The sequence below is a fragment of the Gossypium hirsutum genome, chromosome D05, assembly GCF_007990345.1.
Source record: "Gossypium hirsutum isolate 1008001.06 chromosome D05, Gossypium_hirsutum_v2.1, whole genome shotgun sequence".
Taxonomy (NCBI): Eukaryota; Viridiplantae; Streptophyta; class Magnoliopsida; order Malvales; family Malvaceae; genus Gossypium; species Gossypium hirsutum.
Genome location: NC_053441.1, coordinates 10,997,300 through 11,051,183, shown reverse-complemented (window position 1 = coordinate 11,051,183; position 53,884 = coordinate 10,997,300). Strand labels below are relative to the sequence as shown.

The following is a 53,884-nucleotide window of genomic DNA, read 5'->3' as shown; positions in this document are numbered from 1 at the left end:
GAACCAGAATTAAGCACAATATCTTTCACTACCACCATTTCTTTTCTTTCTATCATTTCAGATAAAAGCCACCAACGAGAATATTCCGTGGCAGCGTTGGCAGGATTTGATTGGGCTTAAATGGGGCTCCAGTTCTGGGAATATCTGACTGAAGATTTTTTTTAATATTGCAATTCTACACCAGTTTCTAGGGCCATTATTTCAACAGCTCAAATGCTACAATTTCAATCCTCTTGCAGAAAAAAATATTATTTTTTCCCTCTTTCTTTATCAACTTTTAGATCAGCAGTTGAAGTGGTATGCTTGCTTTTGCATAGAACATGCCCCTTAGCTAGACTCAAAAGAGAGAGAAACAAAAACAAGAACCCTAAACTCCCATTTACAATGGAGTCATAGTTTTGTTCCGACTATATTCATTAATTATGTTATTTGGAACGCATGTACATTTAATTTTTTATCCTATACTCGTATATGAATGTATCCAATACTGGTAGATTCTACAGTACACAAGACTAAATCAAGCAATCAAATGGGGAATCTGCCCTTGGTTTCAAATACCTAAAACTCAGCTGGCAATAGATTTTAAAGTATAACAGCCTAATGTTTGATAATTACACATTAAATAATAACCCCACTCCTAATAAAGCTCTGGTTTAGCATCAACAATGCACTTTTTTTTTTCTTTTCTGAGGAGTCAATTTAACAAAGGCCCGTCAATCCCAGCGGGCACCTGTGCATGAAACCAAGGCATCATGATGCTGTTAATTAGAAGACCTATTGCCTCATTGATTATGTATCGATTGCATTTAGGTGGCTGAAAAGTGATGAAAACATACGTGGCTGAACAAGCATCTTTGGTGGGAATTGAGAATCGCTTTCAAATTTACTTGTTTTAATCATAAACATATCTCTAAAGTGTAAGGAATCGAAAATATGACAGATAAGTACACACAAACGTATCCCCATACGCTAACTGCACCTGCTCCATGCCCATTTATGGCAATTTCCGAAATTATCATTTTTATTTACTAGTCCTCTTAACTTAAAATCAAGTGATTATGTATAGCTGATCTAATTTGAACGTAATAAAACTTGTTCTAAACTTTCAGACCATATCTAACCTCTAAAACCGCACTTAAACATCTCGATTGCATGCAGCGTACGTTGTGCCTGAAAAAAAAAAACTTTCACTAACAATGAGATAGAGTCCGTGGGCGTATATAAGTCAGTCCTTGCAAGGCGAAGCAATAATGCTAGATGAATCCAGGTTCTGAAGGAAGCAAAAAAGTGCGAAAATCAGTATGCAGGGGCAGGATATGTTTGTCAAGTCAAATAAGGCTAAGGATTTTGTTAGTGGTGGCATTTTAACTTTAAGGCTATCATTTGGCATTAATGTAGTGCTTGACTAGCGTCCCAATCAGTACTCCCAACTCTAGTTTCTCAGGAAGAAGCTGGAAAGATCATAGGGGACACTTGAGAGGGGGGTTATTGAGTGGGCAAGTTTATTCTTTGGTATATTCGCTTCCATTCAAACTAGTAAAACCCACTTTTACGACGTAGTTTCCGAGCCATTATCATTACCCTAATTGACTTATTTACTTCCATGTGCTTTTTTTCTTCTTCTTTTTGTCACCAACTGATCCAATTCCAAGTCAACTAAGGCGATCTGTATATGCGACACAATCTTTCATGTTTTCTATATAGACATTGACATCCTGTGGTGGTGGTGGCACTAAAATATTGATTTTGATTTAAACCTAAACGTTATAAATTTTTAACAAAAATCATAAGAAATTAAGAAAAACAATGTTAGGGGTTGGTGGCAGAGTGTAAAAAAAAATTTAGGACTAATGTTGAATTAATTGAGAGTTAACCTAATTTGAACAAATGATCCGGTTGAGAAAGAGGTGCAGGATAAAACATTATGACCGATGATACCACTTACCTAATCGCGCAATTAAGAAGCAGAAAAGCGGTTCTGTCTACCATTTTTTTTTCCCAGTGTTTGATTCATCCAAATTAGTCATTATTATGTTTCAGATTATATATATGCTTGCTCTCATCACGAACCGCTTATTTTATTTTATTCCTTCCATTTTTTGCCTTTTCATTGAGAAAAAAAAGGAAAAAAAGTAACATTAGACAAAAATTGAATAGCTAAAATATTACGCAAAAAAATTTGTTTTTTTGAATAGTTAATTTTATTTTAATCAGACAATGAATGTGGTGAAATAAGAAATTAGCCCAAATTATAAAAAAATATCAAATAACTCCAAAGAGTAGGGAGAAAGAGAAGGAAAGAAATTAAGAATACTACTTTATGAAAATATAGCGAGAAAGTCAAAGCCACGTGATTTTTTTTCGTTTACATTGAGAATTTAGTCACAAATTCTAATTTTATCATTTTTAATATATTAAAATATACTTAATTTTTGTATTTTTTCTATATTTGATATTTACTTTAGTGTCTTACTTTTTTTTAAATGTAATTGTTTTACTTTTTAAATTAAAAAATGTAAGTTTAATTGTTAATTTTGTTAAAGTGTTGTTGTTAAATTTGAAATCATAATTGTGTTTTTTTTTTGCATGGTTGTCAAGTGAGTTTTTTTTTTTTAATTTCAAGATAATACTAGCAAGTTAAACAAGAAAATTTAACTATATTAATAATTAGACTTAAATTTTGAAATTTAAAAAGTAAATGAATTGAATTTCAAGTGGTCGAATATAGGGACTTAGAGCATATTTTAACCCTCTTTTTTTTTAGAATATTTTAACCTTTTTAGTTCTTATACTTTTTCAAATTTTAAAATTCCAATCATGGTCAAACAATGGTCATTAAATTATATTATTTCTAAAATCTTATTAGGCAAACATATGGTCACATATGTAAAACCATGTTGTTATTTTCACTTAATACTCATATATGTAATACCAAGCATCCTAGACAACTATAACATTAAAATTGAAAGCAGAAGAGAAGAAAACAAAAAAGAGTTTTGATCATCCCTTCGTAAATCCAAATGATAGAGTTGCAAAGGAGACTGTGAGGAAGCACTATTCTTGAATGGAGACCATTTGAATTTTCGGTGTCAGAGATCGAAGAAAAAATAATTGAAAGCTCAAGGCTCACTTTTAGGGTATTCTCAAAGCTTTTTGGAAAATCCGAGCACACATCTGTGTTTAGTACTTTAAAAATGAAGAGTGGATCAATGTCATTCTTTGGGTCAGAGGTGGCGCCAACGGCGAAGCAATGGTTGTGGTTGCATGAGAGGAAGGAAATTTTATTTTAAGGTTTATTGTTGAAGATTAAAAAATAAAATAAAATATATATTATTTATGCTATTTATTAAGTATTTTACTGAGTTTGTGTCACCCTCAATTAGGTCACCAACTCGGTTAGGGAAATTATAAAAATGTCCTTTCATAGTTAAAATAAGTTATACTATTCAAGGGTATTTTAGTGAGAAGTGGTGAGATGTGAACCCAACCTAATTAAATTAATGAAATTTTAAATTAACCACTCAACCAAAGCTTCATTTTGATATATTTTATACATTTTTTATTTTAATATGCACAATTTATTATCTCTGTCAATTGTATATATTAATAATATTGTTAAATTGAGTTGGTGTCGCAAGTTTACTTGATACTAACTCACAATTGATGTCAACGTCATGATAAATAATTGTAATGCATGTAGTACTGTTAATCTGATGTATTTATATTGTAATATATAGCTATATGTATTATTATGATTAATTAATTTCAAACTATATATTTCATTATTTATTTTATATTAATTTTAAACGCATATATGTGTTTTAAATTCGTTGTTTTTACACACATATGCATGTGATAAAGATTTCTAACCTAAAGAGGGGGAATGCCCAGTTAGCATTCCATTAGGGAGAAAAGGGAGGAGTAATTAGTTTGCATAATGATGACTAAAATAACAAAAAGAAAAAATAGAATGATCTATTCTTAGGGTGACTGACGAGATAATTCTCTTTTAAGATTTAAAAATGTTTCTTTTTACATTTTTTTATTGTTCTTTTTTTTTTCAATTTTTTTGAAGCTTTTTTTTTTCAATTTTTTTTATCCTTAATCGGATTGAAAGATTTCGAATTGGATGGACATCCAATTTTCAAAAACAGAAAAGAAAAACTCATTATTACTAATTTAAAAGTTAAAAGGCTAATTGATATTTGATAGCATTATTTATTTTATGTGTTATAAATTAAATATTAATTTTCAATAGTTAATTGAATATTAAAACATCATTAGTTTAAATTCAATGAAAATCCATTAATAATGTTGTCAAATTGACTTTAAACTTTTTTTTCCCTTTTAATTATATAAGTCGATGGTCAAGAAAAATAAAGAGGTTAAATTTAAGAAAATTAAAAAGTACAAGGGTTGTTAACATAATTAATTTTTTTATAAAATTTGAATAAAATAACTAAAAATCACATAGTAAATAAGTTATAAAAGAATCTATTTTTGTTGTTTTCGAACTTTATAGTATGCTTGCTTAACTTGACAGGATCAAGAATATTATTTCATCAACCAAAACTAGTGGTTACATAACCGGACCGAATCGATTAGTAAGACTAATTAGACCGAGAATCGATCAAGTATTGGTTCGGAGTTAGGGGTTGAACCGATATGGATCAATTAAATTGATTTTTTCTATTTAAAAATAAATTTATTTTATTAATTTTTAATAATTTATTTGATCAAGGCATTCGAATAGATCAAATCAAGAACTGATGACCTGACCGTTTTGGTTTTGAAGAAATAAAAAAAATAAAAAAATTATATATATGTAAGAGAAAATAATATTTGACTTTTTACGTGTTAAATTTTAATTTGTTATATATTTTTAATAGATTTAACTATTTAACTAACTATTAAACTATAAAGGTACCAATTTGAGAAAAAAAAAAGAGATAATTTTGGTACCACTTATGACAAAAAAAATGTTTAAGTAACATAGTAAAAAAAAATTATAGTTTAAGTACCAATACGTGGGTTGAACCTTTTTTTTCTAAAATAAATTTAATAGTTTAACTAATGGAAGTGCTAACTTGAAGAAAAAAAAAGTAATTTGAATACTACTTGTAATTAATAAAAAATTAAAGTATCAAAATGAGAATAAAAATATAACTTAAATAAAACTTTATATATTAATCTAATGATTAAAGTGTTCACCATCTTATGTGTGTTCTCGGTTTCCCTTGTCACTGTTATCATAGGAATTGTTTGCACGAGATAAAAGGAGAAATTGCAATAAAAAGATTGGCAGTAGCTTTCAATCTCTCATGGGTCATGGCTCAATCGGATGCTGCCCATGTTTCACGCCAAGCCCAATGAGTATTGGCTTTTGTCCATCAATGTCTGAAGACAGTTAGACCTATGTGATTCTTTTTAGGTAAAGCCACCTATTCATCTCAAATTTGATATCGAGTATTTTTTTAAATTAAAATAATTCAAATGCTGTTAATTTTAAAAGTGAGTATCTAAAGTCAATCAATCTTAGTATTAATATTTTTTTATCAATTTTACATAACTTGATTAGTATAATAACAATTTAGCCTTTAATATTAATATATTTTCTCTATTTTTATATATGTATTTGAAGCTAAAGTTTTTTAAACAGTCTTTTTGAAATTTTAACTTTTTTTTTTAATTTATGCATGTTTTAGAATTTTTTGTTTACAATCATGATTAAATTAATTGAATATATAAATATAGAAGGTTTAATTTGTTATTATATCTATCAAAATTATGTACAACTGAAAGTATTAATTTTATGATTAATTATCTTTAGTTGCTCACTTTCATATAATAATAGTTAACTTGTTTCAATTTTTTAAAATGAACTAATTTACACAGAATCAGATTTGAGAGGGACTTGAAATGTTTTTACCTTATTTTTAAAATTTTTACTATTATAAATAGAATATACTTACAAATATAATATAAGTATGAATATATATTTCAACAATTAAAGCTAAAGATCAAATTACTACGAAGCATAATAGATAAAAGTAACTAGAAAAAATTGGAACAAAACTCATGATGGTTCTATTTTAAAAATTCTGTAAGGAGTAGTTTCTTTAATTGAAAAATATAATTATTTTTAAAATTATATATCTTTATAAATTTTAAATAAATTTATTGGCAAATTTCTTCGGTTAACTTATTAGTTAAGTTAGTTTTTGTTATATTATTATGAAGACAATATATTAAGTGGAGTGAAATTTAAAAATTACATAATTAAGATTAGAATGATGGCAAGTATATATAATGTATAGTAATATATATATATGCATGTAAGAAATGAAATGCATGATAAATTTATAATTTTATTTATGAAGTTAAAAAGTTACATTGCTAATGTATTAAGTACTCATCTTATTATAATATGATGTGATTTTAGATTTTTATTTTTATTTTATTTTTGATATAATATTTTCACTAGAATATCAAACATTAAAAACTCTTGAATTGCCAATGAGGATTTGACTTACTTGAAAATTATATGCATATGTCTCTAAGTTCCATCATGTATGAGAGTTTTAGTTTAGGTAGTCCCAGTTTGTTAGGTTTAAATTGGATTGTATTAGTTCTTGTTTGATGGTTACTCAAATAGTCCGTTTATAATAGTTTGATACTTATGGTTAGACTTATCCAAGGACTACATAACTCGCCCGACTTAGGTTAGGCTTGGATAAGGACTTTTTACATTTTGGACCGGGCTGACTTGACTCGAAATCAATTTAAAAATAAAAAAGCATTTTTAAATTAAAAATTAATTATAAAAGTATATAAAATAACAAACTAAAAAAAATATTCTTAATATTTTATTAATTTTTAAATGGTAAAATAATTTTTTTTGGACGATTCAACTCGAAAACGAGCTTGAACTTAAAAGATATTTTGAAACCTAATCTTAATTCGACCCGACACATAAACATCTCTATTTGTGTGATTACACACTTGTTACACTTAAAGAACATCACGAACTATAGTTTATTGAAACTTGTTGAATATAATTTTCCGGATCCATTTCTTTTCAACCGCAACAATGTCAAATTAAGCCCCAAAATTGCTAATGGAAAGGCCTATCCTATGAAAAGTTCATAATATAAAAATCTTGAAACCCAAAAGAGTTATCCAATCCATCAATAGTCCAACATGTTAATGGCCCAACAGCTTTTCTAATCCTAAAAGGCTATCACCGTCCGTTTTAACACACCAGAGCAATCGATAACCGTTGATTCCACATTCTATTCTGAGACAGTATATACCGTAGCTCAACCACGGCAGTGACTGAGTGGCACTTCCGTAAATCTATCCCTTAACTCTAAAGCATTTCTTCTCTTTCTCTCTCTCTCTCTCTCTCTCTCGCTCTCTCATTCATATTTTGTTGACGTAGACACACACACAGAGGAGCTCTGTATTTCTCTCTATCAACAGCGTGATCTCGATCTAGAGCTTCTTCTTGTTTAATTCTTATTTTCAAAGATGGTGAGTTTAATTACTTGATCTGTTTGATTCGGCATTAGATCTGGTTCGACGCCCCTTCGATTTGCACCCATTTATCATTTTTCTTTTTTAATTTATGGAATCTGAAGTGCGAAGATTTTTGAATTATGTTTAATTCGAGCTTTACTTGCTTTGCAACGTCGCCATTTCTTTTTCTGTTATTGTTTTGAGTATTATGCAGCTGAGCCGGAGAGTTAGGGATTTGAATAGAATTGAGATCTGGCGCGTGATTTTCTTTGCGGTTTTCTTTTCTGAATGTTTGCATATGGATCCGGCGATTTAGAATTGACCTCTTATTGGATGAGTTTGATTTAAGATCTCTTGCTTGGCCTTCTGCTAATTGTTTGTTTGTTTGTTTTTTGCTTTGGTGCTTTGACAGCCACTCAGACTTGAAATTAAGGTACGTGTTATTCGTTTCATTTGAGTTCAGTTTTGTACACTGATTTGATCTTCTTTCCATTTGTACGAGTGTTCTGTAAATTGTATGGTAACATTCTTAATTGTGATGTTTTGATCAGAGGAAACTTGCTCAAAGATCAGAGAGAGTAAAATCCGTAGATCTCCATCCTACTGAACCATGGTAATTTCAACCCTTCATTCTGTTTCATATCTATTTGAATATTAACCTTTCAAGCTTCGAGCCGAAATATGATATATTCTGATTGTTATTGAAGGATTCTAGCAAGTTTGTATTCTGGAACTGTCTGCATCTGGAACTACCAGTCACAGGTGCGCAAGTTTTATATTTTGTAATCTATATAAAATAGCCGTTAAAGTTAGAAGTTTTACCCAGTTCCATGTTAGTTAAATGGTAGAGCAGGAAAATAGATGAATAAGTGGATATATTTAATGTTAGATTAGCATCTGAAATTTAGTTAAATAACTATCCTATTTGCTTTTTTTGGGGGGTCACTTTTTTCAATAATATATTTTTTTAGTAAAAGAAGCAATCTTGAAAAGTTCATCACAGAGCTTGATTTTATGTTACTCTTTGAAGCATTGTTTCCACCTTCTGTCATACTGCACTTCCTTGGGTGCTGTGGGGTGCATGGATGAAAAAACCGGATTGGACTGACTGGTTCAATTGGGAACTGGAGGCTTGGTCCGGTATGGTGCATGGAACCAGATATTGGTTGAATCAGTAATAAACGTATTCAACCTGTAAAACCAGTTTTACATTTTTCTATTATTTTTGTAAATACCATACTATTAACTCAATGCATATTTTATTGATTTTTTACTTTATTTATTTCTTATTTAACATTAAATGTTATTATAATTAAAGACTGGTCGGACTGGCTATTGGAGTCTTACCAGTTTGGTCCTGTCCAGTTTTTAAATCCTTGGTGGTTGTTATGTGAGAAACTAGCGTTGACCTATCAGATGATTATTTTCCCTTAAAAGAATATCATGGTGCTCAATTAGTTTAAGGGCCAGTTTAGCATTGCCTCTAAAACGCACTTTTGAGATGAAAGCATTGCTAAAACAAGATGCTTTTGAGCTTTTCAAAAGTGCTTTTGGGACCAAAAATGCTTTGCAAAAGCACATTTTTAGCCAAAAGCAGAAGCGGAAAATTTTAGCTTTTGCTCAAAAGTGCTTTCTGACCCAAAAGCACTTTTGAGAAGCAATGCTAAACTAAGCCTAAATTAACCTTAGTCCATGCTGATCTTTGTCCATTCAGCTTGATCCAATGCTTTTCTCTATTTGAAGGATGTAGAGGCACTTAATTCTTAGTCTGGCTCATCTTGTGGATATATTTCCATCTTTTTTTCATCCCTACGAGCCATGAATTTGACCCCATGTTTACTGTAATATTCTAAAATGAATTGAATTGCGCTCCATATGTTTCTCCTTAACCCTAAATCTTTTCACTGTATAACTCCGACATGATTCTATTTTATGATTAATGTATTATTCTTAGCTTCTTTTGAGTGCTATTTGCAAAGCTTTAAGCATATACTTTGCTTAAATCTAATGAACATAGGAACATGGATCCTTTTAGCTCTATGTATATGGCCAGTCCAGTACCTGTAAAATTAAAAAAAAAAGAAATTGAACGATACCAGTTTCATTTGCACTTTGACATGCTTATTCAAATATAAGGCTATAGAAATTATTTGTAATTTCATGGAATCTAATCGGTATAAGTTTTTGAGCTTAACATGTTATTTAAGTCGTATTAGGCTTATTTTGAACTTTTTGTGCTGTTTGGATTTTCACTTATTGATTAGTGTTAACTTGCTTCACAGACCATGGCTAAGTCGTTTGAGGTCACTGAGTTGCCAGGTATGTTATCTGTTTTTGTGATGACTTATCTTGGTCTGATGATACTGTTTTTCCATTTCCATATGCTTTGTGGTAGAATTATTATCAGTCTCTAAACTCAACATCTTGCATTTGCAGTTAGGTCAGCAAAGTTTGTTGCACGCAAGCAATGGGTTGTCGCTGGAGCTGATGACATGTTTATTCGTGTATACAATTACAACACCATGGATAAGGTCAAAGTATTTGAGGCACATACCGATTACATTAGATGTGTCGCTGTACATCCTACTCTTCCATACGTTTTGTCATCATCTGATGATATGCTCATAAAACTTTGGGACTGGGAGAAGGGTTGGGTGTGTACTCAGATATTTGAGGGACATTCCCATTATGTCATGCAAGTGACCTTTAATCCCAAAGATACAAACACTTTTGCCAGTGCATCTCTTGACCGTACCATAAAGGTATAAAGGGCCTTTCTATTTGTAACTCTTTCATTATATCTCTACTTCATATGGTATAGCCATGCTAAGTTTGCCTTGGCTCTGTTTGAAATTCTAGATTTGGAACCTTGGCTCCCCCGACCCAAATTTTACTTTGGATGCCCATCAGAAAGGTGTAAACTGTGTTGATTACTTTACAGGTGGTGATAAGCCATATCTGATCACTGGGTCTGATGATCACACTGCTAAGGTAAGCAGCTACTATTTGTATTCAGTTATCTTTTTCATCTTAAATAATTTTTGAGGGAACTGTTCACAAATAAATCCGATGGATCAGGTATGGGACTACCAAACCAAGAGTTGCGTCCAGACATTGGAAGGCCACACACACAATGTTTCTGCAGTTTGTTTCCATCCTGAACTTCCAATAATTATTACTGGTTCTGAGGATGGGACAGTTCGAATCTGGCATGCTACCACATATAGGTAATTCTTGAGATAGGAAGTTGAGGAATGAAGAGGAAACTTGAATTGTTATGCAGGAACAGAACCAAATTACCCCTCTCAATTTCTAGTGCCCATTTGTTTCTTGACTGGGCTTATTTTATCTGGTTCTCTTTCTACATATTTATCTAGCTTCCTCTTTGTTACTCATCATTCAGATGGATGTAGAATTCACAGTCTAGAGCCACATTAGTGCACTATCATTTATATTTCTTCCTCATTTGCTTGACACTGCAGTGTTTTCTTTGGATATTTTAATTTTAATAGTCTTTTATGCATGCTATCTTTGAATTCTTCAAGTTTTTGTTTTTCTAACCAAATCATTTGTGATCAGGCTTGAAAATACATTGAATTATGGTCTTGAGAGAGTTTGGGCAATTGGATATATAAAAGGTTCACGAAGGTAATTACTTTTGGTTAAATGATGCAACACGTTTATTATTTTTGGGTTGTTTATTACTACTTAAATACTAGAAATTTTTCTTTTGATCATTAAATGCTTGAATAGGGCCTTCTAATTAGTTTAGATTATGTCTATGTGCCCACTGAAGGTGAAAAAACAATTAATTTAGATTACTTGACCTGAGTTCTTTAGTTGTATGTTTCTTTTTGCGTTGATTAGTTTGCATGATACTTCTTAATCTGCTATGCATAAAAGGCTAAGATTACCCTACAATTTTGTCTTGCAGGATTGTGATTGGGTATGATGAAGGAACTATTATGGTGAAAATTGGTCGTGAAGTTCCTGTAGCAAGTATGGACAACAGTGGGAAAATCATTTGGGCTAAGCACAATGAAATTCAAACTGTGAATATTAAGAGTGTAGGAGCAGATATTGAGGTAAATGTATTTATTGTAAAAATATTTCTCTTTCTGCATTCATGGTGCGACTTTCAGTACAGGAATTTTCATCTTAAGATGCTTTTTGCTTTGTTTTTTAGGTTACTGATGGAGAAAGGTTGCCCTTGGCTGTAAAGGAATTAGGGTCATGTGATCTATATCCTCAAGTGAGTTGATGCTTTCTAGCCTTATTTAAATGGTTTTGAGCATACGATTAAGTTTCACTCCTAAAATTTGTTGATTTATTCTTTTTGTAAGATGTGTTTATGTTTGGATTCGTTGGATTCTTGCACAATCAGTTACCCTCATTCCTTTCTTCTTGTTGTCAGAGCTTAAAGCATAACCCAAATGGTAGGTTTGTTGTTGTCTGTGGAGATGGTGAGTACATCATATATACAGCATTAGCATGGAGAAATAGGTCATTTGGTTCGGCATTGGAATTCGTTTGGTCATCTGATGGAGAGTATGCTGTCAGAGAAAGCTCATCAAAGATAAAAAGTTTCAGCAAAAATTTCCAGGTTTTTACTATTTTTTCATTTATATGGTTTCTTGTTATAAATGGTATATTCCTTAGTATAAGAAAGGTTGTGTCCATGCAAACTTTGTTTTCACTTGTTGAAAGGTATGTTATACGCAACATATCTATTGCGGCTGGAGAGATGGATTTAAGAGTATGAATAAAATTTTGGGTAGGGAAGGGATTTCAATTCTTCTGATATTTTTTGTTTTTTTAACTGACAAGAAATTCTTCAAGTTTCTATAATTCTGATTATTAACTTTTCATATTCTAGTGGTTTCCTTTATGATTGTTAAGGAATTTTATCTAATACGATGTTCAAGATTCTTTTTACAATGTGGTGGTATTGATGGGGATTTAACATTTTCAGGAAAAGAAGAGTGTCCGGCCAACCTTCTCTGCTGAGCGTATTTTTGGGGGCACTTTACTGGCAATGTGCTCCAATGATTTTATTTGTTTTTATAGTTGGGCTGAATGCAGATTGATTCGTCGGATTGATGTTACCGTTAAAGTAAGCTAAAATAGCTCCGTGCATCCCATTTGCTTCTTCTTGGCTACATTGGATCCTAAATGTACTTTTGTTTATGTTACTGAAATTGTTAGAATCTTTACTGGGCTGATAGTGGTGACTTGGTGGCAATTGCCAGTGATACATCGTTCTATATCCTAAAGTACAATGTAAGTCACCTTGTATAATCTGCTTATTAGATCTGCAAAATATTTTGCACTGTGGACTCTTCTTTTGTCTGTTAAATACATGCATGCTTTCATGCGGACATACAGAACTGAATTTAATATTTTAATGTTGCAGCGGGATGTAGTTCAATCATACTTAGATAGTGGAACACCAGTTGATGAACAAGGAGTTGAGGATGCATTTGAGCTTCTTCATGAAACCAATGAACGTGTCAGGACTGGGATATGGGTTGGGGACTGTTTCATTTACAATAACTCTTCATGGAGACTTAATTACTGTGTTGGTGGAGAGGTATTTGTGTTCTGCTTATCCTTGCCTTGGAAGTGTTCCATAGGTTTAAATGCTTTGGTTTTTTCAAGTTCTGATGGTTTCATTTTGACAATAAATGGTTTTAGGTCACCACAATGTTTCATTTGGACCGTCCTATGTACTTGTTGGGATATCTTGCAAGTCAAAGTCGGGTGTATCTGATAGACAAAGAGTTTAAGTAAGTCAGCAAGTCATGGCTAATTTTTACATCTAAATTGCGCGTTAAATTTTGTTTTGAAAATACATTATTAACATCTGTTTGCCCTCATCCGTGTCATATGTTACAGTGTAATGGGATACACGTTACTTCTCAGCCTTATTGAGTACAAGACACTTGTGATGCGTGGAGACTTGGAAAGGGCCAATGAGATTTTGCCTTCAATTCCTAAAGAGCACCTTAATAGGTTTGTTGTTGTCTGTTCTCAAAAAATTTCCTTAATAGCCACTGCCCAAAATTTGGTTGGGGACTTGGAATTTATTTCTTCTCCTTTCCTTTTCTTTTCCTTCATTCCCACTTAATTTGAATTTTTGGTTTGTGTTAGTCATTCATGCCCCTTGTGTTTGGATTTGTTTCCATTTATGGTAATACCTCGGTCATATCTGTCTGTTGAGAAACTTAGAATTCCATATCTAATCTGTATCCATAAGTAGCCGACTAGAAGGCTGGTCCTTTTATCTTCCTGAAAGCGTTATATTTTAAAATTTTATCATGTTCAGTTTCTTTGTTTCTAAGTTGTGTTGAAATATTTCTTGGATTTAGTTAACGGTTTGTTCTCAATGGTAGTGTGGCTCGTTTCCTAGAATCACGAGGTATGATAGAGGATGCTCTAGAAGTTGCTACAGACCCTGATTACAGATTTGAGCTTGCCATTCAGCTTGGTAAATTAGAGATTGCCAGGGTAAGGAATTTGTTAAATTAATTTTGTGTTTGTAGTACAACTTCATAGATCTGTTCTTTTCTTGAATTTTTGAGTAATATATTCCATGTTGTATTAAGCTTTTGACTGTGCTGTGTAACAAATTTTTTTATCCTCACTCTTGTATTCATTTTTTTAAAGGAAATAGCTGCGGAAGTTCAGAGTGAGTCTAAATGGAAGCAATTAGGAGAATTGGCTATGTCCACTGGAAAGGTGTTGTATATTCTCTAATTTGTTTCAGTGTCATTTCTCTCTGTTATGATTTTTAGATCTTGATTTCCCCATCACCTATCTTAGTAGGTTTTTTCTTGCTTTTTATATTTGTCTCATGATGTTCTAGCAAGTCACAATGTGAAAATATCCAATGTTTTATCTTCCTCTTGAATGAAATCTCTCTTAAGGATGTAGGAATAGACAGCTTTACCTTTCAGTAAATAATTTATCAATTTGTCTCTGTAGTTTATTAACTGTAATTGAGATGTACGAGAAAAACCTTGTCATGTTTTCTTAGTGTCTTTTTAATTCTGGATGTTGTACACTGACATTTTCCAATGTGGATTTTGAATATTATCATGTGCGGTAGTTGTTTGTTTTAATTAAGCTATGTGCATGTCATATGAATTGTTAGTCTCAGATAATTGCTTCCTTGCCTGTTTTTAAATCTTTTATTCTTGTTAATTATACTAAACTTGTCATTTCAGCTAGAAATGGCTGAACAATGCATGAAGCATGCAATGGACCTGAGTGGTTTATTGCTGCTTTATTCCTCATTAGGAGATGTTGAAGGAATATCAAGACTTGCATCTCTTTCCAAAGAGCAAGGGAAAAACAATGTTGCTTTTCTTTGTTTATTCATGTTGGGTAAATTAGAGGATTGCCTTCAGCTTTTGGTGGAAAGGTATTTCCTTATATCAAGTACCAGAAATCGTAGACTGCCATTCATGTTATTATATTTATGGATATTGAAGTATTCTGTTTACAGTAATCGGATACCTGAGGCTGCTCTGATGGCGCGATCTTATCTTCCAAGCAAGGTTTCAGAGATAGTAGCAATCTGGAGAAGAGACCTCAACAAGGTTAGTTGCCCTTATTTGTTTCTCTGTTTTTTTTATGCTTTATTCTTGATAACGGTACATAACCTTCTGTTTGTTTTAATTCCTCTTTTTGATTTTCTGTATAGTTTTTACAAGATTCAAAAAGTTGCATGTCTATAATAAAAATTATGAAGCATTCCTCTTCCTCTGCTTTTCCTTTAATCCATGAGTCAAGCATGTCTCAACATTGCCCCGAATACCATTGGCAAAATATCTATTTACCCCTTGTTATCCCAGAGTAAACTAGTATAGCTTGACTTCTTTCCTTTATGTTCAAGATAATGGTTATTACTATTACATAGCATCTTGGTACTTTTCTGGAAAAAATTGGTATGAAATTCTGCTTATAGAGCTTTTGCATCTGAAGGCTAAGAAAATTACTCTTATCCTTTCTTTTCTTTTTTTAAAATAATGTACCAGTAATGTACTGCTGAAATCGTAAGTCGGAATCTGTTTTTTCTAATAAACCAATGGGGCGTGGAGCATTTGGAGTCTTTTTTATTTGCACCCTAAGGGCAATAACATGTAATTTCTTTGTATCCTTTCGACATGAATCTATTGGACTTCCATGTTTCTTGTAGTCATACTCAAAACCACCTGCCCTGACATTTTATTACTTGTTTTGTTTAACAGTATAAACTGTAAAATGACGGTTATTTTTACATTATCTGCAGGTTAATCCAAAAGCTGCTGAATCTTTGGCTGATCCTAGAGAGTATCCAAACTTGTTTGAGGATTGGGAACTTGCTCTTTCTGTTGAATCTAAAGTGGCAGAAACAAGGTATAAAAAATTATTCCTTTTTCTTTTATTGTTATTTGTTACTATTTTCTAGGCAATTTTGTCAAACATTATTCCTTTTTGTTCAATAATGTTACCGCTTTTATGGATAAATCATTTCAGAATCCAGTTGTTTGGTCATTTTTGGTTGCGCTGTAATTTTTTAATCACTTTGTCTTGGTTGCAAAGCCTCATGGTTGACACATCCGGTTTTTGTCTCACATAGATATGCTATTTACTTTCAATTGGTTTTTAGGGGTGTTTACCCCCTTGCAGCGGATTATTTGAACCATGCTGCTAGATCGAAGATGACACTTTTGGAGGCTTTCAGAAACATGCAAATTGATGATGAGGAGCCTCTTGTGAATGGTGTACTTGATTATGAGGTATAGAATCCATTTGTATCTGTTTTTTCTTTTAAGTTGGCGACATTTTGAAAAATAGGAACTGCTTTGAGTGGTTCAGGAGTCTGGTTTGATTTTATTGTCTGTCCTTTATTTGGTGGGCATCACAGGCTGGAGAACCAAATGGGCATGGTCTGAATTCAGAGGAGCAGAATGGAGAAGATGGTAGCCAAGAGGAGCCTGTTGTTGTAGATGCTGATTCTAACGATGGTGCAGTACTCGTTAATGGTAACGAGCCAGAAGAAGAGTGGGGTACGAATACTGAAGGAACCCCGTCAGCCTAAAAGCAATTGGTTGGGGCAGTTTGAAAATCGAAATTTTGTCTCTGGTGATTAATTGTTTCTAACATGCCATCTCTACCCTCTTTCTATTTTGGACTTCTCTGACTCATTTTTTGTGATTTGTTTATTGGACCACTAACTAACACTCTACCACTAACTGACTTCTAAACAGTTTTCCTGAATTGTTTTCATCTTTCTCATTATTTGGAATTTGATACATGTTCTCTGCTGGTTGCAAGTATCTCCTTTATTTTTTGTATTGACAACTTTGTGCGCCAAACTGGGCAAGATCAAGTTAATATGATACCTATTGATATTGACTAATATGAGGCTCATCTAGTGGCGATCCATCCTTCCCTGTAACTATTCTTATCTATTTTGTGTTTGCCCAATCAATTTTTTGCATTCTAATATCAAAGTATTATTATTTTGGTATTCTGAATAACTGTAGATCATTAATGAGAGCCTTAAATTTTGTTATATTCTTTTGGATGTGGTGTTTTTGGCAGTTCTTTGTTCTGTCATCCCTTAATTCTTACTTTTTACCATTTTCCTTCATGTTGGCAGTGCTTACACCAGATCACTAGGTTTCATGAAGACATTCAGTTTGAGCTCCATTCAGCATGTACTTAATGTGAGAAACTTTACTACTACTACTACTACTACTACTACTACTACTACTTGAAAATGCATTTTTAACCATACCAATTAGAAACATAGAATTCATTTGACCCATGACTTATTTTGGTTAGGGCAATAAACATCTTCACCTTTACGGTGAACCTCTCCAGCTTCTTGTATCTCTATTATAGTATTTGTTCCCTTCCAAATAAAAGTAAATGGAGTGCTTCAATAGGATAGGAGTTATCGGTCAAGATTTACCAGTTACAGTTTATTTCTAATTATTCCGGAATAGAATTAGACATAAGTAATTATTTTCAAAGTGGGGTCCCCTTTTGTCATTATTACGGTATTAACTTCTTATTTTATCAGCAGATTTCAAACTAGAAGCGGGAAAGATGTGAAATATAAGGGCTGATTGTCTTTGCATTCCCGATGATTTGGATCCCTCAAGCACATTGAATTTTGGGATGGAACATATACAAGTTATTTGGTTAGCTTTCAAATTATGACTTTAGTTGCTTGTCTTAAGTTTTAGCATATTCTTTCTGAGGCATTTGGTCCTAAAAAAAAATTCTTGTGCCATAGTGAGTGTAGAAATAATTTGAGAATTTATTGACGATTCCCCAATTCAGTGCATTTTATGTTGTTTTTAGGCACTATTTTTTGGTCCCTTCTTGAGGCCTCGACTCTTCTGGTTGGTTTTTTTGGGGATTCTCTGTTTTTAGTCTCTTCATATGGAACTTGTACTGTAAACGTATTTCTACATAAAACGCATACGGTTGTTCAATCACAATCACTACTATTCTTGCCCTTCGTCCTCCTGTGCTGGTCTTATAGCACAGCTGTCCTGTATGTCATTTTAATGGTTTCAAATCAAACCTGAAATTTCCTATTTTATACAAGATGTCAGAAGTTGATAAGTGAACGTTACTAAATTCGGGTTTCAGATGTTTTGAATATTAAATTTTCAAATACGATACATCTTCTGGAATTTCTCTTAAAAGAATGATAATTTAAATAAAAAAGTGAACTGAAGCTGTTCCGTCTAAAACACATTGGGGACTTCAATTGTATCTACGACAGGACGTCCCGGTTGAGATGGGAAAAGAGAATGCGAGTCGTATTCTTAGCTGTGAATTGATATATGGGGATAGGAAGGGAGAAAGTTGAGGTGAATGTCCTCATAATTGGGACAGAAAGAGCCAGTGTTGTCACAGAGGGAGCTAGAGGATATTACAGATTGATTCTAAATGCAAGTGTTTACCTAAATATGTAGAAGAGGATGAGGAGCTGTCTACATTTGCATTGAAGTTGAAGGATGCTTCCATGGTCTAAGAGCTTCATGCAGCTGTTGTTGCGAAGACACCAGAAAATTCTCCTAAAGCTTCAGAATGCTGAAAAAGGTATCCCCATTAGATCTATCTGGTTTGTCCTGAACTTGCCATTTGCAGGCAGTACTTACCTTTGTTGGAGGAAATATCATAGTTGGGTATGCTTATTCCTCTGGTTTTCTTTTTGGTGCCAATCCTGGAACTAAGCAATTCCATGATCTATCAAGCTGACTGTTAATAAACCTGTGCCCTTGGCCTGGGATGAATGTGGAATTTTAATGTCTCAACCTCTAAGCTGTTAATATCGTAAAAATTTTCCATTTCTCATAGGATACCCAGAACTTTCAATATTTTCAATTTCTCATCTCATGAAATATATGTTACCAATTTTTCGGCTTTGGCAATTAAATATTTGAGATTATTGTAATATATAGTAGGAAGCTAACTCAGAAATATCAACCATAATAAATGGAAAATGTATTAAGAGAATGAAATAAAATGTATATATAATTCTCTTAAATTTATTTTCTTGCTTGGTACAGGAAAGAAACAATAATACCTCTCCGCTTCAATTTAGAATTAATTTAGGCTCAAAGGCCTTAGTGGCCGAATAATATTACTAAGTATTTTATAGTAGCTAATTTTACTTCTAGTGGAATAAGAACCAGTAGTTCTTATTGTTTTGCGAGTGTGTCAGAAAAAGAAAAAGACTACTATATATAGAGAAAATAATGGTATAATTCTTAACATTAACTAAATGTAGAGAATACATACATATACATGTGTGCGTGGTATGTGTATGTGTATGTGTATATGTATAATTTATAGCTGTTGGACTACAAGAATTCAGCACGAAGTTTGCAACATCCTCTAGTACAGTTGAAGACAGCTACATTGGATGAATTTTTAATGCTAACATGCGGAGACGAAAGATGAATAACCAAAACTAATTCCTCGAGCTGCTAGCAGAGCCTCGCCACTGTTTTCCATCGCCATTCTTCCGGGTCCACCGACCTCATTGCCAGCGGCAACTCATAGTCCTTGGGCTCGGACAATCCCTTTATTACCTCCTGAAAATCCCCTTGCCTCCATTAGCAATGTTCCTATCTTTTTTATCATTCGGAGTTGGAGGTCTACAGTTAGTTGTAGTGATAATTGTGCTCAATCCATGGCCCGCCAACCTTAATTCCGGTAAGTAAAAACTTCCTCATTTAATCAAATTTCTTCTTATATCCATAAACTGTTTTTCTTTTCCAAGTTTCCATATTATTTCTTGAAAACTACTTGAATTCCTCTGCTATCACAAAGTGCAATAACATATTATCACGAAATTTTGTTCTACATTTCGTGTGTACCTTTAACATATGATAGAATTAATAAGGTGTTATTCAACCTTTCATTTGATAAAATTTTCTATTGTCGTTTATTTCAATATTTTTTAAAGCTTTTTGCACTTCGCAATTTAATGTTTACTACATAGACGTTGAGATTAAGAATTAGTTAATATTCTATTTATTATTATAGTAATATTTTTATACTTCAGCAGTTCTATTTTGGTAACTTATTAATGTTGGAATACTCGATCCCCTTTTCTGATAAGAAAGAAAATAAAACTACTAACATTTACTTTTATATAGAATAGGATAAAGTTTCCGAAAGTCTTCTTGTCTCTCCCAAATCCCAATCTTACTTGCGAGTTACTTTACTTTAATTTCCTAAAATAACCCTATCCCACGCAAGTAATCCTCTCTAACCAAAAAAAAAGAGCTTCATAACAAAACAAAGTTGAAAGTCCCCTCTTTTCACCGTTCAATTTTAGTTTTACGCCCCCTCCAAAAAAGAAAGAAAAATCCTGTAAAAGTCTAGGGTTTTCCTAAATAACGCTTCCTCCTAGATCCTACTCTTTGAAAATAAATAAGAAATCTATTTTTTTCCCTTGTATTTCAAGGCTCTTTGGGTTATTGATTTCTCTTCGATTTTTAGGCGATCGGTTTTGAATTTGGTCTTTGCTTCATTACAAAGTTTGCTTCATCTTCTCTTTTCCTTTTTGAAGTTTAGTCGAGTTGGTTTCGGTCCGCAATAACGTGATGGCTACGACGGGGGAAGAAGAGGTGGAGTACGAGAGTGATGCAGAGGAGGTGAAGCGTTCGCTGGGTATGCGGAGGAGAGAGGCGGCGAGTGACGATGAGGAAGGTGAAAGGGAAGAGGTTAATAACACTGAGGGGAGGATGGATCGGAAGGCTGGGATTCTGTCCGATGAATCCGATGGTCAGGGCGGTGCTGCAGATTATGATGATGACGAAGAAGAAGAATCAGACTTGGAAGAAGACGAAGTAGTAGAAGAAGAAGTATATGATGAAGAGGAGGAAGAAATTGATGAAGAGGAGATGGAGGAAGCAAGGAAAGGAGAGTTGCAAGGGAATGTGGAGAAAACTGTAGAAGATGTAAAAGACGCACTGGTGGTTGATGAGAGTAGGAATGTGGATGACGGAGTGGACATTAATAATAATCATGTAGGAGAGGAAAATGAAGAAAAGAAGGAAAATGAGCCATTTGCTGTGCCGACTGCTGGGGCGTTTTATATGCACGATGATAGATTCCGAGACAATGTTGGCGGTCGTCATAGGTCTCCATTCTTTTTCTTTAGCTTTTCTGGGTCTAAATTGCCATCTTAACTAATAACATGACTAACTTATAAAAAGTAACTTTCAATTGTCAACATACTCTTTCTTATACTGGCAATGCCATTACAACTACATGCAATTTTAATAACTATGGTCCAAATCTTTATTTATATCCACATTTTTCATTGATATGTGTGCAAAGACATACGTTGTTTATAGCGTGTGCATATTTTGTGAAGATTAGCAGTATAATCCAACTGTTGAACCCAATTACTTCTTTGTTTCCATTGCTTGATTTCTGGTCTTAATTTTATCTTTTTGCGGTTCGATAGTCACTATTGTACTTAGGTTTTTTTCTTTATACTCTTAGGCTTGCATTGCCATGTCCTTGCTCTGCCTTTTCCGTTAAAGCTTTTACAAATGTTTCTAAGTCGTGTATCAACTTGATATGTCCATTTTAGGCGAACACATGGTGGAAGAAAATTGTGGGAATCTAAAGATGATAGGAAATGGGGACATGACAAATTTGAGGAGATGACATTGCAAGAAAAGCATTATGAAGACGTAAAGGTTTTGTACATTTCCAACTTGCAGGAAAAGTGTTCATTTCCTTTCTTAATATCATTTGATCCTTTCCTTTTTCCCATTTAGATTATTTTTTTTTCTTTCACATTCAGGGAAGATCTTCTAGAGGTAGATATCGAGCTCGGAGTAAAAATACAGATCCAGATAGTGGTTATCCTAGGGGAAGTAGGACCAAAGCATTGGGGAAAAGTAATAATCAGACCCATGCTTCTAAGGCTGTAAGGGGGAGAGGACCTAGGGGGTATGAACCTAGTATGAGAAAGAGCAGTCAGGCAACTCCAACACTAAACAAATCGTGAGTATTCATATGCACATTTATTTTGTTCAATTTTCTATCTCTTCCTACCATGATTAAGCCTGCATGATTTTGAATTAGTTTAAATCTTTTAGTTCTGGGAAGCCTCTTGAGAGAACTTCACAAACCAATTCAAGTAGAGCTCCACAAACAAATGCAGACACTGCATCAGCTTCTGCTAGGAAACATATTGTTGAATCAAGCTTGAGTTCTGCTTCTCCACCCTTTTATCCTTCAGGGTCTTCCAACAAAGACATTACTTTAGCTCAGAAGAAGGACGTGCAAGCTGGAAGCCTAAGCAGGAAGCTTCACCTTTCTGTTACGGATGAGAATTTTTCTGTGTCACAATCCAATTCATTACAAGGGAAGAATGTACTCGATTCTCTCAGCATGGCAAAGCTTTATATAGATGATTCCAGCACGTCCACTTCTGTGAAGCCTTTAACCAACCTGCAGATGCTACCTTCAGGACCTTCATCGGGTAATACTGGTCAACCCTCTCAGTCCAGGGTACAGGGTAGAGGTGTAGATATTCCAGGACCGAAGGCCTATCATCCTGCTCCACATCAGAACCAAGTAAACAGAGTTTCTCCACCAACACAGGTGAATTCTGTTCAGGGAAATCCTGTTCATGGCAGGGCTATCTCTTCTGTACAAGCAGCTGCTCAGCAGTTGGGCCAGCATCCTGGTATTGGGTCTCAAGCTTCCTCTCCTCCAAAAACAGCTATGTCAGTCAGTTCCTATGAATCTGGAGAGGTTGAATCGTCAGAAACAAGTAAATCCAAGGGTGCATTGGTGAGCAAGGGAAAAAGCAGTGCTCAAGGAGCTGGAAGGGGCTCTTTTCTATATGGTGGAGCTCAGATTATGGGAGCTACTGGGAGTATTGCTGTTAACCATGGTGATCAAAACTTTCCTGCCTTTTTGCCTGGTAAAGCTTTTTATGTGTTTAGTTCGTTAATTGTTTATCTAGATAGCAGCATGTACCAGAAAAAGTAAAATGTAGAAGGGGAAATCAGCTTGCCTGGAACCATGCATTGTAAATACTGGGTCCAATTTTGTATGGATCTAGTTTTCATCTGAGTATGGATAAGACATCAGATGGAGTTTTGATTCCTGGCAAGGAGTTGGTTTTAATTGGGATATGCTCTTTTCTTTCCAGGGTTGGCTAGAGATTGGAGCTTGTTTGTCTTTGAAATACTATTAAGGAATAGCTTTTATTTACTGGGTTGCTTATATTCAGTTCTATTATTTTATATCTTCTCTTCAATATTTCTATTCTTTCCTCATTCCTGGTATTTAACTTTTTCTAAGCTCAATTTTTTGATGCTTTTATCCCCTGAATTATCAACATGCAGTTATGCAATTTGGGGGTCAGCACCCTGGTAGCCTTGGTGTTCCTGCTGTTGGCATGGCATTCCCTGGATATGTTGCCCAGCCGCAACTTGGAAGGGGAAATTCTGAAATGACATGGTACAGTAATTCTTTTCCCTGTAGAACACCCCCCCCCACACACCAAAAATGAAAAAAGAACTACGTCTGCTTTCCAGTGAGAAATGAGGGTCATCTTGGTTAGTTCTTTAACTGCCAAATTGATTTGCTTTTGAGAGAAGTCACCTTTTAATAATGCAAAATAAGCTCGGTTATGAGCCATCTTTTAAGGCTCCCCATTCATTTCCAGATAATCCTTTCATGGCTAATCTCATTTGCTATAGATTTTGACAGTAGTGAAAGGGTTAGGATTGCTTAGAGCTTGGACATTTACTTGGCTACCATTGCAATGCTAAATGCCTCAATTGATTGCTTATCCTTATTATTTTATTCTGATTAATTTATATGTTGAAGCCAAAAGGATTAATGAGTTTCATGTTCTTGTTTAGGCTGCCAGTATTGACAGGTGCTGCTGGGGCTCTAGGGGCAACATATTGTCCACCTTATATTGCAGTTGATGGTTCTTATCATGCTCGTCCATCGGGACAGATATCTTCAACTGGAGCCTCAAGGTTTGTGGCATGACTCAACCTGTGTGTTTTTAATAGCATTGGTTCCCATTGTTTGGGAGGGAAATATTAGCTTCCAATTGTCTTGGAAACTGGAAGCATGCAATATTTTGCCTCTTTATTGTCAGGTTTGAAGGTTAAGATCTGGTTGGAATGTTTTTGCAAGAAACCCTTTAATCAGCATTAAAACATGATTAAGCTCAGCTGTGTGTTTTAGCTATATGCATTCTTCTGTTTATTCAAACAAACATGGCTGTATCTTCATTTTTGTAGAATCCCAATCACTATATTTGCTGTGACATGTGAGACCTTTTGGAAGATGATTGTATAATTGGTTTATATAGAAGATAGAACTATTTACTTTTCACATAGATTACTTTAAAACAGAATATAATTATTGAAGGATGTTTTAAAACTGTACTTATTAGTTTTGAAGTTCTTGTTAATTTATTTTTGTAATAGCGCATTGCTGCCTCTCTTTCTTTTGCAATGTTTTCATCTGTAGATTGTTTGATGGTCAAAGCTGTGCACTCTTAAAGATAGATATTCTGCAATTTACCTTACACCTGCAGGTGTATGTGTGTGTGTGAGAGAGAGAGAGAGAGAGGAGGGTGGCAAAAAGTACATGAAATATGAGATTACATACACTGTTACTGGTTATGTTCTATGCTATTTACTAGTTAAACAGTTGCTCATTATCACTGCTTGCTGATTGTTTATTAATATTTAATTACCCTTTGCAGTAAAGAAAATACTTCTAACAAGCCAAATAACGAATGGAAGCCTTCCCAGAGAACTGGTAAGCAATGATTTTGCTGTTATTGGTGGACTTCTGAACTTTGGTAGTTAAATAAAGTTTTTCCCGTGCAGAGCTTAGTGATGAATTTGGGCAACGACAAAATAACCCAAATAAACAGCCTCGCAGGCAAGTTGAAAATCGTAACTTCTTTTCTCTGGAGGGTTGGAATTTTTTTTCTTCATTCTGCATCTGTTAAGCCTCTCGAATTGTTTTGTTATTAATATCCATGCAGATATTCAGAAATGAGCTTTAGCAAGTGATTCGCTTATTGAAGATGGAGCCCGTCCAAATAAAAATTGATGAAGGTTAAAATTTTTCAAAAGTTTTTATTGTCTTTGTGGATGGTTGGAATTTCTTATTCGTGAATTACTTGGTGGTGCAGGCCTTTCTTTCAGGCCCTTTGTGTTCCCCAGCTTTTGACCTGGACCACTTTGGGCTGCAACTTGTTCCAGGATAGTGTAGGTAAATCATTGCTTCATCCCTAGTTAAATGTTTTGCTTATTCTGATTGGGATCTAAAATCTTATGTTCTTTAGAAGTAAGTTATTACTCATTAGCCTTATTATTTGATGTTCAAAAGATAAAAATAGAAACAAAAATAAGTAACTACGTAATTAACTTGTCTGCACTTCCCCCTCCTTCCAGTAAGAGATTGAAGATTTCTTTTGTCACTGGCACAGGAGGATTAGGTATCATCTGTGCAGTTTTAATGTTGGTAACATTTCAGAGACTGTGGCATTGATTTAACATGGCCCTGTTGGCATTTCATCTGTGTTGAATTTTTTTTTTCTGGCGTTTGTGCTTAAATGAGTTCCGATCTGTTCATTATGTGCAGTACTTATTCCCTCCCATTAATTGGAGGTATCATTTTTCTTTCATTCTACAACTGAAGTCTCTTTCTCTTGCTTCCAATTTTGTTCTGGCAGTTATATATGACAAGCGCCTGCTCATGCTGCAGTCAGTTCAAGTATGGTAGTGTGGCTTGACGGGTGGCATTCGCTTTGTTTAAATGTGCGGTATGAATATAGATATTAGAGAAAAATAATCTTCTTTTTCTCTCAGTCTGACTTCCACTGTAAAATTTCCTAAAACTGCTATATTATAATTTCTGGCAGGTTTTTCTTGTGGCTCGAATTTCTAATGAAGCTTCTGAGAGGTTTTAGGCGGGCTTATTCATAAGAAGTATGAACAAGAATGATTGTGCAGCTGCTGTTTGCTTGATGAACCTTAGTTTTATTGTTATTATTTCCTTCTTTTTTATTTGCACAGATGGTGTTATTATTTCTCTTTGGTGAGCACGCTTGCCTGGTTTTGAGAGTACGTGATCAATGTTTGAGATTTTGAAGGCTGATCCATTGCACAGCTTGGTTCTGCTCTTGTTCGGTGGATTCTTTTAATTTTATGAGTGCAAATCATTTTGAAGTTGGAAGATCTTTTTTTCTTTATTTCTTTTTTACGTTAATACAACGGAGGTTATATTTGGAGATAGTGGAAGAGATTGTTGAGATCAAATCCTGAAGAACTGGAGTTTAAGAATGTTTTGGTGCGTGGTAGGCAGAAATTAGTAAAAGAAGTTGCGCCTGAGGTAATATAGTTGAAGAGCTAGTTTTGCTTTTTTTGATCTTTTTATCCATTGAATTAAAAAATGGTTCTACATAATACTTATGTCATCTTTCTCTTTCTTTATGATTTTCTTTTTTAAATGGATAAATGACGCTAGTGGGACCCAGAGTTTGGTGAGCCTTCATCAATCAAAGCATTTGCAAATCTTCTTAAATAAACCTAACGGCCTTAATTATTAATTTAATCCACCGACAGCTCATTGTGCAAATATTCACACAAACTACAACTATTCTACGGCTTCTTCCAACAATTGCCCGTCATAACGTTTACCACCGTCCGATTTATATATACGTCATCTCGTAGAGAGATCGAACCATCCGCAAAACAACTGAGCTTTACAAATTTATCGTACTGTTGGTTAATGGTTATACAGCCTCCCTCCCATCCTTCAAATATTTTGTTCTAAGGTCCCCTTTCGCTCGTGTTCTATGGCACGTGCGATCCGTTTTAAAAAAAAAAAACCTTCAGACGGTTCTCTCTCTCTCTTAAGCCTCCCATATTTCTCAATATGCAATATTTATTTAATTTTTTTACATTTTTGAACTCTGTTTCTCCCGTTCTTTGCAACTTTATTGCTTAGTGTAAGCTTGGAAGTTAGATCAATCAATAATGGAGATCAGATATGAGAAAATGTAGTGATAACTTCATTTTCTTTCGACTCTTTTAGTGTAAGTTAAACTCTATTTGCTTTTTTACGTTTACTTTTTAGATAGATATTTTTCTTAAATATATGTGATCTCAAGTTTCAATGCTCTGCTTTTACTGCTCTTAAGTTCCTGTAACTGTTAAAAGTTTGATTCTAGCTTTGGTTGTCGACTGCTAAGTTAGAAACGCAAAGATGCCATGGTTGTCGAGAAAATGTAAGAAAAGAGAATGTGGTATGTAATGAAATTGAAGACCTTTTCTTGTGCTTTTTTTTCTTAAAATATGTTTGGTTGCTGAGAAAGTAAATGGAATGAGGGGAAAAAGGATCTGCGCTTATTAAGAGTTATTGAATCTAGCTTTTCATTTGCAATATTCTGATTGGTCCTAAGAAACTGTTACTCAATGAGTGCAAACAGAAAGTTGGAAATAGTTTCTCTCTACACATTGTTCGGTAGGAAATAGATTAATCGATTTTTCTTTTAGGATGGTTTAATGTTTCATGAACTTTGAAGAATGTGAATTGCTTCTTGATCAGTTTCTTGATATTTATTGCCTTGATGTTTTAGATACTGAGTTACAAACAGAGGTATTTGATTTTTATCATTTGATTTAGTTCTTAGTGCAAATTTTGATTGATTTCTAGGAAAGTGCAAGTAAAGTTCAGGCTTTTTTAGAACATTACGATATTTTTGAAAATTTTTAACTTGGTTCTTTATCCGTTGATCGTTTCATATACTTTTTATTTTTAACATTGGTAACTTCCACGAATTTATATTCTTTTATCTTTTACTTTTCTTGCTTTAGATGTTGAAGCTGTTGTTCGAAGAACATCAGACCTGAATTTTGTTCATTGATGTAGGTTTGGAGTTTAGAAACCTGTATAATATACTTGTAAGCATTTTGGAGCTACAGGAACGGACAGAGACCTTTTACAAATTTAATCTTCATCTTTTCTTCACCTATGCCAACTTTGTGTGTGTGTGTGTCTCTGCATATATTTTCTACTTCTGTTTCTTTAATTTTTGCATTAGATATTAATCTGTTACCCAAAGAACATCAAATCTTTATTTCTTCGTTAATGTAGGTTTGGAGTTCAGAAACCTGTAGAATACGGTAATTGTAAGCATTCTGGAGCTAGAAGAACAGACACAGATCGTTAATTGCTCTTTGTTTTTGGTATTCACTATGATAAGAAGAATGTTGATTTAGGTTGTCAGAAGTAGCTATATCCCTCAGCTAATGGAGGAAAGTGTCAGCAAGGTACCACCGTCACTAAGGCTAGGGAGCTTTAAGTCCAGTCTTTCTGGAAGATCTACTCCAAAGAGTTCTCCTACATTTCGGCGACTGCATTCAAGCCGAACTCCAAGAAGAGAAGCAACAAGTGGAGCTGGTGGCATTCAATGGTTTAGGAGCAATCGATTAGTTTATTGGTTGCTTTTGATTACTCTTTGGGCTTACCTTGGATTTTATGTACAATCCAGGTGGGCTCATGGTCATAAAAAGGAGGAATTTTTGGGCTTCACTGGTGATCCAAGAAATAAACTTTTGGATGCTGAAAAGAATGCACGACGAGATTTGCTTGCTGATGACAGTTTGGTAGCAGTGAATACTGGAACTAATAAAACTCAGGTGTCTAGTGATAGAAAGTTTAATGTGATTTTGGCCAAGAAAGGGAATGAAGTCTCATCAAGGAAGAACAGGAGTAAAAGAGCAAGGCGTAATTTGCACAAGATGCGTGGTAAACCGAAGGAAAAAATGAACAATGAAATTAGTGACACCGAGGATCAAGAACAGGAAATTCTACTTACAAATTCTACTTACAGATTGCTTGTTGGTCCATTTGGATCAGTGGAGGACAGAGTTCTGGAGTGGAGTCCTGAAAAGCGGTCTGGAACATGTGATAGGAAGGGGCATTTTGCACGCCTTGTTTGGTCCAGAAGGTTAGTGTTGGTATTTCATGAACTCTCAATGACTGGGGCTCCGATTTCAATGATGGAGTTGGCAACAGAGCTCTTGAGCTGTGGAGCCACTGTATCTGCTGTTGTTCTGAGTAAGAAAGGAGGACTTGCGTCCGAGCTTGCAAGGAGAAGGATCAAAGTGCTTGAAGACGGAGCAGACCTTAGCTTCAAAACTGCAATGAAGGCAGACCTTGTGATTGCAGGGTCAGCAGTCTGTGCATCATGGATAGGTGAGAAATTTATAGGAGATTTTTTTTCTTAAGTTATTGCTTATGCAGATATGAAGAGCAACCATGATCTGATGTAAGGTTGCAGCATCTCGAGTTCTGAGTCATCGTGCTTTGCTTAAATGTGATGTGTTGGTTTCAGATCAATATATTGCACATTTTCCCGCTGGAGGAAGTCAAATTGCTTGGTGGATCATGGAAAATAGAAGAGAATACTTTGATCGGTCAAAGCTTGTTCTACACCGGGTGAAAATGCTTATTTTCTTATCTGAATTGCAGAGTAAACAGTGGCTTACCTGGTGTCTAGAAGAAAATATTAAGCTGAGATCTCAGCCTGCTCTTGTTCCACTTGCTGTTAATGATGAGCTGGCTTTTGTAGCTGGCATTCCTTGTTCTTTAAATACTCCATCTTCCAGTCCAGAAAAGATGCTAGAGAAAAGGCAGTTGTTGCGTGATGCAGTAAGAAAAGAGATGGGTTTGAAAGATAATGATATGCTTGTGATGTCCCTAAGTAGCATAAATGCTGGAAAGGGCCAGCTCTTCCTTCTTGAGGCAGCACACCTCTTCATCGATCAGTATCCTTTGCAAACTGGTTCTGAAGTTAAAAAATCATTGGATATCAGGCATGATCATTCTACCTTGGGTGTAAAGCATCATTTAAGGGGTTTGGTTTTGAAGTCAAGCAACGGTGATTTATCTTCTAGAGATTTGCGGACCAGAAACAGTCACAGAAGGAAGATGCTGTTTGATAGCCAAGGAACAGAAGAACAAGCTCTTAAAGTTCTTATTGGTTCTGTTGGATCTAAGAGCAATAAGATATCTTATGTTAAAGAAATTCTTAGATTTTTGTCTCAGCATGCAAAGTTGTCAGAGTCTGTACTCTGGACTCCTACAACTACACGTCTTGCTTCTCTATATTCAGCAGCAGATGTTTACGTCATGAACTCCCAGGTGACAGATCATATATGGTTTTTGATTAAATTAGCATAGATGTGCTCTTATTTCTTCTACATTTTATTGCTAATCCTTTTTGGTTTTCTTACATTTCAGATGGAATATTTTGCATATAATCAATCCTTTCATCTGATTAACTATATCTTCCATATAATTAATGTCTTTGCTGGTATTCTTCCATATGATTGAAGCAGAAAATTAGCACTTATTTACTCTTCCATAGATTCATTTTTTGCCTCATCTGATCAAGACATTGCTGAAATTATCCCATTTTACAGTTAGTGGTAGAGTTTGTGCTCATAGTGCATATAAGTGTTTTGATATCGTGTTGTTTCTATGTGCAATTGTATGGCAAACTTTTTGAATGAAGGAAAAAAGGAAGTTGTATTTCTACTGCTATGCTGTTGATTAATACAACACACGAAATTGCAGAAAAGAGATATGGCCATAAAAGTAGCAGTATTTTGTCTTATTGTTAGCAGGTTATAAGTTTAGACTCAATCCTCTCTTTCCCTCGTACCAAAGTTCACAGATAAAATTACAAGGTCCAATTTCTTGTACATTCAAAAATTTCAAAAGCCTTGAAAGTGTACACAGAATTACTGGTGTGAAATCTCTTCTGCTTTTGAGCAGTGAGTTGTCACCAACATTATGATAGGGATTTTTCAGGAACTTTTCGATCTTCTCATAGCCTTTGGTGTAGACTTCAACATTATGATAGGCCTATGGCAGCACTTTGACTCATTTTTTATGGTGGTGATTAGTTACTTGATTACAGTCCTGAATGATTTAAAACTAGTAGAAACTAGAACCAAAATCTCTCTCACATCTAAATGGAAGTGTGATATTTTTCTTTGTGTTAAAACTTTATGATATTATTTTCAAACTTCCTTTTGGTGTTCTCTTTTTAAACTCTTGAACCATTTGGACCGACAAAAAAAACTCTTGAACCATTTGGGCAGTGCTTAATGTGGATTTCTTTCCAAGCATTTTCAAGCAAAAAAGGCCTCTATCTGATGCTAATGGTTTCGATGACTGATAGCCAACTAACTAGAACTTCGATAAGGAACACCTTACCAAGCATATGTTAACCTGGTTTAAACATTTTTGCATGAGGAGTTGAAATAAACTTAACGAGGGAATTTCATCATCTGGTGCTAGAAGCACATATTATTGTTGTTTGCTGGGTCATGCCTTATCAAAACATTACTGGTCTTGGATTCCATGTAGCACTTAAGTTTCTTATGTTATTTCTGGTTGTCATTGTTTCATGTTTTTGTTACGGAGATGAGAAATCTATGTGATTTCAACAGATTGATTTTCTTCATGGAAACAACATATAGGATATTGGCAAGATTAAAACCTATAACTCTGGTTAATTATGAATCTCAATTCACATTCTAATTACATTCAACCTAGTTAACACTTATTTATCAAGTTTTAGGTTTCTTTTCGATTAAAGGGAAACATGTATTGATGCCTACATTCTGTTTACAGGGACTAGGAGAAACATTTGGGAGAGTGACTGTTGAAGCAATGGCATTTGGTCTTCCGGTAAGAAATCATTTGTTTATGCCTGCATGTGACAGCTTTTGTTGGGTATTATATTAAGGTTGTACTAGTGAGTGATAACTTCTTCTCTATAGGAGTATCTCCTGCTACGTATTAATCACAGATTCAATGATTCCATTGGTTGCATGTCCTAGTACGTGAAGTTCCATTCTAATTGCTTTCATCCTATTCTTCCTTACAACCGCCCTTTGGAAAGTCCAACATATGATATTTGTTTAGTTTCATGTGTCCATACATCATGCAAATTTTATCTGTGCATGTATTTCCAAGCTTAATGGCATGCATATAGATTATTTAGAATGTGTTATATCAGTTTGACCACATGAGTATGAACTAAGCTAACTCTAGACAATTATACGAAGGTATCTCATAAATGATATTTTCCATATCGAGATCAAATAAACTTTTTTACTTGTAAGTAACATTGACTTGAATAAATAAATGGCAAAGGTAAATAATGTATATTTAGAAACTTTTTGGTCATGGAAGCTAGACCTTCATAAGCAGTGTCTTTACTTTCGCAAGCACTTTGCCTATGATTTGCGTGGATCTAAGTTAATTATCACTTAAAGTTCAAGGTGATTCAAAATTTGGGTTTATTGCATAAAAAGATAGATGCTCGGTTTTCTTGTTATATTGACAATTGATTTTCTTTACTTCGATATACGTGTATATATGAACTGGGCACAGGTGTTAGGGACTGATGCTGGAGGCACAAAAGAGATAGTTGATCACAATGTGACAGGGCTTTTGCACCCTATGGGTCACCCAGGGACCCAAGTTCTTGCCGAAAATCTCCGGTTTTTGCTCAAAAATCCGTCTGCAAGGAAACAAATGGGGATGGAAGGAAGAAAGAAGGTAGAAAGAAATTATCTAAAGAAGCACATGTACAAGAGATTTGTAGAGGTTCTGACCAGGTGTATGAGAAGCCGATAGCATCCTATTGTGTCTATTTTAGGTACACCACTCTCATTCTTTTATTTATTTTCATTTCTTAGGAACTTGTCTATCAGTCATCTGCAACCCCCTGTCATTTGTCGTACAATTTCTTTAGCTACCTTTTTTCCTGTCAGGAGATGTGATATTGCCTTTTAATTCAGTTTAAAGACTTTAAAAGCACATAGAAACAATATTCAACTTTGTAATCTCTCCAATGGTAAACTCCTTTAAAAATATGTTTATATTTTGGTCAGAATATACATAATTGTATGCATATCATACAGACAGCTTGTTGGAGATTTACTTAACATGTGTTGTGGTACTATAATAAATTGAAAATTTATCAAATTCTCTTTGGAAGATCAAAATCACGACATGGTTTGGTCGATCAATTTTGAAGAAAAAAAAAATTATAGTTGATTAATCGAATATTATTTATGTCATTTATCCCATAGAATTTTACTTGTTTAAATTATACATAAATGAGTTAATTATTCAATTCCGTCTTTATAATACTTAATTTTGATGCTAATAGTTTATTTAGTTCTACGATTCTTTTCTTATGTTATTATTTAAATTTTTATTTAGGTATCACGAGTCAATCGAACATTAGTTCAGTTGGACTAGTACTTTATTTGTTTTTTTTCTTACATTTAGTAATTAATTCCTTCATTGTGGGTACTCTTTGAAAAAAAAGAGGTAAACAATTAATCACAAAATTTGCTCAATTTCCATAAGCAAAGATCGAACCTCCAACCTTATAGTTAATGGATAAGGTGAGCAGTCACTGCATCACATCTTTATCAAAATTATGAGCATTTGATTTAGACTAACTTATAGTTTAATGTGCAGTTGTATATATGAACTTTGATTTTATACAATTTTATACATGAAATTTTGTTTTGATCTAATTCTTGTAAATTATTAACGCAATTATTAATATAACATCATTTTATAATTATATATTTCATGGGTAAATAATTATATTTATCTAATATAAAAATAAATTAATGTATTTATTTCTTTAAATATGCATGATTAAATTAAAATTATAGTTTCAAGTATACATTTAAACCACAATTAGAGTTTCACGTGTATAATTGCACCAAATTAAAATTCATGTATACAATTACACATTAAATTAAAATTCATATATAATTTTGAGATTTAACCCTTAGAGAAAATATGATAAATCAATTTCTATGAGTTATAACATGCTACGTTGAATTAGTCTAATAATATTCTCAAAAAATTTATCTAATAATAATCTATTTTTAATTTACATTATTCAAAAATTTACTTTATATTAATTATTATTTCATTTTTTTAAATCATAATAGTTCGGTTCCATTTAAATTTAAACAATAATATTTTTAATCCAATCAATTCAATTTAACTTTATGGATTTGATGTATTTATACAAAAATTAGATTTTTTTTAACAAATGAAATGATTCAAAATAACTTAATTATAACATAAATACATATGAAAGTAAAATTTTAATTTTTTTTCCTCAAGCTCTACGTGCTTTTAGGAAAACTCATCTTGATTTTATTTTTTATTTTAGATTAAGGTTGTAATTTAGTATTTAGTATTTTTTTTATTTATTACAATATCGTGGGAGGAGAAAGGGATGATAGGGTTTAAACTCGTCTAATTTAGATGTCAAATAGAAGCTTTAACTTATAGTATTTAATAGGGATAAAACAACATTTGGTCCGTAAATCTTACATTTTTTTTCAATTTGGTTCTTAAACCAGGATTTCGATTAGAAGTGATGGTGCAATATTTTAAGATTATACTATGTCATCATCTAAAAATTAAAAAAATAATTTATATAAAAGTACAAAAAAAATATTTAAAATCTAAATAAATTATAGCATTTTTTAAATAAAAGAAAATTCAAGTGATGATGTAAAAAATCTTAAAGTATCACATCATCATAAAATAATAAAATCCAAGGTTAACGATCAACTTGTAAAAAACTGTCAAGTTCTAAAATTAGTGTAGGTTAAAAAATGTTTACTGTTTAGGAACTAAGATAGAAAAATTATTAAGTACAAGGATTAAACGTTAATATTATTTAGTCATTATATTTTTTAAAGCTTTAAAGTTAATGTTTAAATTTTAATGAAGTATTTAATGTTTTGTATTCTATGATTTAGTATTTAAAATTTATGATTTAAAGTTGATGAATAATGAGGTAGAACTTAGGGTTTAGAATTTATATTACTATCAGTCCAAATGAATTTAGTCTTTATAGTAAATAGATGAAAAAACATGATTATATAAGAAAACCTAAATTATAAATATTAATTTAAATGCTAAATACAAAATTATTTGTAAACTAATAAAGAAGATACAAAACTTATATTCCTCAATTTAAAAAATCCTTTGAATCAAGCATCTTTAAAAATTAGTAGCTGAATTAATGAAGTTTTGTTTTATAATATTTAGTTGTAGCAAAATTATTTTACAACATATAATATTTAAGGTTCAAACTTTTATATTATAGTTAAATATCAGACATAAAAAAATAAAAAATAAAAAAATTATCAATAAAAATGAGAGTGTCCTATAATTGATGTTTTTATATGTGGAAGGTCAAAAACATTTGATTCAATATGAAGCTGACCCCAATGATATGACAACTATTCATGTTATATAACGGTTGGCTTGATGTCACGTGTTTATTTTTTTTCAGGTATTTAATTTTTAAAATGAGAAAGTATGGTTTTTTATAAGTTTTTATAATATTTATAAAATTTGATGATTTTTTTTATATTTTTATAATTTTTGTAAGTTTATATAAAATTTTAAATATTTATTTATATGTTTTATATTTTCTTATTATTTTTATAATTTATTAGAATTTTATAGGGTTTTATAATACTTATAAGTTGTTATGATTTTATACATATTTTTTTTGTAAGTTTATATAAAATTTAATATTTTTATTATATTTTATGGTATTCTTTATTAGAAAAGTGAAAGATTAATCGTCATTTGATTGGTCCATCTGGTCAATATAGTTAAAGAGAAAAATTATTAACGGAAGAAGTTAATTGATTTTTTTTTCATTAAGGGCGTTCTATATTTGTAATATATATATATTTGCATGGTTAATAATTGAATAGTAAAAATTATTGGTAAAAGTACCATGGAGACCGATGTATTAGGAGTTATATTACATTTTATCCTATTTATTAAAAAATAGACAAATTAATCCCTATGCGTTAGATCAAATAGCAAAATGACCATTTTTAATTAAAAATTTCATCTATTTCAACTGTTAAAAACTGACCTATTTGATAGAATAATCTGACCGTTACACATGTAACTTGTGCTATTTTATCTAATTTATAGAAATTAATTTATCTATTTTTTAGTAGAGAAGATAAAATGTGATCCAACTCCTAATATATTTAGATCAAAATTTGTTTGTTAGCATTAAAGTTAAAGTAAAAAAAAAGAAATATATTTAGAAAAAAAACATTAAAGTATTTATTTTTAGGGTAAATTACAACCAATGTCACTCTAAAATAGAGTTTGTCCTGTTTTGATCACTCTATTTTGTTTTTATAATTTGGTCATTTTAATTAAGATATTTATTCAAAATAATCACCGTTGTTAAAAAATCTATTAATTCACTAACGGATTGTTAAGCTGACACATTAGCCAATTTAATGGTGACACGCGGCAGTTTGTTTTTTTTGTTTTTGACTAAAGCTTAGGGACCTATCTGTAATTATTCCAAAATCTTTTTTTTCTTTCTTTCTCTTACTCTCTAAACTTGTCCTTCTTATTCACCAGGAAACTAGTTGGTGGCAATGATGGCGACATCGGCGAATACCCTCCAAAAAGCGCTAATACTCATTCGCGAGGAAGGAAGTGTCACCACCAAGTGACAATGAGAGGACGTCGACCCCGTTTTTGCTGGCGCGTTTTATACCGGCCAAAATATCGTCTCCCAATACTCGTTGAGCGCTTCATTGATGGAAACTTTCTCTTGCAAAAATTTGAGTGAGGTTTAAATAGCTATATACTTCCATAAAAAAACTATTGTGAATGATCAATTTCAACAACTGGGAATGATTTATCCATGTGTTAATGATGATGGTCCATCCATGTGTTGCAACCTCTGTAATTATGTATACAAATTGAAACAGAGAGAAAAGCGAGAGACCTCATAATTTGAGTTGCTCTCTAAGGGAAACCAGTGCAAAAGAACACCCAAGTTTATCATATAAGGTATCATTTGACCAATATGGGAGTTGTTACTTGTGGAATCATAGTTTGGTATCATTAATGCTCTAGGTAAGATGATAAAGAAAAGCATATTGTAAAGTTTCTAATGTAGAGAAAATTACCAGATTAAGAGCTATTGTTCCGAGAAGAATAAAATACTTCTTTCCCTTCCAACATCAACAAATTTCAAGTCAATAATTGCAGCAAAACAATTGCAATGACAATAAAATTAAGATATGCCCAAACAAATTAAAGATATTAGTTATCAGTAAGTATCAGAAAAATCAAAGCTTTGCATCTGAAAAATAGAAAAAACAAAAGAATTGTGTCAATGGAATGAGATTTTTAATTGTCTATGAGGGAAACCGGTGCAAGCGCCATCGACGTCCTCTCGTTGTCACTCGACGGTGGGTATTGACGCTTTGTGGAGGATCCTCACCAGTGCCGCCATCACTACCACCAACTAGTTTCCATGATGGTGGATAAGGACAAGTTTCAAAGAGAAGATAAAAGAAAAAATTGGAATAATTACAGATAGGTCATTAAGCATTGATCAAAAGTAAAAAAAGAGTTACATGTGTCGTTATTCAATTGGCTAGCGTGCCAGAGCAACACTTTAATGAATTAACAAAATTAAATTGAGAAAAAAATTTAAATTAGCAAATAGGACAAACCCTTATTTTTATTTGTTTTAGATATATCTATGTTATTAATAAAACGATAAATGACTACTACTATTATTTTAATGACCTTCTTATCTTGTTATACTTTTATATAGTTTTTAGATAAAATAACTAAAATTAACATATCTAAGATTAAACTAGTGTTTAATGAATTTATAAACAATTTTTTTTACCACTACACTAATAATAAATCTTAAGTAAAATTAAAAAAAAAACTTTTAAATTTTCTCTCACCCAATTTGTGTACCTATACTATTAATAAAACCTCTGACTGAGTTGGTGTCATGGGTTTGGTACTCGGTTAAGGAATAACTAATATACAATTTTATTAAATTACTACTATTATTATTTTGATGACTTTTTTATACATTGTTATTTTAATATCCATAATTTTATTATTTTCATCAGTTATATATCTATACTTACTATTATTCAAGTCTCTGATTGAGTTGGTGTCACGATTCAATGAACACCAACTTAGGAAAATTACAAAAGTATCCTTCCATAATTAAAATAACTTATATTATTTGAGAGTACTACTATTTATTTTTAACAAAAAACTAATAAAAATATGTATATAATAAGATTTAAACACACCAATTTAAATTAGTTAAAACCTCAAATTTACCACTCAGTTTATTCAACCTTTATTTTTTTTCATTTTAATTTCATACATATTTTATTTGTGATTATTAATTAATTTTAAATTATATATTTAATTATTTATTATATGCTATTCTAAATAGGTGTTTCCACGTGCTTACGCGAGTTTCTAGTTAACATTTAACTATGTTATGATCCTTAAAAAGAACGTATTAGGAAATTACAAAATAGGCCACATGAAAGTGGAAATTCTACACTCTATGCCATCGTGTTGTTTACAGTAGGGTTGAAGACGCCGATAAGCGCCACCACTCTGTCTCTCTTGCAGACCCGAACTCTCACCTTGTTTTTTCTTTTTGAATCTTTTCAATTTTCTTTGAACCCTAATTTCTCCTTTAGAAGTTTGTGATTTTCTTCCACAGAGAAAACAATGGGAGCTTCGTTGCCTCCGAAAGAAGCTAACCTCTTCAAACTTATCGTCGTAAGGCTTCGATTTCTCTCTCTCATATATATATATTTCAATTGGTATCCACGTATTTCTACCTGGTATTTATACTCGGATTGCTTTTTTATATGTATTTTTTTTGTAATTCTACGATCGCTCTTCTTTTATCTCTTTTACTTCATTGCTTGCAAAACCCTAGCTGGATGCTGCTCTGTTTAGTTGCACAGAAAAATGGTGGATATCGAATGAGACATGGGAATTTGGAGTCGATATGCTTGCTTGTCAATCAGTTTTTTGTGTTCGGGCAAGTTTTGTGTATATATTAAGTTCATTTCATTTTTTTTTTCTGTTTAGAAACTGTTAGGAAAGTTGAATTTTGGTTTGGTTTGATTTTTTTAAAGGAAGGGTACACTTTGCGCTTTCCTTTGGTAATCATTTATTTGTATCATCATAGAGAAAATTAGAGAAATGACAATTTAATAACTTGCTATTTGAGTAAATTTTCTTGCCTGTTGTTAAATTTTTTTAGACTTGACCTTTGTTGATTCTTAACTGAATGTGATTGTTTTGTCTTTGGCACACATTACTTTTAAGACTTTTACAGTGATATTTGCAAAGCAATCTACTTCATTAGATTTGATAAACTGACCGAGCCTGGTTTTATGTAATTGTATACTTCACGATTAAATTTTAGTATTTACATATTGTAAGAACTTTTTCGCAGTAGCAACATCTGAAGATTTTCTGCACATCGCTGGAAGTCCTCCCCTTCCCCCATTTTTAAGAAAATAAAATATTTAGTGAAAAGTAGAATTTTGACTGGTGTGTTTTACTCCTTTTTCTTTTTCTCTCTTCTTTTAGACTGATTTTTATGTAATTAGTTTTTATCTGTTGCTGTACTCTAGCTAATTCTCATAGATTAAATTTTAGTATTTACATATTGTAAGAACTTGTTGGCAGTAGCAACATCTGAAGATTTTCTGCACATCGCTGGAAGTCCTCCCCTTCCCCCAGTTTTAAGAAAAAAAAATATTTTGTGAAAAGTAGAATTTTGACTGGTGTGTTTTGCTCCTTTTTGTTTTTCTCTCTTCTTTTAGACTGATTTTTATGTAATTAGTTTTTATCTGTTACTGTACTCTAGCTAATACTCATAGATGAGCTTTTGTATTATTGATTTGGGCATCCATGTGCTATTGCTAAAGCTCTTGTTTGTTTTTCCATTGCAGAAATCATATGAAACTAAACAGTACAAGAAAGGACTGAAGGCTGCAGATGCAATACTGAAAAAGTTTCCCGATCATGGAGGTAGTTTAACTTGATGCACTTCTTAGACTGAGAGGCACATATTGCTCATTTCATGGTCTTTCTAAGTGTACCTTTGTAAAGATGCCAGAACTCTAAAACAAACAGAATGATACAAAATAGGGCAGTTTGTGTTGGTTTCTATGTTTGGTTTGGACAATCTTTATAAAAATGCCTATGAACTTGACGTGATTGTTTCTGTGGATTCCAATTACGTCTTGTGACTGCTGTCAATGACATTTTGGAAAGCAGTATAACTGACTAATCCATGATGTCTGGTTAGAAATATTGCATTACCATGAGTATAACTGCTTTTTATTTACCTATGAGGTCTTACAATGTACAATATTTTAATAGTTTCTTCATCTTGGTTGGTTTCTGTGAGTATTCATTAATATGTGGTATTGGTATAGACGAGTAGTTTCCCGCTTGCATTCTTGTCTTTTAGAAAATACAAAGTTTCAATAGTATTTTATACTTTCTAGTAATTGTATGTTTATTGTATTTGTGTACTAATTTATTGGCTTCTTACATGTTTTCAGAAACTTTGTCGATGAAGGGGTTGACCTTAAATTGCATGGATCGTAAATCTGAAGCATATGAACTTGTCCGACTAGGTTTAAAGGTAGTCTTGTTTCTTTTCTTTTAATCCATGTAATGTCGAAGCTGGGTCATCTTTTCTTAACATTGTTTTCATGTTTGACTTAATGTAGAATGATGTTAAAAGTCATGTTTGCTGGCATGTTTATGGTCTCCTTTACCGGTCAGATAGGGAATACAGGGAGGCTATTAAATGCTATCGCAATGCTTTGAGAATAGATCCAGACAACATTGAAATACTACGGGACTTGTCACTCTTGCAGGTAAGCTGATTTATCTTCATTCTCTGTGATTTGTGCTTCTAGGCTCAGTATTTGATCTAAGATGTTCCTCATATTCCTCATTCCAAGTTGTTTCAGAAATCTTTATGCTTTTGTTTCATCTTTTTTATCACAGGCACAAATGCGAGATTTGACAGGATTTGTTGAGACAAGACAACAACTTTTGACTTTGAAACCAAATCATCGCATGAACTGGATTGGCTTTGCTGTAGCCAACCATTTATGCTCAAAGTATTTGTTCTTCTTTGTTTAACTATATTTTGACCCATTCTTATGCTTACTTTTCATCAAATTTGTTGACTTCTATTTTGTGAAACGTGCTTTAGAATGCTGTTATTTTTATGCTGTATTTGAAGTTCAGAATTGAAAGGCCTGTTTGATTGAAGATTGAAACATTTGTTAATTAGTTAAAAGTCATCCTTTAAATTAAATGCTTAAAAATCAGAATTCTTTGTTTCTAATTACATGATCAGATATATGCTAGCCTGGATATACCATTTGAAATGTGGTTCATTTAGTTTGCATGATTGCAACTAAGCATCCAATGAGATTTCATAAAATGTTAAAAATACAAATTTCTGTTGAAGATATCTAAGTTCTCTTAGCACAATATATGGTGGGTGTAAATTGTATTGAAGGTGTTACTAATATACAGGTAGGTGGCTGAGTAAATTTATACTCAACTACTCTACAATGAAGCTGTTGACATCTACATTTATGAAATTTTGTTGCAAATTAGCATTTTAACAATGCCTTCATGCCTAGTTAACTGCAGAGTTCTGCTGTTTTTGCTATGGTGCTGTATGGAAATAGTGATGATGCTATAATTTCTTTTGGCTTTTACTTGGTGGTGTAAAATGATTCTGTGTTTCATGCTTTAGTGGAATGTACTGAAGTTATTGCTTTGGCACATCAGTTGGTGTGGTTTTTCTTTACTTTGCATCGGCCTAGTGATTCCATGTGAAGGAAAATTTATGGATTCATATCTTTATCCTTTAGTTATTTATGCTAAATGCCATTTTTTATTTATATCAGTGTTGCAAAAGCAGTTGAAATTTTAGAAGCATATGAAGGGACATTAGAAGATGATTATCCACCTGATAATGAAAGATGTGAGCATGGTGAAATGCTTTTATACAAGGTATTGCTGATGTAATACTTTTTAGTTCTTGCATGCATATGCGTGTGCCTGGCATTTCTCACAAGTTCACTTCATTATACATAGATTCCTAATTTTAGAATTTATGCTAATATATAAGCGTGAGTGATTGAGTTTGGTGTCTCTAGCTAACCAAACAAACACTAACACAATTAGTGAAATTATTCATAAACCAAATAAAATAATGATAAATATACAAAAATTCAAGATATTAATGTCTTTTTACCTTATTTCTAAACTGCGTGATAATTTTTGCATGCCATTAGACCTTCTGCTTGTATTTCTGCCAAAATCTAATATTCTTATGTAAATGTTGTAGCTAATTAGCAAACCTAGCCTTTTTACATTTGATGTGTGGCTTTTCATGATTCTTCTTGTATAGAGAATAAATTAAATCATCTTCAAGTTCACTTTAGTCTGAGATAGAGGACCAACCTGTGGCCCTTGGTGGTATTGGCATCCATAGGGTTTTTAATTCTTTGCTGTTTAGGCATATCATTCACATTAGGGAGAAACATGGCTTGTTCAAAGAAGAGTTGTGCCTTTTACAGGCAATCAAATCTGTGGTGCTTGTGAGAACTGCCTCTGAACCTGTCTTTCTTGATCCTTAATTAAATGTTTACAGAACCATTCTGGATTTGTTGCAAACACATCCTAAACAAGTCTACCTCTCTTTTACATAATATTCCGAAACATTTATTTTTTAACAACAGCAACGAGATCCTAGAAATAGCTTAATCAATATATATTTGCATAGTAACATACTAATTACATATATTTTGTCTAATAGATGCCATATATTACTAGTTGTGGTGTCCCAGAAGACTCTTTGATGTTTATATGGGTATGGTATTTTTCTCCAGATCTCTTTGCTAGAGGAATGCGGGTTTCTTGAGAGAGCACTTGAGGAATTGCACAAGAAAGAACCAAAAATAGTAAGTGCCAACATATATAACACCAGGGTGCTTTAAATGTTTAAATTTTTATCAAGTTCCTAATTGTTGGACTTAAGAAATTTAACTGATTCTATTCTTCTAGGTTGATAAATTGACTTCCAAAGAACAAGAGGTTTCTCTCTTGGTGAAGCTTGGACGCCTAGAAGAAGGTGCCAATCATTACAGGGCTTTACTTGCCATGAATCCCGACAATTACAGGTCAATCTTATGCCTTTGGTATCTCATTTGAAAGACCTAATCAAACTTATTAATGAATCACTCATTGCAAATAAATAATATCAACTAGATTTTTTACTTGTCTAGCGCTTCTTCATGCTTGAAGATTCCTCATTGCAGTCCTACAATTTTTATATTTGCCTATATACTGGTGTAATTTGTTGCTTTTAGTTCTGATTATTGGGGAGCCAACCTTCAAGTTTTATATTTTGTGCATGTGTATTTTCCAGATATTATGAAGGCTTGCAGAAATGTTTTGGTCTATATTCTGAAAATGGCAAGTATTCCTCTGATGAAATCGATCTGTTGGATGCATTATACAAATCGCTTGCAGAACAGTTCACCTGGTCATCTGCTGTTAAGGTGGCTGTCTTTACTTTTATTGTTTATGGATTTTGTTTTTTCTTTTATGACTTATAATAAGGAATAGGCTTAACCCACAAATTGATACTTAAACTATACTCTTTTTCCCAAATTGGTACCTAAACTTTTTTCTCAAGTTGTGTACCTAAACTATTTTTTTTCTCAAGTTGGCACCTCCATTAGTCAAACTGTTAAGTCTATTTAAAAAAAAAGGCTTAACCTACAAATTGGTACCTAAACTATGCTCCTTTCCCCGTTTTGGTACCTAAACAATTTTTTTCTCAAGTCGGCACCTCTGTTAGTTTACCTGTTATTCAAACCCTTTAAATCTATTTAAAAAAGGATAACCAATTAAAAATTATCATGTGGCTAAAAAAAGGAAAAAAATATTATTCTCTCTCTCTCTCTATATATATATGTATATATATTGTTGCTTTTCACTTTATATTTTTTTCTTTCTTCTTCCTCCCATCTTGGGCTTCTTTTACAAGTGTCAGCATTTTAGGCTTCATGGTTTTGATCAAGGTTTTAGAATCAGACTGATGGTTAAACTGGCTGGGCCATCAGTTCTTGGTTTGATTAAATAAATTATTAAAAAATTCATAAAAAATAAAAATATACATTTAAAAAATAGAGAAAACCAGTTCAACCAATTTGTTTTAGCTTGGTTCAACCGGTCTGTATCGGTTTATGGGTTAATTGGTTCAACCTTTATTTCTGGACCGGTACCCTAGCCGGTTTTGAAAACACTGGTTTTGATCGATGAAAGAACTTTTTCGATCCGTTAGGTTGGGTAAGCAGGCGGTGAAGTTCGAAAACAGAATTAATCACCAGCATCTCAATCTCGGGAGAGCAAATTTCGAGCATTACTGGCATTACTAGACATTATAAAAGAAGAATAAAGAAAAAATAATGTAAAAGAAAAAAATAAAATAGAAGAATTAAAAAAATATTTTTTAAAGTATATATGAAGTGGCTGTCTAATATTGGTTAGAATTTTTTTAATGGATATAATATTTTGGTTATAAAATGGGTAATAGAAAAATAGTTTAGGTATCATTTTTAACCAAAAAAAAGTTTAGGTACCAACTTGGGAAAAATGGTATAGTTTAGGTGCTAATTTATGGGTTAAGCCTTTTTTAAAAATAGACTTAACGGTTTGACTAATGGTTGAACTAATAGAGGTACCAACATGAGAAAAAAAAAGTAGTTTACATATCACTTGTGACCAAAAAAAAGTTTAGGTATCAAAATGGGAAAAATGTTATAGTTTAGGTACCAATTTATAGGTTAAACCTATGAAATAATGTGATGAGAAGAATCCGGTGACGTGCTTCTACCAAAGATTGAGTCCATTCATTGACTTGTGATATGCTGAAATAATATTAAAAAAGATGGTTGTATTTTTTGCCATGTTAGTAAATTGATGTCTTGATGTGACAACAGTAAGAACTCTAGATGGTTAAAATTCTACCGTCAACCCTTAGAAGGTGACATTGCAGCATCACAAATTCAAGAGTTAATTCTTTTTAGTAAGGACTATCTTTGTTTTCTTCTTTTAGTTAAGCTGCGTTTTTAAGGGTGGGTACACAACCATGAGTTGACATGGCCTCCTTACTGCATGGATAAAATAAATTGTCAAATTTTAGAGCTTTTAGAATTTGGCTCTCTCAGTGAGGATGTAATTGAATAGTTTTCTTCCTGTAAACTCACATTTGTTATGTATTAATGCATGACAATTCTATTTGTTGCTGTGACACCATGCAATGCCTATTTTCTTTATGATGTTTGATGAATTTTACAGTACTTACATATATTCGAACTCTGTTTTTTAGAGGATACCACTTGATTTTTTGCAAGGAGACAAGTTCTGTGCAGCTGCAGCTAATTATATTAAGCCCCTTCTAACAAAGGTATGTATGCAGATGAGTTTTTACTGCCGTTTATACCTTATTGGGTGAAATAATGATATATTTTCTCTATTCTCTCAGGGTGTTCCTTCTTTATTCTCAGATCTTTCTCCTTTGTATGATCAACCCGGCAAGGTAAGTTTCCATGCATTTAAAAGTTAAAATTAAGATTTTAAATATTAGCCTACACTACTTGCCAACTAGTAGGGTACATGATATTAAGACTAATGTCTCGCTTTTTTGACACTTCTACAGGCAGAGATATTGGAGCAACTTATTCTTGAGCTGGAGCATTCAATTAGTGGGGACGGGGGATACCCTGATAGGTATTATATGCTTTCAACCCATGTGTAATAGTATAATACGTCTTTAAAGCAAATAAATACTTGGATTTGCTACCCTTAGAGTTAATATATAATTTCAGGTGGTTGTGTGATATTGTAGCAAGTCTTAAGAGTTTTAAAATGTTTAGATATTGGGTTTGGTCCAGTGCTATTTATCTATTACAGTCAATTGTTTAGTCAAGTCCTGTCTCAGTTGTTTATTCGTTCTGTTAAATGAGTACATAATGGTTATTTTACATGGTTGTGTGTGAAGTCCTATATGTTTTTTGTTTGTTTGCTTATACACAAGCACACATTTGGTATTATGCTGAGTCATTTGCTCTCTTGTGTTTCATATTGATGTCAGGACTGAGAAGGAGCCCCCTTCAACACTTTTATGGATTTTGTTCTTTTTGGCTCAGGTAGGTAACCATCTGCTTTCCTCACTCCATGGGCCATGGTCAGTTTCTTTGCAATAAATGTCTGGTGCTCTCTTTTGCGTTTTCCTTTGAATAACTTCAGAGTTATTGATGCAGCATTATGACCGAAGAGGACAGTATGACATTGCTCTTTCAAAAATTGATGAGGCTATACAGCACACGCCAACTGTAATTGATTTATACTCTGTCAAGGTCTGTTCTTGTCATCAACCTTAAAATTTTTGCATTCTTCATCTGCCTGTTTTTAATTTTTTTTTTCAGGTGGATCATTTAAAAAAATTTCTAGTATTCCTGTATTTGACTTTGTTTTGCCTGATGCGGCTCACATTTCATGAGGCATATCATTGCTTGAGAACTCTTCAAGATATTTCCTTGGACTTATTACTTGCTTGTTAGACTTGTCACTTACCATGATGCTGAACTTGATTGTCTATTTGTTGTGCACTAAATTGTGCGAAGTTGCTGTACATATTTATATAAAATGGAAACAAGTTTTTCTTGAGGAAAATAAATCTTAATGGGCATGAGCCAAGTATATGACCTCTTTTCTTAGGATTTTGGGGGTTTTATTGCTTATAGGATTTTGGCCACATGGCTATAGCTTCTTTATGAGCCTTTTTCTTTTACTGTCTTCTAGAAAAGTTCTTGGAATTTTCTTGAAGCTGGCTGTAGGTGTATATTAGTTGCTTCTGCTTTGATCACAGAGCCGGATATTGAAACATGCTGGTGATTTGGTAGCTGCGGCTTCATTGGCAGATGAAGCTAGGTGTATGGATCTTGCAGACCGCTACATAAACAGTGAATCTGTCAAGCGTATGTTGCAGGCTGATCAGGTTCTGAAGCTGCCCCCCCCCCATCTTTTTTTCTTTTGTATTTGATATTTGTCTCTATCGCTATTATTGTACACTCAACAAGCTTTTTGTACTCTTATAGGTGGCTTTGGCAGAAAAAATTGCTGTATTGTTCACAAAAGATGGAGACCAGCACAACAACCTTCATGACATGCAGTGCATGTGGTTTGTTTTTGTTTATTGCCTTGGGCGTATTGCTGTCTCTTATTATAATCTGAATACATCTACTGAGTGTTGTTCATGTTTTGAAGGTATGAACTTGCTTCTGGTGAAAGCTACTTTCGACAAGGTGATCTTGGACGGGCCCTAAAGAAATTTTTAGCTGTGGAGAAGCACTATGCTGATATTACTGAAGATCAATTTGATTTTCATTCTTATTGTTTACGGAAAATGACACTGCGTGCATATGTTGATATGCTAAGATTTCAAGATCGGTTGCATTCCCATGCTTATTTTCACAAAGCAGCAGCTGGTGCCATCAGGTGAAGCATTTTGTTTGATCTGCTAGCTTTTCAGGGATTCATAGTAGACTTATTCTGTTTGATTCTCTGTGACATTTTTTATTGCTTCTATGCATCTTGTTTTCTTGCGTCTCTGATTCCTCACTTTGAATCAAAGAAGATCGATCTTGAGTGATTGATTCCTTACTTTTTTAATCAATTAAGGTTTATCCGGGCTTGATTTTTTCTTTTTTCCTACATTGGGCTTGAATTTTGATTTGAAAACTGCCCCGAATTATTGATCATTTTGATTGCATTTTTTCTTCTTGCACATAAAGAATTGTAAGTGAGGTTGTAATGAAGTGCGCCTGTGGTAGCAAAGCTGCGCTTGATTTTTGGTGACCTTGTCTTCTACATTTGTGATAATCTTTCCTAAATATAAGACCAAACTAGTTTCTCAACACCAAATGGTAAGAATGTAGCTACCATTTGTGACAGAAAAAAAAAACTTACCTGCATTATTGATGAGAAGTTGATTCGATGATCTTCCAGTTGCCGGTTCCTGCGTCTTGTTGATCTTGTTGTTTGAACTTTGTATATCTTCATCCTTTTATGAAATTCTTTTTCCTGCTTTTTATGGTTTTCCTCTTGCAAGCTTAAAACCTTCTTCAATTTTATTTTTTATCTCCTATTTCTAAAATTCAGACTCCATCGTCGTCAGTCTTTGCCTCTTTTTGCTTTAACCTTCTGGGGAATGGGGGGATGATTGCATAGATTTCAGGTGCATTCATTATGTGTTAGTTGAAAGTTGCAACAATGCATTGTCTGAACCTTGCTGTATGAAAATTTTCTTGAAGGTAATTTTTGTTCCTTTATTATGATAATATTAGAAGCAATTATTTTGTGGGCAAGTTGCAATTTGAGATTGTGGCTGGTTTAATGAGAGGAAGATGGTTCCTGGATTTCTGTTGGGTTAAGGATAGAGAGTTGTACTTTACCGTAGCAAAAATTATTTGTTGATTTAGCACTTCTGCATTGATTCTGAATGATTGTATGGTGGAACGGGAGTGGATGGTACTGTGATAGACATAAATTGGGTTAATAGTTATTGTGATTGAATCATTGTCTGGCTTCCATGTGGTATCTCTTTTTTCAGAAAACCTTTGCTCAAAATTGATGAGTGCCTCAACTCCTAACTTATTTTTGAAGTACAGATGCTACCTAAAGTTGTACGATTCTCCTTTGAACTCACCAGCTGAAGTAGAGGACAACACTTCAAAGGCTACTCAAAAAAAGAAAATGAAAAAGCAGAGGAAGGCAGAACGAGCTAAGAAAGTATATCAGCTTTATTTGATGATTCTTGGATAACATTTCTTTGATGATTTAATCTAATGCTGTGCTTTATTTTAGGAGGCAGAGGAGAAAATTGAAGGATCAAGTGCTAGCGGAACGTCTAAGTCTGGGAAACGACACATTAAACCTGTAGATCCAGATCCTTATGGAGAAAATTTATTGAAGGTTATCTAGATTTGTCTCTCTTCTTAATATATATGCATTAGATTCCTGATTGAAGTCCTCTTTTTCTGTAAAAATGTGTCTCTAATGCCTATTAAGCTAGGTCTCTGTTTAATGTTATATATTTTATAGACTGATGATCCCTTGTCGGAAGCAACAAAGTACTTGAAGTTGCTTCAGAAGAACTCATCTGATTCTTTGGAGACACACTTGCTTTCTTTTGAAGTAAATATGAGAAAGCCGAAGATTTTGCTTGCCTTTCAGGTATTTATATTTGCATTGAACATGATTGTGTTTCTTCTCTCTGTCTTTGACCAACTAGAACTGATTTTTAAATGTAACCAAGTGGATTAAGAATTTGCATCAGTTTACTCTGTTAGGAATCCCCCTCGTCTCATTTTCACTTGCTGCCTTGATACTTGGTTGGAGTAATGAAACTGCATCATTAAAACCAAACATCTTTGCCTTATCTTGTGTTTGTAACTTGAATTTAAAAGAAGGAATTTTGGATTTTGGATTTAGTGTAAATTATGTGATAAAACACTTGAAAATTGACTCTTGATTGTTTTAAAATTCATGGATCTGTTGAATCTTATTTAATGGTGAATTTGAAGTACCCATAGAATGGTTTTGCTCACTTGTACTTCTATTATTTCATGATCTCATAATAATATGTTTGTCTTGTTTTTGTTCCTTTTTCCTAAAGGCTGTAAAGCAACTGCTAAGGTTGGATGCTGATAATCCGGATTCACATTGCTGCTTGGTATGTAAAATCTGTCTTGCTATATTGTGCACCATCTTGCAAAAGTATAAGTACCTTCTTTTTTTGTACATAGATACGAAGTCATCTAGTCTTTACATGGCTCATTTGAATTTTATGTAATGCAGATCAAATTTTTCCATAAAGTGAGCTCAATGCCCGCTCCGGTGTCTGATGCAGAAAAACTTGTGTGGAGTGTCTTGGAAGCTGAGCGTCCCTCCATCAGGTTTTTCTAGAAATGGCTTTGTGATAGTTATTCCTCCAAGTGGGAGTTCGTTGTATTACTGTTATTATTTGTTTGATCCCTGATGCGTTAATTCCCTTTTGTTTTTTTCTCTTTCTCCAGTCAATTGCAGGAGAAAACTCTTAGTGAGGCAAACAAAATTTTCCTTGGTAATCATGAAGGTATTTCTGAGCTTATTTAACTAGATGCATTTTGGGCTTCTTGAGGTAGGTGGTATAGTGATATAATGTTTCACTTTTCTGTTCTTCAGATTCCTTGATGCATAGAGCAGCAGTCGCAGAAATGTTATATACCTTGGACCCCACCAAGAAACTTGAGGCTGTTAAGATAATCGAAGATTCATCCAATAAAGTTGTGCCAACGTAATAAGTTTCTGCTGTGTGATATGTATTCCATGCATCTCAACTTTCTCTCGAGGTTAATTGCCCCTTTCTGTTTCTATTATCCAGGAATGGAGCACTTGGATTGGTAATGGAGTGGAAACTCAAGGACTGTATTGCAGTCCATAAACTCTTAGACAATGTTCTTATTGATACAGATGCTGCTTTGAGTAAGTTACAGTTCTCCACATAAATTTATGCTGACTAAAAAATTTTGAATTTAACTCCATTAACTTCTTAGGAAATGAATTACTTTTACAGGTGTTTTAGTAAGAATTTCGATGATATTAAATATCATCATTCTGTTATCAAATGTTGTAGATTAGCTACCCAAAGAACTACACTATATTAGGATTCTTTAAAAAAATATAGAGAAAATTTTGGTTTCAACATCAATCGATGATTTTCTGTAAATCTTACGAGCTCTGATGGCTTTTTGGTTTTTGTTAGTACACGGTCTTTAATCTTCAAAATGTGGATGTTGTGATATTGTTTGCATCTTAAAGAAAGTTGGACTTCATGATCAGTTTTTTACTCCTATTTATCACTGATTATTCAATTCTTGTTATGGTGACCAAATTACTTGAGAAATGGCTGCTTTAGTTGGTAGGTGTCTTATAGATAATTGAATTACAATTCTGTAACCTGTAGACAATTTGAAGGGATATATTTGTGCTTAAGACTTTCGTTATTCAAATTTTTGTTCTCATTTGCTGTCTTATGTTTTGGTCTGTTTTATATAGCACTCAGCTATTGCAGGGGTTCCAAAACCTTTTTGAGTATATGCGGGAAATTTATCCTGCAAATAGTGGAAATATGCATGTCTGTTGCTATTGATAATGCTTTCTACTCTTCTGGAAAGGCTAATTGTCTATGGTAAAGATTGCTCAAGCCGAAGGAATTAACGCCATTGGTCTGATAATTGTCTTATACCGCAGGATGGAAAGTGAGATGTGCAGAGTACTTCCCTTACTCTATCTACTTTGAAGGTAGTCGTAGCTCTGCTGTGAACAACTCCTTGAACAATCTGGATACTGAAACTCCCTTGAATGGGGGTGCAAACGGTCCTGATATCATTCAAAGTGGAAACGCCTTTACATCAAATGGAAAGCTAGAAGCATTTAAAAACCTTAAAATTTGAAGGTGACGCTTTGCTTGTTTGCATCAACTGTCGTTCAGAGCTCAAACTCAAATGTGCATGGAATGGCAGACCAAAGGATGATTGCCCTTGGCAGGCGTGGAAAGAGGAGAGTATCTTAGAAGTTATGCAAAGCCACGGCTATCCTGTGAGATCAGATTTCTCTTTGCCTTTATTGATTATGAAATGCATTCCTTTTGCAAATGTGTATAATTTTTTTTTTCATTAATGATTCTAGGGTTGAGTATATGTATAATATATATAAAAAATATTATCGCTTTAAAATTGCTTACCATTTGGTTGAGCGATCCTTGGAGCTGGGCTCCATGGTTTGCCACAAACTTTGAGGCTCTATAGAAAGTTTTGTTTGGTAAAGGAGTATTGAGGTGAACGTAGAAGGGAGGCGAATGTTTGAAGCATGTTGTACTTTGCCCATTTCATAACTTGGTCAGTCAGTCAGTCAGTCAGTCACATCATAAATGTAGTATTTGTTAATACATAAACGTGGAAAATTTTGCCAATGGAGTCGAAATGAGTGGCGCTGATCATTAAATTACTAGTTTTGTTGCCCTTGTGGTTGCTGCGTGATTTTATCATTAAATTTTGAATTGCAATTAAATTATTCATTCTTAATTATTATGATTCATCATGCGAAATTCTGGAGAGTATAGGTAAAAAGTATAATTAGCTTTCAGATGGTAATATTTTCCGTACCCTGGTTGATCTTTTTATTTATTTAACGGACTTGTATTGATGTCAAAACAGCAAAAGTCGGAGCTAGATGCAAAGTTGAGGTCGATATTTTTTGAAATATCAAAATGTTGAAGTGTGTAGATTAACAGGATTGATTGAGGACTAAAAAACACATCATACATATTAACTTAGAATTTGATCTGACTATTAACGCCTGTTTCAAATTTAGTTGAAAATTTCCTGGTAAAGGGAAGTCCGATCTAAATAATTACGTGGCAAGAAAAACAAAAAATGTATATATAGAGACCCAGCTATGCTACAAAAAACAAGCAGCAAAAGATGAGAAACGTTCAGACATTGTGCCATCTTCAACTGGTTTCTCGTCCATCGCTTTCCCAAGCTAATGGTGAAGCAGTGCTGCTCCCACCAACATCACTTTTACATAAGGGACAAGAGGCATTGAATTTCACCCACTTATTTACACATTCCGCATGGAAGAAATGGATGCATGGCAGCTCCTTCAGCTCATCATTGTCTGCATATTTTGCCAAGCAAATACAACATACCTGTCAACACCTCAATTCTGTATGCTGTATTACTAAAATCCTAGTACAGGCAAAAATCAAATCTCATATAACCACCTCAGGAGTCTATCTGTATGTATTCTACTTATAAATTGTAAACCATCTGAATAAAGAGAAATACTTATGCCAACTTTGGTTGAATATTATCCTATGTTACTTTCAAATTCACCTTTGTGCTTTAAATACATGGTCTTAATACACATGCGTGTGATTGAATTTCTAGTATATTTTTTTACACAGATTATTTTACATTTTTTACTTAAAATGTAAAATATAAAAAAATGGGTAAAATATAGAGTTATATTTGTATTATTTACCACCAAATTTAATGTGGACTCGTAGAAGTTTGGTAAAACTAGGAGAAAAGGGTTTGGTTTTGGCACACATTATATATATATATCTTGGTAGTAACGATAGTGAAGAAAAATAAGGCACAAAGTTTATTTCTTCGCTCCCTTGGATTTTAAAAAAAATCCTTAATAGAGTTTGCATTTGAAATTTTAGATTCAAAAAATAACACGCACTGTGTAATAAAACTCACGTTTAATCGTAAGAACATTATTTATTTATACTTATATTATTTAAACTCACGTTTAAAATTAAAATTATATATTATTATATTTTAATTCCTTAATCGTAACATAAATAAAAATTATAAAATTTATAAAAATAACTAAATATAATTTAATTAATACATAGATAACATATAAAAGAAAATTAATTTTAGTCTAATCTATAAGCATGCACATTAATTAAAACGGTCCACACCTGTTTTAGTTAATACGGCAGCCGTATCACTGGTTTCCTATATGAAGCGGAAATTTAAAATTTGCGTGAGAATGATTTAGGGGCAGAACAATGTAGGGAAGGCAGGTTATTTATCCCATCTTATCTCTTCGGCTAACCAATATATAGATTACTTTAACATCTTTACTATCATAAATTCTTCCCGGTGCTACAATCCAACTAAAGTAGCTT

General features: G+C 33.1%; 4 protein-coding genes across 12 annotated transcripts; all 4 read left to right on the top strand.

Annotated features, from left to right (window-relative positions):
• Window positions 1-7,324: 7,324 nt before the first annotated feature.
• Window positions 7,325-18,011, top strand: LOC107944309 (coatomer subunit beta'-2). Of its 3 annotated transcripts, none has more exons than XR_005913877.1 (26): window positions 7,325-7,533; window positions 7,931-7,951; window positions 8,070-8,131; window positions 8,226-8,280; window positions 9,801-9,837; window positions 9,955-10,280; window positions 10,378-10,509; window positions 10,597-10,745; window positions 11,098-11,166; window positions 11,453-11,603; window positions 11,705-11,770; window positions 11,933-12,121; window positions 12,491-12,631; window positions 12,724-12,798; window positions 12,932-13,108; window positions 13,213-13,304; window positions 13,414-13,530; window positions 13,911-14,025; window positions 14,185-14,256; window positions 14,745-14,941; window positions 15,026-15,119; window positions 15,812-15,918; window positions 16,172-16,301; window positions 16,430-16,959; window positions 17,168-17,234; window positions 17,594-18,011. XR_005913877.1 is itself a non-coding variant. In XM_041093697.1 (26 exons), the coding sequence occupies exons 1-25, from the start codon at window positions 7,531-7,533 to the stop codon at window positions 17,185-17,187; spliced, it is 2,739 nt and encodes a 912-aa protein (XP_040949631.1). In that variant the 5' UTR covers window positions 7,325-7,530; the 3' UTR covers window positions 17,188-17,234; window positions 17,597-18,011. The 3 variants fall into 3 exon arrangements, 2 of the variants coding, with proteins under 2 accessions (XP_040949631.1, XP_040949632.1); XM_041093697.1 differs by having other exon boundaries at window positions 16,430-16,571; window positions 17,597-18,011; XM_041093698.1 differs by having other exon boundaries at window positions 16,430-16,571.
• A 2,149-nt stretch (window positions 18,012-20,160) lies between these two features.
• On the top strand, window positions 20,161-26,285 carry LOC107906501 (protein MLN51 homolog). 5 transcript variants are annotated; one of them, XM_016833511.2, is made up of 13 exons: window positions 20,161-21,181; window positions 21,641-21,749; window positions 21,857-22,059; window positions 22,155-22,987; window positions 23,415-23,529; window positions 23,937-24,059; window positions 24,800-24,855; window positions 24,927-24,981; window positions 25,088-25,160; window positions 25,238-25,317; window positions 25,781-25,865; window positions 25,970-26,036; window positions 26,124-26,285. In XM_016833511.2, exons 1-9 carry the CDS (start codon window positions 20,643-20,645, stop codon window positions 25,113-25,115), a joined length of 2,061 nt encoding a protein of 686 aa, XP_016689000.2. In that variant the 5' UTR covers window positions 20,161-20,642; the 3' UTR covers window positions 25,116-25,160; window positions 25,238-25,317; window positions 25,781-25,865; window positions 25,970-26,036; window positions 26,124-26,285. The 5 variants fall into 5 exon arrangements, with proteins under 5 accessions (XP_016689000.2, XP_016688998.2, XP_016689001.2 ...); XM_016833509.2 differs by having other exon boundaries at window positions 25,781-25,870; XM_016833512.2 differs by having other exon boundaries at window positions 21,641-21,743; window positions 25,781-25,870; window positions 25,970-26,285.
• Window positions 26,286-26,476: 191 nt separating this feature from the next.
• On the top strand, window positions 26,477-33,016 carry LOC107906502 (uncharacterized). 3 transcript variants are annotated; one of them, XM_041093699.1, is made up of 6 exons: window positions 26,477-27,145; window positions 27,982-28,102; window positions 28,207-29,310; window positions 29,450-30,258; window positions 31,759-31,815; window positions 32,524-33,016. In XM_041093699.1, exons 3-6 carry the CDS (start codon window positions 28,362-28,364, stop codon window positions 32,767-32,769), a joined length of 2,061 nt encoding a protein of 686 aa, XP_040949633.1. In that variant the 5' UTR covers window positions 26,477-27,145; window positions 27,982-28,102; window positions 28,207-28,361; the 3' UTR covers window positions 32,770-33,016. The 3 variants fall into 3 exon arrangements, with proteins under 3 accessions (XP_040949633.1, XP_016689002.2, XP_016689004.2); XM_016833513.2 differs by lacking the exon at window positions 27,982-28,102 and having other exon boundaries at window positions 26,478-27,145; XM_016833515.2 differs by lacking the exons at window positions 26,477-27,145; window positions 27,982-28,102 and adding an exon at window positions 27,212-27,355.
• A 5,504-nt stretch (window positions 33,017-38,520) lies between these two features.
• LOC121203578 (N-terminal acetyltransferase A complex auxiliary subunit NAA15) lies at window positions 38,521-52,185 on the top strand. The gene is made up of 26 exons (XM_041093696.1): window positions 38,521-38,787; window positions 39,978-40,056; window positions 40,596-40,678; window positions 40,767-40,916; window positions 41,050-41,165; window positions 41,970-42,075; window positions 42,957-43,028; window positions 43,132-43,247; window positions 43,496-43,628; window positions 45,464-45,541; window positions 45,620-45,673; window positions 45,794-45,864; window positions 46,229-46,283; window positions 46,398-46,493; window positions 47,006-47,134; window positions 47,235-47,317; window positions 47,404-47,634; window positions 48,807-48,927; window positions 49,003-49,110; window positions 49,240-49,371; window positions 49,814-49,870; window positions 49,996-50,093; window positions 50,214-50,272; window positions 50,362-50,473; window positions 50,561-50,661; window positions 51,430-52,185. Exons 1-26 carry the CDS (start codon window positions 38,737-38,739, stop codon window positions 51,630-51,632), a joined length of 2,694 nt encoding a protein of 897 aa, XP_040949630.1. The 5' UTR covers window positions 38,521-38,736; the 3' UTR covers window positions 51,633-52,185.
• The last annotated feature ends 1,699 nt before the right edge of the window (window positions 52,186-53,884 follow it).

Bases quoted from the DNA above. Each gene is read 5' to 3' on its own strand.
- LOC107944309 (XM_041093697.1), top strand. The intron at 10,510-10,596 runs GTAAGCAGCTAC...CCGATGGATCAG, and splicing joins CTGATGATCACACTGCTAAG to GTATGGGACTACCAAACCAA. The intron at 11,604-11,704 runs GTAAATGTATTT...TTTGTTTTTTAG, and splicing joins GTGTAGGAGCAGATATTGAG to GTTACTGATGGAGAAAGGTT.
- LOC107906501 (XM_016833511.2), top strand. From the start codon at position 20,643: ATGGCTACGACGGGGGAAGAAGAGGTGGAGTACGAGAGTGATGCAGAG. The intron at 21,182-21,640 runs GTCTCCATTCTT...TGTCCATTTTAG, and splicing joins AATGTTGGCGGTCGTCATAG to GCGAACACATGGTGGAAGAA. The intron at 21,750-21,856 runs GTTTTGTACATT...TTTCACATTCAG, and splicing joins AGCATTATGAAGACGTAAAG to GGAAGATCTTCTAGAGGTAG.
- LOC107906502 (XM_041093699.1), top strand. From the start codon at position 28,362: ATGGAGGAAAGTGTCAGCAAGGTACCACCGTCACTAAGGCTAGGGAGC. The intron at 29,311-29,449 runs GTGAGAAATTTA...TGTTGGTTTCAG, and splicing joins AGTCTGTGCATCATGGATAG to ATCAATATATTGCACATTTT. The intron at 30,259-31,758 runs GTGACAGATCAT...TTCTGTTTACAG, and splicing joins TTTACGTCATGAACTCCCAG to GGACTAGGAGAAACATTTGG.
- LOC121203578 (XM_041093696.1), top strand. From the start codon at position 38,737: ATGGGAGCTTCGTTGCCTCCGAAAGAAGCTAACCTCTTCAAACTTATC. The intron at 47,318-47,403 runs GTTTGTTTTTGT...CATGTTTTGAAG, and splicing joins CATGACATGCAGTGCATGTG to GTATGAACTTGCTTCTGGTG. The intron at 49,871-49,995 runs GTATGTAAAATC...TATGTAATGCAG, and splicing joins CGGATTCACATTGCTGCTTG to ATCAAATTTTTCCATAAAGT.